This window comes from Populus trichocarpa, chromosome 10, assembly GCF_000002775.5.
Source record: "Populus trichocarpa isolate Nisqually-1 chromosome 10, P.trichocarpa_v4.1, whole genome shotgun sequence".
NCBI classification, from domain to species: domain Eukaryota; kingdom Viridiplantae; phylum Streptophyta; class Magnoliopsida; order Malpighiales; family Salicaceae; genus Populus; species Populus trichocarpa.
The window spans coordinates 15,470,576-15,538,856 of NC_037294.2; the positions used below are offsets into that span (position 1 = coordinate 15,470,576).

Here is a 68,281-nt window from a genome sequence, read left to right on the forward strand (position 1 = left end):
CGATACAAAACGTATAAATCATATTAAATTTTAATAAAAAAAAATTTAAATTTTTTAAAAACATGATTTGTAATATGTTTGCAAACATGTTAGTATAACAAAATCCTCACTCTTTTCACCTGAAATTACGCTGTCAAATATCAATTAATAGCAACACAGTCTATCTTGGTATCTGTCTTCATCCCGGTTAACTTGACATTACATCCAAAAATAAAAATACTATGGCCGTAAACTATAGCAACGACAACCTTAAATAAGGTCTGGACAGTCACGTGGTTGCTAATATTTCAGCTCCTTCATCTTGCTTTTAATCATAAGATGTTTAGGAGTGTAATTGTAATTGCTTTTTAAAATAATTTTTATTTAGAAATACATTAAAATAATATTTTTTTATTTTTTAAAAATTATTTTTAATATCAATGCATCAAACGATTTAAAAACATAAAAAAATATTAATTTTAAATAAAAAATAATTATTTTTAAAAATTAAAAGAACGCAATTTATACCCCATTACCCAACGCTTACACTTTATAGAGCTAGCTAGATAAATACCAGTTATTATAATCTAATTGAATAGAAAATATCAACTTATACTCCAATTGAAAGTAAAAGAATTTATCCATTATAAAGTACAGGATCAAAATCAATCAAATGTACAGTTAAGAGACCATTCCTGTAAACAATACAATAATAGACAAACAGTAAAGTAACTGTACCCAAATGGTAGGCCTCTACTGTTTTCTCCAATAACGTGTAGCTTCTGTTTTCAAAATTATTGTTTTTTAATTTTTTTGTATAAAAAATTATTAAATTAATATTATTAATTTTTTTTTTTATAATTTTAATATACTAATATAAAAAATTTAAAACATTATAATATATTTTCAATTAAAAATAATTTTGAAGAACTTGTATTACCAAACACACATTTCCTACACTGAACACTATAATTAATCTCTTTGAAAAAAAACACCCCCATTTTTGTCTTACTTTACAGCTCATAATAATAAAATAGAACTGACAAAACTAATCATTATCATGATAAAAAGAAAAAGATTAAAAAAAAAAACTACTAAAAAAGTCTTTCCATTTTTTCATACCCTGTAAATATATATCTATTTACTAGCTTTATTAACCAGCTCAGCTCCTCTGTCAGGTTAAATTGACTGGTTGGCTAGAAAATCCGCAAGAAGCTTTTCTTCTGCTCTTCATTCCTCTCCTTGCGGGCGTCTAGTCAGTTAATTATGTGCATCTATTTTTTAAATTATGATATTTTTGTGTTGTTGATCATCGTTTGATTGTTAATTCAGTTGATGTTTTTTTTTTGTTTATCAGGTTAATTTTATGCGTTTTCTGATATGGAAAGTGGATTTCCTGATCGACTTATTGGGTCTGAGATTCATGGATTTAATTTTCTTCGAGGTACCAAATTTTTATTTAATTTTGATTTAATTTTGCTTCTTTTTTTTGTATGTGTTTCTCTGTTTTATTTTTATCAAAATTAGGCATTAGCAGTTTAGGCATGGCATAGTAGACATTGAAGAAAGGCTTTTCTTTTTTCCTTTTTTTTTTTTTTTGTCTCGGAGGAGCAAAGACACGTGATTTTATTGTCTGGGAGTGCTATGGCTGGTAGAACAATGTGAATTGATTATTTGTTTGTAATTAGTTATGTAGTTTTGCGTTTCTTGTTTGGTTTGGTTTCTGCTCTTTAGCTAGCTGGAGTTAGCTACTTGTTTCGGGGTTGATGGGAACCTTGAAGGATTGGGAGAAAAATATGGGAGTGGAAAAAAAGGGCGGATTTTGAAATGGATGCATTTCTCAGACATGTAGATTGTATGGAAAGATGGTGATTTGCTATGAAATTTCAATGGCTGAAAAGGTGAATGGGTAAACATACGAGAGAAAAACCTTGATCATAGAGGTTGGAATAGCAAATATTAGGATTCACTCAGGAAGTGGTGTTGTTTGTTTATGTTATGATTTTATTGCTTCTGAGAAAAATTAAGATGGACTATAATTTCTTGATAGTCTTTCATAAATATTCATTTGGTGCTGCTCATCTAATGTTTTTTTTATATGAATATTTATGCTTATTGTAGTAATTATTACCTTGTTATATGATAGATTTGGATGTTCCGAACATAATGGAGGAATCCCGAACAAGATGGCTCCGTCCAAATGAAATTCATGCAATGCTCTGTAATTACAAGTTATTCACCATTAATGTCAAGCCGGTAAACTTTCCCAAGAGTAAGTTTCTGTTATTTTTAGTTCTTGCATGGACATAGTTGAATGTTTTACACTCCCAAACGAAAATTTTAATATAAATAACTTTTGTTATGATACAAGCAATATTCTAGCACGCTCACACACTTTGAGGTTCCCTGCTGGACATGAGAGTTATGGCATATGATATTTCAATCATTTTTTTCATTTTTTGCTACCATGTTTTTGCAAATGCTAATTACCATGTTCATTCATGCATGTCTAATTTCACTGTTCTTTTTCTGGTTTTATTTGTTTGTAATTTTACTTTAACCTGGTTAAATTTTGTCCTTCCCTTAGTAGAGTTTATTTTCATGCAAGTGCGACTGATAATCTGAATGCTTGCTTGCTGGATGCTGGCAAGCCTTTCTACCATTTATGTGCAAATGATCAGAACTGGGTCAATGGTCAACATGCCACATGCCCACACATGCTTGTAACTCATATGCAGTTAGTAAATACCAAATGGACACATTTCTTGTTGTTTTTTATAGCATTTTGACGAGTCAAGAAAAGTTCTCCTTTCATGAAGTAACATAGAAGGTCAAAAAACTCTTCATTTGCTGGTTTTTCTCCGGTTCTGATTTTCTGTAATGTAACAGGCGGCACAATTGTATTGTTTGATCGTAAGATGCTTAGGAACTTCCGAAAAGATGGTCATAACTGGAAGAAGAAAAAAGATGGGAAGACTGTTAAAGAAGCTCACGAACACTTAAAAGTAAGTTTTCTCATTTTCTAAGGTGTTATACGTGAACCAACTAGAGGCAGTTTAGTTAACTGTCATTTTTCTTCAAGTGTACATGAGTTTAATGTTGAGTATTGTCATTAATGATAAGTAAGATTCTTCATTTCTAAGATGTTAGATATGGCTTCAAACTAAATGTATGCAGCTTAGTTGACTGACATTGTTCCTCCAATATGTACTTGAGTTTATCGTTGAAACTCAGATTGTCATATTATTCTTTAAGATGATCTAGGATTTAGTTAATTGGTTCAACATTATCTGTGCTGATGAAAAGTCTCTGATTGGATGAATTTGTCATTTTGTTTCCTGGTGCAGGTTGGTAATGAAGAGAGGATTCATGTATACTACGCACATGGCCAAGATAACCAGACCTTTGTTCGCAGGTGTTATTGGCTGCTAGATAAGTATGTAACAATTAAAAGCTCACGTGTATCCATGGCATCAAAAAAAGAAAAAGAAAGAAAGAAAGTTCATGTTATGATAGATCTAGAAAGATGAATCTCTCTCTCTCTCATCATGTTGGCTAGGGTTTGATTGAGCATTCTGTTTTTATTTTTGTGCTTGTTTCAGGAGTTTGGAACACATAGTTCTTGTTCACTATCGAGAGACTCAGGAGGTTGGTTTATCATTACTTATTAGCTATTACTACAGTGCTTTGTTTCTGAAATTTGTTCTTGTCTGCAGAAATAAGTTATTTTTGGTTTGGTATTTTCACCAATGAATCATAGCATGCAGATGATGGTTGCATGTTGCATATGGTTTTTCCCTTGGTGAGGTTTGAGTGTAGTGCCATATTTAAACTGCATTTCTACGTAATGAATATTTGGACATAGTGCTTTCCTCCTTTCTTTATTTGTTCAGTCGTCTGCAGAAATATATTATTACTAGGGAATTCAATCATCCTGTGATAATCATTCCAATAAGGTCCTGATTTTGTCTAGAAATATTTTGATGGAAAAGCTAGCAACTGTCAAGGGCTCTAAGCATATCATAGAGCCTCTTCTTCTTGTATTTTTTTATCCCATGACAGAGGAGGGAACCTGGCCATACTTTCATTTTTAAATTAGGTGTCTCTGTCTCAGTGTGTGTATTTGTGTTCAAGTTTCTGTTGCTGTTGATTCCAGTAAACAGATGGTTGTTTAAACCTTATTTTTGGTTGTAGTTGACATATGATACAATTACAGGGTTCTCCAGCCACACCTGTGAATTCGCATTCTAGTTCAGTGTCTGACCAGTCTGCACCTCGGCTTTTATCAGAAGAATTTGATTCTGGAGCTGCTCGTGCATATGATTCAAGTGAGAAAGATCTAGGTAACGTTACAGAACTTGCACATTCTACACATGTTATAGCAAGGGGTTTCGGTTTGGCAAGGTTTAGATGGAACTGTTATTGATCTTTATTTCTGATGGTTTTAAACATCTAATCCTCAATTTTTTATTTGGCAGTCAATAATCTTTACTGTTTCTACAAAATTGCATGTAATTCAATCTTTACCATTTTCTTTGTGGAGAGTTAACAGGGTCCAGCGACAGCTTAACTGTCAGAAGTCATGCAATGAGGCTTCATGAGCTTAATACACTTGAATGGGATGAGCTGGTGACAAATGATCCTGGCAATTTAATCCCACCTGGAGGAGGTAACAGACTAGAGGCTTTATGTGGCAATCCTGCAGTTTCAATAGCTTGGAAATCCATTATAGCGTCTTTATCTTTATCCCATTTTTTTCTTTTCTTTTGCTTTGTTTTGCATGTTGACAGATAAAATTCCATGCTTTGACCGACAGAATCAAATTGCAGTTAATGGGTCTGTAAATGATGTAAGCAGAATAATTTATGGTTCTAAATTATATTCCTATATCCTTTTGCCTTGCATGTTAGCATTCAATTCTTATATTTTTATAGTTCCTAGTCATTCAAATTCACTTTTATTAATTTGATATTGCTTGGTGGTTCTTGCAGTTTACCAGTTACAATGTTTATAAAAATACAATTTATGTTCATTTACAATGTTTCTCTGTTACTATTAGTTAGGATGAAGAAGTTTATCAATTAATTTCCATGCATCTATTGTGATTATGATTATCTTCTGAATTTAATATTTTTAGACCAGCTGACATCTTCTGTAATGTTGCATCCATTGATGTTTCAGAGATTTCTCAAATTACTTTATTTTGCTTGCATGCATATAATTAGTGGTTAAATGTTGGTGTAAAGTAACTGATTAATGTTCTTTGCAGGGGGGCATTCTTTCAGGTTACCATTTATCAGCAGAAATGTCTACATTGGGCAATTTAACCAAGTCTATTGTTAGGAGCGGTAATACCCAGTTCAATAGTCCAGACAGTGTTTACAGCCAGTTAACAAGTGCTCAAGTAAATTCAGATGCTCAGAGAAAGGGTTCTATTGTTCCAGGAACTAGTGATTCATTGAACAATTTGTTTAATGATGGTTTGCAAAGTCAGGATAGTTTTGGAAGGTGGATGAGCTCCATCATAGACCACTCTCCCTGTTCAGTAGATGATGCTGTGCTTGAATCTTCAATTTCATCTGGGCATGATTCGTTTGCTTCTCCAGGAATCGATCAACATCAATCTTCTGTTCAAGAGCAAACATTTATCATAACTGATTTCTCACCTGCCTGGGCTTTTTCCAATGAAACAACCAAGGTTTATTTCCTTTTCATACAATCCTCCGTTGCTATTCTTGTGGTGTCTATTATGGCTTTAATTGTTTGTTGATGGGTTTGGATGTAAAGGAGCTGATTTGTTGGCTTTTACTTATTTCGTGGAGAAAAAAAAATTGTTACATGGGTTATAAGTTCTGAAAATTCTTGGTAAGCTGAACTTTATGGAAATGGGTTGGACTTTTCTTGGCATGATCAATCTGAAAATAGAATCAGCCATTAGAAATTTGTTTGAATAACTCAAAACATCTTGTTAATAAAAAAGGAACATGAACCTTTTTTCTTTCTTTCTATTTTTAACCTCTATCTAATCTTGGTTACAGATTCTTGTCACTGGATATTTCCACGAGCAGTATCAGCATCTGGCAAAGTCCAATCTGTTTTGTATCTGTGGAGATACATTTGCTCGTGCAGAAATTGTCCAGGTTGGGGTCTATAGCTTTATGTTGCCGCCACATTCCCCTGGACTAGTAAATCTATGTTTGAGCTTGGATGGCCTTGAACCCACCAGCCAAATTTTGAATTTTGAGTACCGTGCTCCTTCAGTACATGATCCTGTTGTTTCATCAGAAGACAAATCCAAGTGGGAAGAATTCCATCTTCAGATGAGACTTGCTTATTTACTGTTTTCTACGTCCAAGACCCTTGATGTTATATCTAATAAACTGTCACCGACTAACCTGAAGGAGGCTAAGAAGTTCGCACTCAAAACTTCTAATATTTCTAATAGTTGGGCATACTTAATTAAGGCAATTGAGGATGGCGGGATTTCAGTTGCACAAGCAAAAGATGGTTTTTTTGAACTTTCTTTAAAGAACACAATAAGGGAATGGTTATTGGAAAGAGTACTTGAAGGCTGTAAAACCACTGGATATGATGCTCAAGGCCTTGGAGTAATCCACTTGTGTGCTATTATTGGATATACTTGGGCTGTTTATTTATTTTCGTGGTCAGGATTATCATTGGATTTTCGTGATAAACATGGATGGACAGCGCTTCACTGGGCAGCATATTATGGAAGGTATGGACATGCCTTTTGTTGTTTTAATTTGCAGTTCTTCTGTGTAGCCAGCTTTGGTTTCTTCAAGTTTTGAATAAAATGAACTAGGACCCTTTTGATCCTTTTCCATTTTCCCTTGCTTTTGACAGCTTCACTCTATTTCTCTGCAAATCATGTGCATCTCTCTGAAATAGAAAAACCTTGAGCTACACAAGTGTGTTAGTTAGCATTATTAGAAGTCAAGAAATTCTAATGTGTGTATTCTAAAAGGACTAGGAGCATATATTAGACTTCTTTACTAACTCAAATGTATTTCAATCTAGAAGTAACTTGTCATTTTTTCTCCAATTTTGATAATCTCCATGTACAGGGAGAAAATGGTTGGAGCTCTCTTATCTGCAGGGGCAAAGCCAAACTTGGTTACAGATCCCACCAAAGAAAATCCTGGTGGGTGCACTGCTGCTGATCTTGCATCTGCGAAGGGTTATGATGGTTTAGCTGCTTATCTGTCTGAAAAGGCTTTAGTGGCACAATTTGAATCTATGATAATAGCTGGAAATGTCACTGGCTCACTGCCAACAACTGCAACAAACACTGTAAATTCTGAAAACCTAAGCGAGGAGGAGTTGTACCTAAAGGATACCTTGGCAGCTTACCGCACAGCTGCTGATGCAGCAGCGCGTATACAGGTTGCTTTCAGAGAACACTCGCTAATGGTACGCACTAAAGCAGTCCAGTCATCCAGTCCAGAGGATGAAGCTCGGAATATTATCGCAGCAATGAAGATCCAACATGCCTTTCGCAACTATGACAGTAAGAAAAAGATGGCAGCTGCTGCCCGCATTCAACATAGGTTCCGTACTTGGAAAATACGGAGGGATTTTCTTAATATGCGTCATAAGACTATCAAAATTCAAGTAAATGCTCGCTACCCTTTCATGCTGGTTTATTTTATGTGTAACTGCCACAAAGGAAGAGAGAGAGAGGGAGAGGGAAACCTAGATTACCTCATCACATCTCATGATGGCGGTGGATAATATGAGGCCAGGTTGCATGGTTCATTAATTTTTATTTTCTGTTTTTTTCCTAGTCAAAAGCAGTTATTATAATTGATGTGGAGTCCAAGACATTCTGAATCTGCCCGAGTAACATGGTTTGGACTGGACCATTTTGGTTTCAAATATCCAAAAAAGTTGACTTGTTTGTCTTTTTCATCTCTGCAGAATATAGGACCAGAAAAATAATGAATTAAATGCAATGAACGTTAAAACAGAATACTGTTTTCCTCCGTCCTTATGAGTTATGATTGATGCATACCTAAGAAACTATTGTTAGCATAGGAAATTCAGGAAATTAATAAGCGATTTTCCTTTTGCTATAATGCAGGCTGTTTTCCGAGGCTTCCAGGTGAGGAGGCAGTATCGCAAGATCATCTGGTCTGTTGGAGTGGTTGAGAAAGCAATTTTGAGATGGCGTTTAAAGAGAAGGGGCTTTCGTGGACTTCGTGTTGAACCTGTCGAAGCAGTTGTAGATCAGAGACATGACAGTGATACAGAGGAAGACTTTTACAAAATCAGCCAGAAACAGGCAGAAGAGCGGGTTGAGAGATCTGTAATACGGGTTCAAGCTATGTTCCGTTCAAAGAAAGCACAAGAGGAATACTGGAGGATGAAATTAACCCATAACCAGGCAAAGGTAGGTGATTTACCTGGAAGTTGCTAGTCTAACAATTCTGTCTTGTAGATTATTAATAAAGTCATGTGTTTCTTCAGGTGGAGTATGAAGGGCTTCTTGACCCGGATATGAATGTGGACAAATGAAAATGACTTAAAGATACAGGCATGGATACTCTGGCTAGTAAATTAGTATGTGCCTGCGTGTGAATGTACCAGAAGGAGGTTTGTGCGCTTTAGTAGCCTGTACATCTTGGTAAATTGCTAGATTAATTAGTTCTGCTCTTCTTACCCTTCCATGCTGTTTTTAAGCTTTTGAGAGGGTTATGATTCCGATGCTAGTATTAATCAATTTCTCTATAGTTTGACAGCTAGGGACTTCGATGATTTTTCTCTTTGAATTTAAAATGCAGCCAAAGAAACCATGATGAGTCTTTTGTTGTGGTTTAGATGGCGGCGTTCTGAACCGGGAAATATTAGGGTAGCGAAGACGTTCAATGAGAAGATTATATTTCCAATGTTACGCTCAGCTTGAAAATGCTATAAATTCGAGATTGATGCAACCAAATACCATAAATTTTGACTTTTTACATAGAATGAAGGCCAATATTGCTTCATTGACATTACAGGCAATGCACTCCCAACACTATATGTACTGAGTGAGCCATTTAAAACCATCAGCATATCCCATTTTTCGAGCAATGCCGCACATGAAAACTTGCATGGGGCGAATCTCTGCAGCATCCAGATCGACTTTCCTCTTACCAGTAGTGAAGTTAGTAAGGCCCAGGTGGTGATGCAATTCCTCTTCTGATGCAGCATAAACCCAAGTCAATCTTGATTCCTAGAATGAGAAATGGGACGTCTTCAAGTTCCTCATCCGAGAGGAGAGCATCCACCTCCTTGTACCCTGAAACCTTTCCCTGTCGAAAGCATCAACCAAGCGGCCACCTACGTGATGAATATATGACACCTAGTAAGAGTCGCTATGCAAATTCGACAGGTACCAGGGACAATCTTTGTTGCTTTAACATGCCAATTGTGTTTGTGAAATCTAGTGAAAAAGATTTGAATTTAATTGAAAATTTAGAATTTGGTACCAAATTAAAAGAAGCAGCAGCATCCCACTGGTGCATGAAAACCTGTTCAGTTGAGTTTAACAACATGATTATCAGTAAAATCTAATCACCATGGCTAGAGCTTTGCCTTGCACAAAACCTAACAAGAATGTCCAAAGAATTAATCACAGCGGAGAGATCTAACTCTTCCACCAAGGTCAGATGGTCACCTCCTCTAAAGGATGAATATACTAGTGGTCTTAGATTCTGAATCTAACAATGGATAGTCTCTTTCAAATACTCCCTCTCCCCTTCAAAACTATACTAATTAGTAAAGCATCAAATCAGAATTCGCTTAGCTGAAAATATTATTAATCTAAATATACAAGGCTGGTGTTTTGCACAAAACCTATTAATGGTGCTTTAGAATTGAAAGACCACAAGCACCATCAAGTTTTATCATCATTCTCGATGTTTGTCGCATAGGTTATATGCACCGAGAAGGTGTGCGTGCCTTCTTTAATGTTGTATCGACATCGGGCAGGATTTTTCAGGCATCGGCTCAACGGGTTCAAATGCTTGAAAGCACCCGTCTAATAAAAGTCCATTATACTATTTTCATTCCCATACTTGAAAAGTGTCACGGGGTAATTTTTCGCTCCGCGAATAAATCCGTGCGGCAGCCTAGTCCCTCGCTAAACTCAGCCTTCCCTCACCAATCCCACTCATGTTTGCCTAGTAACTAAATGTTTCCCTCACCCGAGAGGTTTCTCCACTTTTCCAAGTTAAAAGACAAGCGGAATACACAAGTAGAATTGCACAACACAAAGCACACCAAGAATACAAGAAGAACTCTTAACCTTTATTTATCTCGTCAACAAAGGATTACACAATGTGTGCTATGCACCGAATTCGCATGCTACACAATCAAGCTTACACACGTTATTCCTCTCTATGCATTCCCTATCTCGTGCTCTTTATTCCTTCTCATCTAAGAGTATCAACAACTATTTCTAGCCAAGTATGTGAACTGCAAGGCTCACCCATGTTCTCCTATTTTTCAAGACATAGTGGGGCACTTTCTCCCCCATGATCTCCATAATCTTAGCAGCTTGGAGAGCACTCCAGTTATGCTCCCACGTTCTGCCCCATGATCCCATGATCTAGGAAGATCATGACTGCCACTAACCCACGTTCTGCATGCTCACCTGACAACCCCATCTGCCAGCTCTTGCTTCGTCAGCTGTTGAGTCACTCGTATGCCTTGGATAGTCCTTCGTCCAAGTTTTAGATCGTGCCAAGTCGAGCCCCTGACTTGCACAAGCTGCTGCGCGCTGCCGAATTCGCATCTGCGTACAGGCTGCCAATTCATGCGCTGTCAAATTCGCATCTGCGTGCAGGCTGCCAATGTCTTCGCTGCCGAATTCCTCGACAGCCCCTGTTCTCGTCAGCCTATGCCCCTGACGAGTTTTCCTGCCTGGCTTGGACATTCCATTGTCAAGCCCATGTTCGTCAACAATCTACTTTGCCGATTTTCCTTTGACAAACCTACAGTCGTATAAATCTGCGCTGCCGATTTCTCCCACTGTTAGCATGGCTGTCAGCACCCTTAAGCCTTGTTTTGGACAGCCTGCCGAAGTGTGCACCTCGTACACGTTTAACACTGTTACAAAAAGGCTCTATAGGAGTAACCATGAAACAACAATCTAACTTTGTAAGGAAAAAAAACACAAATATAACATGTACTCGCCAATAATAACACACTCGTCATGATAATCTCTGCGGGCAATTCGATAACCACCCGAATCAAAAGCCTTAAACTTGATTTTTCCTCATATATAATTCCTCAGACGTTGGCCGATGCTGACCAAATGTCTACAAACAAAACAATCATATAAAACGTATAAATTTCATTTTTCTAGTTTTGATTTAACCATGAAAAAGAAAATAAAGTTAATCGAGCATGCGAAGTCGTGTTGTGTTCTTTCCCTGAAAACACTACTTTTTCCACGGGCCAAGTGTTGCTAAGACCCATCTATTAGAAACATGTTTGGATGCATGAAAAAAATGAAGGGAAACAAATATAATAAATTTTGTTTTACAGCTTTATTTATGTATGCAGAGATTGTTTGATATTACTGTAGTACTTGATTTTTAAAGTGTTTTTTTATTTAAAAATACATTGAAATAATATTTTTTATATTTTATTTTTAATATTACCATATAAAAATATCTAAAAACACCAAAAAATAATATTTTTTTAAAATAATATTTTTAAAATACAAAAACAAGCCACTTATAGTTATTAGACAACTATTTGATATAAGAAAAAGATAGTTGATTTTGAGTTATTAGGCTTTATTTTCAACTTCTTTTTTTTGTGTGAATTGTTGGATTTATTTTCTAACTCTTTTTGACCCAGCAGGGGGGATGACTGATTAGTTGGTTCAGTGGAATGGCACGTAATAACTCCACCATTGTGTACAGACAGTGAACTTGTATTTCTTAACCAAGTTACAAGGTCGTACTTGGTGGGTGGCCTCGTGGCCTGAGTTGTAAATTGAAGAAAAACATAGCGAATTCTCTCCCAGTTATAAGGTTTTTTTAAAAAAATAAATGGATTATTTGTGTATTTTAAAAAAATTTAAAAATTAAAATTTTTTATATTTTAAATTAAAATTTTTATATATTTTTAGATTATTTTGATAAGTTGATATTAGAATAATTTTTTAAATTATGATGACAAGTGCCAAATACGGGATCTCTCATTTCTGAGTTTGTGTGCTCCTGGTGTGTTGAGCTCTCGAATGATTCACAATGCATTGAATGAAGCACTAAGAAACTCGGCTAGGAGAGCTCTACATTGAAAGTACAATGTGTCGAAATGGGGACCAAAGTTTCTGCACAAAGCAATCCATGTTTTTACGAGAGAATGTGAGGGCATGAAGCACTAGATGGAACATGAAAAAACACTCCAAGACGGACAAAAAATTAGCCCAGACAGCATATCCTGAGACGGACAATAGTAAGAAACTAGTTTTTTTTTGCGTGCATTACGTCGTGGGTAATGTTTTTTTTATCCTAAAACAAAATGTTAGTTGTTAGGGAGTTAGAAATTCGATCCATAATAGCTGAAATATTTTTAAAATACTTAAATGATGATATATTGAAAGATAATTTTTTAATTATTTTTTGAGATGGTGGCACATTCAAATGATTTGGGTTAATTATAACTAATATAAGAAACCTGTGATATGAGATGTGATATCGTGGTAAAACCATAGGATCCATGTAGAAATAAGTTAAAAAAACCAATAAAAAATGAATCAAATATCAAAAGGTAGAAGCAGGAAAAAATAAATTTATATAAAAAAAAAAATCAATTAAGTATATTGGTGGTCAGCGCAACATTGAAGGCCACACCAAATTTTTTTGGACACGAGAAGAAAAAAGTTAAGACGACGCTAGGATTTTCAAAAAAGTAAAAGAAATTTGAGACTCGAGTCATTAATTCGATTGAGTTGAATAAATTTGGTTAATTTGACAACAAAAAAAGGCAACCCTGATTTAATAACATTAAAAACTAAGTAAACTCGGGTGAGTCTTCTAGATCCGGGTTAATTTTTCAAAGTCATAACCCGTGAAATCTTTGACTCAGTATCAATCAAGAAGCCCAGTTTCTGACAAAAAAAAATAATGTCAACTTTTGTTAACCTATTAAGCCCGTTACCCGAGTCATTTGACCAAAATCACCAAATTTGAAAAACCTCGAAGCTCAATTTTCAAATAATCAAATGTTGAAAAATAAAATTAAAAAAAATCATAAAAAGGATCAAGCCCAGTCGGGTCAACCCATAAAATCATGATTTTTCACAAATTAAATATTGAGGGATAAAATAATAAAAAAATCAACAACACAAAATGATATAAAAAAAAAAGTAATTAAAAGCAAAATAAAAAGGTGCGAGCCTATATAGGTTAACTTGCCAAACCCACGGGCCAGGTCCCAAGATTAGGATAACTTATTATGAAGAAAAACGATGAAAACCACAAAGTCTATTTTGTTAGAAAATCAATGTTGAGTAATGAGATCGAAAAAGAAAATAAATCTAAAAAAACAATGTCAGCACGTGTTAGCTTATAAAACTCATGACATGAACCATTTAATCAAAACATCAAATTTAGAAAAAATACGAAGGCTATTTTTCAATAAATCAAATGTTATATAATAAAATTGAAAAGAAAAAATTAGTTATGCAAAAGGATTTAGAAGAAAAAATAGCAATTAAAAAAATAAGGATCAAATTTGAAAAAAAAAAGAGGATAATTTTTTATTGAAAGGTTAAATTGAAAAGAAAAATCAATTTAACAAAATAATTAAAAGAAGAAACCACCAAAAAAATGATGAATAAATTAAAAAAAATAACAAATTAATTTTTTTATCAAATGATGAAATTGAAAGTTTATAAAATAGATAAGAAATAAAAAGAATCTTCAAAAATTTTAAAAAATTTAAAAATAATAAATTTAGGTTGAATGATGAAATTAAAAAAAATTTAAAACTTACAAAATATATATATATATATATATAAATTACAAAACAAAAAATATAAAAATCAACACTTAAATATGCGCAACTAAAAAGACTATTTTGAAATTTTAAATGGGTAGCATGAAATCATGAATCTTGAGATAAAAGAGAGAGAAGGAGAAAAAAAAAAAGTTGCTGGTGACTACCAGCAGAGAAACAACTAACAGGTGCCACGTGAAATCCAATAACATAGCAGAAAGAAGTTTTTTACAATTGATGTTAGGCATACATGTCAACAACTTCTTTTTTATTTATCTAGAACCAAATAATTACTACAGAAAAATCCTTCAGAAAATTACACAAAACCCCCTGAAACCATGCCTAAGTGGATCATTTCACAATGCTTAAGAAAAGTAAGAAGCCAAAAAAATACCCTTAGACTATAGAAAAGTGTTTTTTGTTTTTTTTGCTTGAAAAGTTGTATTCAAGTAATTGTGGGGAAAAAAGGAGAAAAAACCGAGCCGCCCTTGATAAACATGAAATGACAAATGAACCCCAATTTTATCTCCAAAGTCGGACAAAACCATAATTTTATTGTTCTAATCCTAGGGACCTCGTTGATCCACAAAAAATGATAATCTGTCACAAAGATACTGCACAGACTGTAGTTCGATAAACTCCATTTTCACAAAGGCTGAGTTATCAATCATATGTTACTACAGTTGTTAATCCTTCGTAAATAAAATCATCAAAGACAAACAAAAATTCCATATTCAACGTAACTGTAGCAAGACAGTGCAAAAAATGACGGAAAAACTCCAAAAGAGTACAAAGGCCAGGTGTTACTCCAGATTCTACTTGATATATTGAGACATCCACTTGAAGCCATCACCGTATCCCATCTTGCGGACAATACTACACATGAAAACCTCAAGAGGACGGACATTGGAGTCTACCAGATTCACCTTCCCCTTGCCAGTAGTGAAATTGTTGAGCCCAAGACTATAACGGAGCTCATCTTCTGAAGCAGCATAGGGAATGTCAATCTTGTTGCCTAGAATCAGAAATGGAACATTAGCCAAGGATTCATCTGATAGGAGGGCATCCAGTTCCTTCTTTGACTCGGCAAACCTCTCCTTGTCAAAGGCATCCACTAGGTAAACCACGGCGTCCACCTGTTCATTGAGAAAAAAAACTGTTTGGTTTATACTCCTAGCAATTCCAAAATTAGTCTGTGAAAGAAGAACAGATTCTTCACAAGAGTTGAGGGAGTTTACAGAATATCTGCTTGTATTAGAAATCTAGCCACAGGGAAAAACAAGCTAGTCATACCAGATGAACAATGAACACCGCATAACAGCTGGATCGGTACCAACCGGCACCTTACATGAGAACTACAGAATCATTGGGTGCAGCAAATATTTTGGGACTTGAATTCAATTAAGACATAGTTAATTCATACTACCTCCAACCAATGAACTCAGCACCATTTTCATTATTCAGTTTTAACTTCTAAGAGAAAGACTCCTAGGTCAACTTCATAAAGCACTTGCATAAAGACCCAAGATGCGTTATTTGGAAAGCTACTATTGGAACACCTCTGAAAAACAAAAAGGTGCTGTCAGCGAAACTTCCAATATTGATGTTGGCCTCTCATGAATCAGATAAAAACAGGCAAAGTTTAGCAGGGATTATGAAGGCACGGCGACATGAGTGAAGGAGGAAATCAGGTTATCTTTTCACATAAAGAAGTCAACCAGCTGAAAACAAAGCTGCAAAAACCAGTTTGCAAAGATAGAAAGATGGATTTGATCTGTAATTCTGCAAGGCAAAGCGCACACATGTGATCTCAGCAAGCAAGAAAATGAAGAGACAATTTAGCATTTCCAATGATTCAGCCATAACCAGATCTATAATACATCAGTGACGAGCAAGAAAGGAAAAGAAGACAGCTACATAATACAATTGCCTTTGCTCCAAGTCGAGATTCAAATAACATAACAACACACGGCATAAGTAGAAGCAGCAAAAAAGCAACTCTAATCACACCATTCTGGCAAGACTGATCGAAAAATTACAGTCAAAGAACCACAAATCACACCCTTTTAAAACCGAAGTCGTTTTATCATGCCACAGTTACAGGTCATCAATTAGCATGGAAAGGACAATATAAGTTGCAAAGATAACATATTCAAAGTACCCTCCAATCAACAGGGACAGATTTTTTTTTTCCACCTATTTGACCAACATAAAACTTATTATTACGTACTAGAAATAAAACTTACGAAAATCAAAGCCCAAAAATTCGATTCAACAAGAGAGTTGAAGAAAACATACAATCACAAAGAAATCAAGACAAAAACAATCGCATCGAATTAAGAGAAACAAAAAGCAACCTTAGCATAGTAATCTTTCCAAACACGACGAGCGATCTGGTGGCCGCCCAAATCAAAAGCCTTGAACTTGATTTTTCCAATGCTCAATTCCTCTGATGTTGGATGCTGGGTTGGCTGATGTTGTACTAATCTCTACAGAACAACAGATCCCAGATTCAACAAACCAAAACAAACATGTAATAATTAATAAAGACGCGAACTTTATATCAGGAATGAGGAAAGAAAGAAACCAAGACCTCGTCTTTCAACATGTGAAGAAGGGTTGTCTTGCCAGCATTATCAAGACCCAAGAAAAGAATCTTGGCTTCTTTTTGCCATAAACCGAGAGATGCAAGAACCCCATAGAACCAATCTAAAAGAAACATGTTTCTTTCTCGTTTGTTGATTCTTGATGGGTTCTTTAGTTTGTGAACCAAAGAGAGTAATAATAATAAAATCAAGTATTGGGGAGAGAGATCTAATCTAATAATACTAGCAATAAAAAAAGGGGGCTGCCTATGTATGCCTATGGCTAGGGACCAGAAAGAATGGGGGTTAAAAAACTTAATAACTGGGCGGAGCAGTAATGACAAGGACAATGAAAAGCTTGTGTGATTAGCACAGAAAAAACATAAAATAAAATGCAATAACATGGGATTTTTTTTTTCATGAAATAACACAGTTTAATGATACTGTGGTTCATAAATGTGATATTTTAATAATATTGTGCTTTAGAATCATAAAATATTATTTAAATTATAATTTTATGTTTTTCAATCTAAATTTAAATTTTATTTGATGTTGCATATCTGAAATACAACATTTTAAATTATCACAATTCACTTAAATATCCTACTTCAAAAGTATAAAAGTATAAAAATATATTATTTTACTAAAGAAAATTTAAACAGTGCTATTCGGTCAAGATTTTATATTTATCATGCTAATTTTTTTTAAAAATAAAGTTAAATATGTATTCAACAACCTGTCTCCTCTATATTTTATTGCTGTCAATTTCTTTTTCTTTCTTTGGCGTTCTCTATTAGCTTGCTCACTCAGTGTTACAACTCACCGTGGCTGGTTACCACTGGCTTGGCTCAAACCAGGGGTTAGGTGAGGTCAACAAATGACGAGTTGTGAGTCTGTGACCGTGTCGGTCAGTATTTATTCGCATTCATTTGTAGGAAAATACGGACCATCCCTCTAAAACTTTATCATAATCGTTAATTAAAAAAATATCTCATTGTTCCATTTCTTTTCTTTTTTTCATTTTCCTAAGTAATTTTGTTCCTATGCCAACAAGGGCATGGCTGAGAGTCTAGATCCCATTACTCGTTTGATAATCTTGTCCCTATGCTAGCAATGCAGGAGAGGGAAAAGGACAAGACAAGAAAAAAAATAGCTCTGGTAATAATATTTTTAGAAATATAAAAAAATTGGTGAGATAAATCATGGATATTTTAAGCCTAACTTCATCCCAACTCACCTTGTTTTGTCTGATCTTACTCGGCACAACTTTATATATTTTTTTCAGTTTATGGGATTCGCACATACAAACTTTCCATGCATGAATTTTTATACAAAAATATTTTCTATAAAAATATTTTCTTTATCGACAATTAGAATTTTTAATTCCTGGATTTTAGATTATAACTCGTTTTACCTTCTTTCTTTACTATATTTATTTCAACTCGTTTTTATTAAGTCATATTTTCATGTATAAATTATTCTATTTATAAAAAATAAATTTAAATCATAACTCGATGTCAAATGTTACTTCTTTTATAATTCATGTCAAGTGTCTTTTTAATATAATTATAAAAAAAAACAGCATAAATTAATGAAGTTGTAAGAGTTGAAGGAAGGACATTGATAATAACAAGGAAGGATACCATCATCAAACATCAAATGAGATGTTACCTTCTATACTAATGGATTTTATCTTTTTCTTTTTTTTAAAATTGAAATTTTTTTTCCTTTTAATTCTGATCTTTTTTTTTATTTTATCATCAAAATATTTTAATATTCGTTCAGATTACATTTAAATTAATTAAATTGACTAGATCACGTCAGCACAACTCTCACATGATTTAATTTTAAATACAGATTAGATAATAAATCAGGTCAAGATGTTTCTTTCTTATCGATTTTATTTTATTTTTTCAATTTTATTTTTGTATTTTTTTTACCAAATTGTCTAATTATCCTTAAAACAGTCAAGTCTTTTAAATTCAAGTTAAATAAAGAATATATTTTTTTTTTAATAACACTGTTTGTTAAATAATTCCTGATTTTTTTTTTATTTTCAAAAAAGTTTTGGATTTTTTGAGCGCGAGCTGATGAACTATTTTACATGGAAGAGAGAAAGAAGCTTCATGGGCCAAATGTTCAAAGCCCACTAAAGAAGCCCTGTATTTCAAAGTTTCTCAACCACAAAGGCGTACAAGCAGGGCCGTCTCAGGACAATTTTTTTTTTTTGTGACACTCCAATTTCTATAAAGGCAGCAGCGAATTAGGGTTTGGCCTAATCGCCTCTCTTTCTGCCCCAGAGCCGCACCAACTCTTCGTCTCAGGTCTGCACATCCATTTCACCATCAACACCCCCTTTTTTTCTTACATAAACAGATCATGTTGTCTTTGTAAGACTGATTATCAACTGTTTCTTTTTTGAGTTGCAGAGATGGCCAAGTCAAAGAATCACACAGCACACAACCAGTCACACAAAGCTCACCAAAATGGCATCAAGAAACCCAAGAGGCATCGCCACACCTCCACGAAAGGGGTACTTTTCCTTTCTTTCTTGTGAATCTGTTACGTTTGTTTTTTTGCTCCGTAGTACTGTTTTGTTAATTGGTCTTTTGTGTGTAGATGGACCCCAAGTTTTTGAGGAACCAGAGGTACGCAAGGAAGCATAACAAGAAGTGTGATGAGACAGCCACCGAGGAAGAGTAGAATCCTTGCCTTCTAAACGAGCACTATTTTGCCATTATAGTGTAGTGTCTCAATGTTACTTATTTTGGATTTTGTTTTCTGGTAGTTGGCTGTACTGTCAAACTAGAAATTTCGATTTTGGATTATTGGTACTGATGTTTGTTTAAGATTTTTAAAGCTTTGGATTATTATAATTATTCCATGATTGTCTTGTTTCTGTATCTTATTTATTTTTCTTACTGCTTATTTGTTGTATAATCCTAGGATTTCCAAAGTTTATTGAAGTTTAGGTGATAAATCATTAGTTTTACATTGCTATACGAGTTGTGTTGAATTTACTTTTGATATAATTCTCGTAAATCAGTCCCTATTGATATCAGCCGATGCTGGTAGATTGGTTTTCCCATTTGGTAGTCAATGCGTTTTCCTATTTAGTGGCAATGCAGTTCTGGTTTTAGAAGTCAGCTTATTTAGCTTGGAAATTCCTTGAGTTCAGGATTGTTCTTTATTTATATAACAAGCAATAAAAAGTTAAATGATGCGTTTTTGTTTGATCGTGGCTTTTGAATGTGGTGTCATAGTGATCTTCAATGTCTTTTAGCTCTAACTTAGGCGGTGCTGGTGTCTGTCATGATGGTGGCCAATTAGCCAATCACATATTAGCCCTGTGGCTGTTTTTTATGTGAATGGTCAGTAAGCTCACCGAAAGTAGCTCTGTTGGTGGCATTTGATAGTGAACTGGAATTGTGGTTTCACTTTAATGTCAGTGACTACATACCATTAACGATATGATGTTACTTAAGTTTTGTCCTTAATTGTGTAATTTTGTGAGAAACTACTTTTTTTACATGGTGTGGTCAGCATTAGACATTTATTCTTCTGTGTTTCAAGCTTGTTCGAGATTGTTGTTCAGAATTCCAGTTCTTTCATTCTTTTCTTATAAATGATGAGATGTTTTTTCATCTTTTCGTTCTTCACTAGTCGAAGAGAGAGAGATGGAAAGGAGTTGTCAATTAAGTTTCGTTCGGATTTTCTGTCTGTAGCTACTTGGTTATAATGCTGAAGATTATTAGATGAATATAAACTTGAAAACAAGCACATGGGGCTTAGTTTCATCTGCTGTTTATAATTTTATCCTGCTATGTTCATCGGAGTACTTGTGAAGCGATTGCCTTTAGCTTGCAACCCAGATGATTTCTTGAAGGATCAATTTAAAATTGCTGTCTTGTGGGGTTCGGCCAATGCATAGACTCGGATTTATGTAGAAGAATTGTGTTATACCAGCTCAGATCTTCAACAGATTATATTATATACATTTATTAATGATGATAAATGCTTTTGATTTTTAACCCAGAAAAAAAATCATCCTCGGTATTTAAAGGTCATCGAAATATTAGCTTCTTCATTCTTTTGGCGCTTTGGTAGGGAGGTTGGAGATGCGAACGCGAGTGGCATCCGATGTTGGATCCACCGTGAATAGAAATGATCAGCTGATTCTCGCATCAAATCAAAGAGGAATTGGTGGGCAAGTGTAATCAGGGTCGTGCTCTCCTCTCACTTCAGGATGGGTTCATGGATAATTTTAGTAGGTTAATGCTTTCTTACGGTCCATTATTTTTTGTTTTGTTTAAGAGATTTTTCTATCATCTTTGTATATTATGTTTTTGTTATTATCATTTCTTTTAATCTTATAATTTTTTTTGTTAATATACATTTTGGTCCTTAAATTATTTTAAAAAGTTTTCATTAGTCCCTATATTTTTTACAAAAAACTCTTTGTTTGAAAGCTTTTTGTTCAAGGTATCTTACATTAAATATAATAGTTAAACGAATTTAAGTTGGTATATTCATGTAAAAAAATAAAACTTTTATTTCATATAATACCAATATTTATTATGAGAATTTTCTTTTATTTTCTTTCTTTTTATTTATATTTTCCCCCCAAGTTTAACCTAAAAAATCTAGTCAGAAATAAAAAAAAATAACAAAAATCATAATAGAGTTATGATATTATAAGAACGAATTCTCTTTTAATTCAATAACCTAGCCCTTGAATTTCTTTACAATTGTTGCTTAATACGTACTTTTAACAAGAATTTTAACAAGAAAACAAAAGTTATAATATTATATTTATAAAAATACTTAAGCTTGTTCAAATAGAAATTTAAATAGTAATTCTAAATAAAATAGAATTAAATAAATTATTTTTTATTAATCAAATATTTGATAATATTAAAGATAAATAAATTTTTTATTAAAATTAAATATATTTATATGAATAAAAATCACATATATCAAATATAAACACTAATATATATATTTATTTAATTTTTAGGAGAGGATTTGCTTGATCAAAAGTAGGACTTTTGTAAGCAAACTAGGTTATACATGGGCAAATTATCGAACATGTAACGGGCAATCCAGCAGCTTTGGAGAAGAAAACGGTACCTTACTAAGGCATCCCAATCAGCCCAGGGAGCGAATTGAGATCTTTATCACAGTACAGATTTATATACACAGACCCTGTTTCGAAAAGCATAAGTTTTGAAGGAGGTGGGAAGTGAGAGCAGCGCTGCAGCAACTACACAGACCTAGCGCCGATAATGAACGAGGCCAAGTCATTGAGAAACAGATGCGTTTAGATGGGTTTGCTGGAGGAGAATCAAGCACTGCCATCTAAATCTTTTTATTTGTTATAATTTCAATGATAGTTCAGTCATCATAAGAGAAAAACCTGTGCTAAGAGGCACAAAGGGGTGCCAATGGCCCTACTCGTGATGGAAATGTTTCTTGGGGGTCTGACGGTCTGTCGTCTTAATACCTGATAACAAGCATCAACAACCACAGGGGGATCTTTGTGAGGTATTTTAATCTGGCTACCATGGGCAAGTAAAAAACAAAGATACCACAGGGACTCTCGCAAGCACACAAGAGTTTTAAAATGGTGATAATTAAGAACTCTGGCATTTTTTATTGGAGTAGATTATAAACTGTCCAATATATCATAATCAAAACAAGTTTCAAAATGGAAGTAATATATGAACTTGAGTATCTTTCCAAGGCAATGGTGGATACAATAAAACAATAGAGCAACTTATAAATGATTTCAGGCTGCAACAGTCGATCTCTTAATGATGTTTCTTCTGGCAGTGTAATAAATTCATGGATTTTTTTCTAGCATGTGCACTCCTTTATAGTTCCTAATGCAAGCAAATTTCTTCAAAATTTTGTCTACCTCCACAGTCGAGATGCTTAGACAGCAACTGGTTCACTTACTGGGCCTGAAACATGAGCTTTAACCTGCCCCATAAAATAAGAACTTCTGTCAATAGGTTGAAGTTGGAAGATGCTCTCCTCAGCTTAATAAATACATGCAACCACCAATTGTGGGTGAACATGTATCAAGCTGGGGTTATTAGACAGCAGTTTGCTGAAAACAGTTGATATGCTAACAGCAAGCAGTTTATTGCAAACAAATTGAGGTGGAAACTATTCCTCAAGGGAGGTTTATCCATCACCTATTTGTGTCAGTACACACACGTCTTCAATACATTTTAAGTTCAAAGATAAGCTTATATGAAATATGAGCATAAACCCAGGTATTATCTCAACTTTGAAATCATGAAGGTGCATGTGATTTGTTCTTCTAAATTCGCTTTACCATATAGCATGGAAACTCAAACAAATGGGATGATCATGGCCATGCTCAGTGTATGCGTGCATGGAGGTGTGTGCCATTATTTTCATGGCGTGATAAGATGATAGAAGTATGTGTTCATCCAGAAGCTCACCTTTGCTGATTTGAAAAGTTCGTCAATAACTTCTGATAGTGTTGGGTGTGCATGAACTGCAAATTTTATGTCCTGCATTGTGCCAAATATAATTATTAAAGACGAGGGGTTAGAATCAATGCATGTACATAAATGAGCTCTGAAGAAGCATTTTCAAGACACAAAGTTGATGGACAAAATAGAGTTGCGAGTTTATTAAGGAATAGAAGTTGCACCCTGATAATAATCATCCGACTTAATGAATAAGTTCATTCTAAAGGGCATTGTACACCATAAATAGAGATGCACAAGCATACCTGAATACGCGTGCCCAAAGCTATAGCATTGGATGCTTCATGGATGAGATCTGCGGCATGCAACCCAAAAATATGCACGCCAAGTATCTCTCCATTGTCGGGTCTATATATCAACTGCAAGAAAGTAAAAGAGTACCAGTCATGGAAGTTAGTGAGAATAGATTGATCAACAGGGTCATATAAAAGCTGAAAGACCTCACATGTAAGCATATGAAAATATAGCAATAACATTTCAATACAAATTTATTGGATTCAGAACAGCAGTTGCAGGCTCCGAACCCATGTTATAGCATCCAATCCAAAAATTAAGCTGTTGGTGGGGCAGCCGACACAATAATTGAGTACACATGAAAATTCATAATCCTGAGTGTGATCAATATCAGTTACTCAATAGGGGACTACTAGAAGCATATGTTTGTGCTTCAACTGATCGCAAGCATCATATTGCCAAGTAGATGCAACAACAAAACAACCAAAAGGCCAGAAAAGATTCTTGAGCAGTTCCTAAAATAAATTTTTCTTCATGGTGATACATAATAACAGCTAGAGAAGAAGAAGATCAAGCAACCGATTAGAGGAAATAAACAACCAAGGTCCACAGAAATTGCAGTTGTTAGTGAGTTATATTATTTAATGTTGCCACATTACAATGAGACACTACTGATGATCTTAACTATTTTGTACATTTGATAATAGATCTATGATTAATTAATCTCGGGGAGGCCAAATCTGCATTTTGTCTCCATCCACATGGCGCAACTCTTGATTTAGACCACTATTGATAAGTGTGAATTTAGCAGTCCTTAAACAACAAACAAATATGTTAACAGCAGCAAAGAATTACTACAATTACTGTTCCAGCAACAGCTAAGAAACTTCATGATGCTCATAACCTATGGAAGAGATCATATTAGATCCAACATGCAAAACAAACTAGTCAATAGTTCAGGTCTCGTAAGAGTAGTTTTGGAACGAATCCATAGATATCCAATGAGACAGGATAACATCAGGTAGTGAATCTTTTTTATAATTCAAATTATGTTTGCAAAGGAAAATTGAGGAAGAAGAGTTGGGGAATCTAACCTTAGCTAGCCCCTCTCCTTCATTTTCTGCCAAGGCCTTTGTGTTGGCCTTGAAACTTGTCTTGGCAACACTTACTTCAAAACCCTCCTTTTCAGCTTTCTCCCTTGCTTGAGGCTGTGAATTTAAGTGTTCAGTCAAAATCTCATGTGTAAAGCAAAATATGAATCTTGTTTGAGAGTCAGAAAGGATGTAAAGAATGATTGTTCGTATAGAAGTTGTTTTCAGCTAACTTGATCATAATTCCTGGAGTGAATAAAGCATGATATTACATTCATAGAACGCAATGCAACTACAAGATTTTAGCATTTACCTCTGTCAATCCAACCATACTGATTTCAGGGTGAGTGAAACAAGCTGCCGGAATGCTCAAATGATTTAGCACGTGATCCCTTCCAGTGATTTGTTCAATCACTGTGTCAAGAATTAATGCAAAAGATGAAACAACTGTAGAAGTAAGCATCGGATTTGAGGTCACAAAAAATGATCCACTTGCAACTAACCTGAAATTCCTTGTGCACTGGCCGCATGAGCAAGCATCATTTTACCATTAGCATCACCAATGCAATACAAGTGAGGAACCTAAGCATTGATATTATCAAATCAGATATTAATAATTATTTGCAACAGCCATATATTAACATGTGTTTATGAACAAATAATTGAACGAACCGGATCCCCCTTAAAATCTAGGACACGCATCCTCTCATCAACAGGAACAAAACCACGTTTCCTTTCTACATGGACCTGTGGGAGAGAGAGAGAGAGAGACAATCAAAACCAATTCCTTCTTCCTGGAGACGAATCTATTTAATTAAAGCAGCACTATCATCAAAGGATGCATACACTGTCCAAGCCAAGACCATCTGTGAAAGGAGCCCTTCCAGTTGCAATTAATGCTGCATCTACCTATAACAAAAGCAAAATCAGAGTTACCATGGATGCCATGAGATGAGATTTTAGATCATAAGACAAACAAAGACATCCTTTGAAAACTGGAAATTCACATGCAGTGAAATGATACTGAATACTAATGTTTAAATTAGGCGAGTGTATGCAAATGATCATGCCGGAATTGCAAATTTTACAACTTGTAATCGTTTGGGCTTAAACATAAAAGAGGTCCATCTGTAAATTAGCCACCTTATGTTCTGTGAATGGGACAGGGATGCTCATCGATTGCATCTCATTCAATAAAATCTCATTCAATAAGTTCATGATTTAGTTGGTTGTTTCGTGGAGGTACATGACTGGAGATTAAAAAAAAATGCTCAAAGAGATTTACAGGCAGGCGTTTTCTCCTTGAACAACATATAGAAATGAAGTTTTTTAGCAATCTACTTTGCTCTGCAAGGCACTAATAGTGATGGATACAAGCATCCAACATCCAGACTTAATTTAATTGAAACAATTCGCATACCTCTAGAGTATCTTTGGGTTCCTTGGTCTTGGCGTCAATGAGCTCAATGGTAACTGGTTTCCCATTCTTAGCTGGAGTGATCTGTGAATAACAAAAAATAAGATGACAGCAATTTATGGAACGAAAGAAGAAAGGAAGTTGAGATCATCACTAAAAGGAACAAACAGCTGCATGAATATGAAATTCTGATTACCTTGGTTGCAAATACTCCAGTATGATAGTCGATTTTGCGTGGATTAATTAGGACCCTTTGAGCCAACTTTCCAATCTCAGGATCAAATCCAGGCATGAGCTGATCAAGGGCTTCAATAAAGGTGACCTGCAAATAAACCCAATCAATGACATCAATTATCTGCAAAGAGAAGTTCAGACCATCTAAATTTCTATGTCAAGTAATCTTAGCAATGATGATGCCAAATAAAAAAATTGATCAATAAATACAAGCTACTACTTGGCACTGCTCACTTCTTAAAAAAAGAAAAGAAGGAAAAGAATCTAAGGCAGAGCCTTAATGGATATTCATGTCTTAATGAAAAAGGGAATTCCTGAATTCAAGTTCCATGCACTGAAGTGTTAGGCATGAGACTGATGCATCCAGCTACTGAATCTCATATATGTATCGTTTAACAAAATTTAAATGCGTGAGAATATAAACCGCAAACTAATAAAATGCCAGGAATCTGCGAAGGTGGAAACTGAGATAGCTTATCGCCTAGAAATATATACAATTAATTACATTAGAAAGCTCAAATCATGTTGAGCTTTTTAGATAGATGCACATAAGCACTGCAAAAGTTGGGAAGGATCTTCCCATGCAAAGCTGGGTTCCAACGGGTAGCAAAGTCATGTATAAAGAAACTTGAAGTGAGAAAGGGAAGAGGTAAGGAGGAATCATTAAACAGCATGAAAGGGAGAAAAAAGGAGTTGTTAGTTTATCAAGTTGATCTTTCCCAGCAGAATGCTTGGCAACAGTATTTTCTAAATGGACCTCAGGAAAAAGAAAAAAAAAAACATAGAAGAAAAAAAGGCAATACCTCACTTCCAAGGGCAGTATACACATCACTGAATTCTAGACCAATATAACCACTTCCTACAATTGCTATCCAATCGGGAACAGACTCCAGTTTGAGTGCATGGTCACTTGTGATTACAGTCTTCCCTGCAGTACGTTACACAGAAATTAGAAGATTCCATATCATAGTATTGCCACAGATGCCCCTTTATCCACAAAAGGCATGCTAAGCTCCTGTAATGCTGAGGAGGATGAGGCTGCAAACATGCTTTCCACAAGTTGCAGCATAGATGTGAAAAAAAAAAAAGGATTGAACAAGAGCAGCATGCATCTTTCAAGGGGTTTTGCATCTTATTATGTGAACTGCTTTGGATCAAACTTTTAATGAAAATGGTTGATCATTGTGTAATAATGAAAAAGGACAGAATATTTACCATCAACTTCGATGCCCTTGGGTACAAAAGGGACAGAACCAGTAGCAATGATTATATCTTTAGCAGTCACTATGTCGCCTGGAGAATCAAGTTTCCCATATCGCACCTTGTGTGGGCCCTGGATGAATCAATAATAAAAAGCATTGGGACGCATCAAAATCCCAAATCACATCACCATAGCACATCTCTAAAAAAAATCTATTTTGTAGACCAAGTAAGAGAATTTTGTTTATGGTTCTGGCGCTCCCGAGTGACAGAAAGTTAACTCACCATAATTGAGCCAACACCAGTCAATATATCCACACCCAAGGCCTTCATCGAGTTCGTTAAATTATTACGAATTTTTGTAGCAAGATTATTGGCATGATCTGCCACTCCTTGTCTATCATATCCAGCAGCTGCAACCTATTCACAAATTCCAAGAACGAAATAAAATAACATTATTTGCCCGCATTGAACCAAATAGGAAAAAAAAAAGAACAAGAAAAACAAAACAGAACAATGAAAATCCTCTATTACCTGCAAACCCAAAGCTTTCATGTGATGCTCGTTCTGTAGTTCACGCATCCGGCCACTTACAGCTAAAAGAGCCTTTGAAGGAACACAGCCTCTGTTCACACATGTCCCCCCTATCACATCTCCTTCAATAATAGCAGTTTTCAAACCCTGTAATTATAAATTTTTCAAGATTCACACCCATTCTACTCAGTTCAAATAGCAAATAATAGCAAATAAGTAACACTAAAGCTCAGCTATAAAGAATAAATAAAATTAAAAGAAAAACAATTATGTTATTGTATAAAGCACAGTTAATCTACGCTTGTACAGTTATCGTAGGCACAAGTAATCTAAGATTGTAAACTTAATCAACAAAAATTAAAGCTCAAAATCACTATGATTCAAATAAAAAGGTGAGGATCACAAACATTCAAACAAAATAAGTAAAAAAAACAGTCACACTAAAGCACAGATGGTCTGAGCTTCACTACATAACGAGACAGCAAAAATAAATCAACAGATGAAGATCAATGTGATTTAAATAATAAAAAAAAAGTTAAAAAGTAGAAATCAATTAAATACTTAATCTAAGCTTCTAATATTAACAATTAAAAAGCGAGAAGAAAACAGTTAAGAAGTTAACTACCTTCTCAACAGCGTGAAGAGCGGCACCATGGCCGCCAACACCAGCACCGATAATGACCAAATCATAATCAAATGACTTTGGCGCGCTTCCATTATCAGATAAAGAAGCTGAGATTGCACTGTTAATTTTATTAGAATGGATTTTACTTTGGGGGGGTTGAGAGCGAGAGAGAGAAGAGAAGCCTGAAAATGCTTCTCTTCTAAGACCGCAGAAACGGAGATTTATGGGCTTAGAAGGGGAGAAAGGGAGGGAGTGATTAACCGTGTAGTTTGATTTGGGAATGGTTGAGGCTGCTGCGGGCTGAGAGAGCGAGAGAGTTGCCGAGGAATGCATCTTGCAAGAAAGAAGTAGAGCAAATGCGAGAGAGTTGTGGAAGAGGGAGATTATATAAATGGAAGGTCTTTTTAAAAAAGTTCTGAGGTTTTCAGAGAGGGAGAGGGCTTTGAGAAGTCCGTTGAAAGGGGCGGAGATATCAAAGTGCGGCTGATGAGCTACTTTTGCTATCTTCCTTTATTTTTTCTTCTTTGTTGCTGTACGCATGTAGCATGGCGCGTACCGTTTTGCTTGTTGAAAAATGATTCCCCTCCCCCCTATTTTCAAAAATTACACATAGGTCCTTGATCTATTTTTTTATTTAGATCCTTATTCTTTTGATTTTCAGAGAGCTTTACATTTTCTCGGTGATAAAAGAAAAGAGGGACACATACAAATTGCCTAATAATATTCATTATAATTCCACTTCCGGCATCAGAGAATATAAATGAGGAGGGTTTTTCTTCTTCCAAGCTCTAAGATTGAAATATAGACTAAGGTATAGTAAAAACACGCCATAGACCAGATTCTCAGATATTAGAATCATGCCCTCTGCATCAGCATACAATTTGCTGGGGGTGGTTTCAATGATAATGTGGAAAGCGTCCCTCCTTGATTTGTGCACACATTGGCACCCATTGCAACAGAAATAAATAAAATTAGCTAATGTTTCAATATTTACTTGAGAAAAAGCCTGGTGTGTTGAATGTTTGTGCTCACAAAAAGCTGTGCTACACACTGTCGTCACTTCGTCTTCTTTCCTGCAATTAACAGCTTCCATGAAATCTGAACTGTGTGTGCAATAAAAACCGAAGTGCTAGGTGTCTTCGTTATTTTTTTTAAACGAAGACACTGTCAAACACCAAAAAAAAAATAACAGTGTCAGAAGACAAGCCAGGAATTATAAAAGCCAAATATCAGAACGCATCAGTGGTGGAAACTTGAGACACACAAACTCGGACATCGTGCAAGGAAAAAAAGTAGATTTCATGTAACATTCCTGATCAACCTGAATCCAGGAAGTGGAAGACACAACTCAAAACTCTAATAAAATAATTCTCATGATCAGATCAGGATAACTAAGTTGTCCAATAATATACGAGGTTAGCTCGGACAGTGAATCTTACCGGTATGAGTTTAGGACAGATCTCACATGACAAGAAAGATTGATCACGAAGACAAACTTCTGCAGAATCATGCACTCGTTTATCAGCAAACAGTAACCAGTTAGGAATGCTGCTATGTCTGATGACAAGCCTACATTGACGCTATCGATATCTAATTGCACATATGGCACTGGCAGCAATATCTAATTGATGGGATTAAGTCCTTAACCGAGGTTAGAGGTGAATATTGCTGCTTTGGAAGTCCCTGAATCAGAACAGGTGAAAGAGGAGACTTGAATCACATACAATCCATGATCTGAAGTATGACTTCACAAACCTAGAAAATAAGGTGATCATCTCTACAAATATCGAATTCAAACACCATTAAGTTAGTAGAGAGTATTTGGAAGTGTAGTAATAAATGTTTTTAAAAATATTTGTTATTTTAAAATATATTAAAATAATATATTTTTTATTTTTAAAAATTATTTTTAATAACAATATGAAAATATAAAAAATTTAATTTTAAATAAAAAAAATAAAATTTATCAAACATCATTCGGAATGTAATGTCAAATAGGAGCTAAATGTGCCACTTGTTGCTGCAAAATCTACGACGTCAGCAGACTCAAAGTACTTATCAGCGGATTTATCTTGCCCGGTGCAAATGTATCTTTGGAAAAATGTTGCGAGTATCCTCCGGTCATCTCATTTACACTCCCATGCAGTGCTGGTATAAGGAATCTGTCATCCTCCGACCTGAAGTTCATCTCTTCTGAGAATGCTGGCTATCGAGTGATGGACTATCAAAACTACTAGTATAGTTTCACGATGAAAATCTGAATTTTGTTGGAAGGACAGAAGAGCGGCCCTGTGTCAGCACAGATTCTCTGTCGGATTGACATTGACAGAGGGACTGGCAGAAAAGTAACAAAACAAATGAGATGGGAATAAAATTCAACAATAAGAAGCTACAGTTGTAAAACTAGATTCTTGTGATACGCGATGTGTTTGATTTTTTTTTTCAAACCTTAAAAAAATTGACGTTTAGAAAATAAATATTTTTTAATTTAAAATATTGAAATGATTATATATTAAATAAATATTTATTTTTAAAAAATATTGTAATAGTGTTAATCAACCAAATATTGAAGAGCAAAACTAGAAACAAAATCAATTAAAAAAATCCAAACAGAATAACTCAAGTAAACCTAGAATTAGTGGCCTATGCTACGTCGCAGGGCAGGCCAAATTGTTTCTAACATAAAAATTGATGCTCAGATGATGATGGTATTTTTAAATAAAAAATCCAAGACTTGAGTTATTGGCTTGATTGGATCTAGTAAGCCCAATTAATTTAATAATGTGATAAAAAAGCAATAATAATAGATAAATCAAACAAAAAAAATTGTCAATTATCAACTATAAAAAATAAATTACAAATATCATTCTCCAAAAGAAAAAGAAAACCCATCAAAGATTAATTGTTGTTGCATCATAGACATCAATCCACTACTAAAAAGAGTTCACCAAAATAATCACAACACGATTGCAAAAGATTACATAACCACAACGAAAGAGGTCGCATGCACCACTTGAACAATAACCCCAAAAACAAACCAAACAAAAGGCTACATGACCTTTTTTTATTATGAAAATATTTCCAAACCAGCTTTTTTATACTACAATTCTACTTTTCTTTTCCTAACCTTTACATACTTTGTTTTTTTTCTCAAAAAAACAAATATATAAGAGTTTGTTGTAAATTATGATTTTTTAAAAAAGAAAAGGATTTGTTTTTATAATTAAAATCCATTTGATTGCTACAATGCAATGATATTTTTGTCATTTGTAGTGCAAGCCAAGACAATGTAAATTGAAGAGCAAAAATTTTTCACGAGATTTATTTGGTATTGCCAAATTGATCATAAGTAAATTTATCTTTTATTTGGTCATTTAGCTTTTAATTTACACTTTTTTTAAAAAAAAACATGCAATTAGGTACTAACTTAGACTCAAAATGTCTTGATTATGATAATAAAAAAGTTTGATGATTAAATTGAAATTTTTTTAAAAAATAATTGCTTCAATCCACAATGTTTTTTCTCATAAGACTTAGTTTCGTTATATATATAAGATTTTTTTACCTAATATATAATATAAATTTTAGATTTTTATTTGAATGGAATAAAATTAATATTATATAATTAGATTATCATATATTTAAGATATTGAGATAACTATTATAAATTATAGTTTTATTTTTTTATGAAAAATTGTTGTAATCTTGATATATATTTTTTATTTTTTATAGAAAGAAATATTTTTATTTTCAACAATTAAACATATTTTTTATTGAGAAAAGAAAAGGAAACTAAAAATAAAAAGAAATTTTTTTATATACTTTAAGACGTCATGAGGTAGCATTTAGTTATTGTCCCAAGACAGAAAAGACGAAAATAATAAAGACAAAACATAAATAGAATTGTGTTTGGTGACAAATATAAGACAAAGTGACTGTTTCTACGTTTTGTTTCATTACAATGGACAACATAAGATAAAACAATATATAAAAGTATATTTTTTACTCTTTGCATGTATTGTTATCAAATTTATATATTAAAAAAATAATTAGATAATTTTTACTTTAGTTTAGTTTACATTGAGTGTTGAAATTAATAATACTATAATAACTCATATCAAACTATGACTAACTTGACGAGCTGACCTAGACCTGGACGGTTCAAGTTTAGGAAAGAATAGAGGAATGACTGACTCAACTCAATCCAATGAAAAACTCAGGTTAACCCGGGACAAAATATGGGTCAAAAACCTGTTAACTTTTTTGAAAAAAAAACTTGATCAAAACAAGATTGCTTTGATTTTTTTTTAACGGGTTAGCCGAGTTGACTCTCCTGGATAGTGACCTAAACCTTACCTTGTGTTGACTCTGGGTCAACTTGTATTTATCCACCTAACATGTGACTCATGCCTTACCCCGGATCGACTACTGAGCTAGGTTTAAAAATTATGATAATAACTATTTATATCCTCATGTTGATCCAGATTAACAATCAACCCCACTTATGACCCGAGTCTTGTTATGGATAACCCCGAATCAGGTTTTAAAATTATAATAATAACCACTTTTATTTTTATGCTAAATCCGGTGAACCTGACCTGTGATCAGAGACTCGACTAGTGGCCTGAGTTTTACCCTAGATCGATAATCGAGTCGGGTTTTAAAATTGTGATAATAATCATTTTTATATTTATATCTTAGTTGGATTCTTCTAAAATTGAAAGTTTTTTTATAATAATATTTTAGTAATAAAAAATAACAAGTATTGTTCTTAAGACATGTTTTCTTTGTACCTCATGTTTCTCTTGTTTTTAAAGTACAAAAATTTATTTATTTTTATTTTTATACTTTTGTGTTTTAAAACAAATATATTTTTTTCACCGTTTTTTTTTTTTCTCAAGAAGCGAACCATTCTTTCTTGAACCGCCACCGCACAACACAATAGCCAATCATTTCATCCAACGTGGCACTTCTCCAACGCTTTGATCACCTCCGAACTAATATTACAGGTCCCAATAAGTATTTGTTTCCTGCTACCTAAATTCAATTGTTTACCTGTTCTCCAATTATTGGACCAAACTCTAACCGCTATGTCATCTTAAAACCTTGAGCAAAGACCAGACATTCACCTAAGCAGTAAATTACACGTGCTGCAATTCGCCAATGTGAGGAATCTTGTGTGTGCCTATTCATCACAGCGAGACATGGGACCCACTCCTCAAACGTGGATCGCGAGAGAAAAAAAGAAGGAAAGGGATTGAACGTGAATTCCGTCCTTGTACTTCTACTATCATCTCAATGTCAGTCCTATACTAATTTCTTTCCTAATGTTATCCCTATGTTCATGATCTGCAGGTGAAATTATCATCTGTGGGATGTCCATCAGCAGTAATAGCGCCGACGAGTCTGTTTTATCCTTCACCCCACAGCCGGGGCGTCGAATAGTCAGATTTCTAATAAAAAACACAAGTTAAAAAAAAACATACCCTTTTAAAAAATAAATTTTTATTTTTTTAATTATAAATTAAAAAAAAAACCACAACCATAATAACCATCATGATACATCGCAGTATAACTGTCATCACATCTAAACTAGAGATGAACACTATTAAGTGTTCTCAAACATAGTTTTAGCTGATTAATTTTTTATTTTTTTAAAATTATTTATCATTATAAACTAGTTAAAACAACAATAAAATATTGAATTTAATTACGTGAAAACTATAACTTCATGGCTTACATAAAACTACACGTTTAAAGTCACTACGTAAAAGTAGCAAAAGATAAAAAAAAAAAACCATTGACAAAGTTAGAGGAAATATTATTTATAAGGAAATTAAAATAGCAAGAATCAAGATAGCTAAGCAAATCTTTTAGCTAGAAATTATCTGAATTGAAAAAAAATGAAGTAGAATCTTGTATAAATTTACTAGAATCAATAAAATACTTACAGAGACCTAGAAAATTAGATAAAAGCTAAAAATTAAAAAATCATGGATAGGAAAAACAACTTTACTTTTTATCGAGATTTATTTATATATCTAGACATATACATATACCAGCAACAAAATCAATTCGATAAAAATATCAGTAATCAAATTGATTCGACCGAATGCTGAAACCCGAGGGATCACTTAATGATTTCTATCAGAAAACAATGCGCGCAGACAAATAAAAGGCCTGTGGCTTTTCCGTAAAATTCAACAAAAACAAGGGCAGTAATAACCCTGCAAAAATTTCAATGTATGTAAACGCTTGCACAGAAACGAATAGAGAGAGAGAGAGAGAGAGAGATAGAGAGAGAGAGAAATCGAGAGGTTCAATTTTGCTTTTTCATGGCAGTTAGGGTTTGCTATTGATCCCTGGAGCTCATAACTTTTTCGATACTGCATACTATCTCTCCCTACAATAAACCCTAATTTAACGTGTTTATAGTTAACTGCGACTAGTCTGATTGAATTTATCGGGAAATCTTTGAATTTGAATCGTAAAGTAAGGAGTTTGCTGCCGCTGCTATGGGCGCGCAAGAGAAATCGCAAGCGAACTCCAATCCGTTGCAGGTCAGTCCGTTTTCGTGCAACTCCAGTAGGGCTTCGCAATTAGTTTTTTTTTGCCCTAAAATTGGAGATTGTGCAAACCATTACTAATTCTTGAAAAGCCTGATTCTGCTCCTCGGTTATGGTTTTTATAATTTGATTTGGTAGCGTTAATTGAATCTACTGTTTAATCTTGGTAGTGTAAGCGTGACTGTTGTAATTGAATTGGATTAGGTTTTCTTGTCTTGTTAGTTAGCTGGTATTGGTATTCGTGGTTGGCTGGCTTTTTCATTAATTGCACGGTGAAGTCAGTATTGGATTGGGGTTTTAGCAGGTATTGACTTGTTTTGTTGAGATGAGTATGTTTAACCGAAGGGGCTAACAATTTCATGGTCTAAGTGCAGAGATTTTTTGAAGTTGGTTTTGCAAATTTATGCCGTTGAAGTGTTTGATACTACTGGTAGAGGATGTAGGCTACATATCCTCTTGTTTGCATAGAAAGATGCTTAAAAGACTGAAGCCCAGTGTAGATTTTGTGCTACAGTGTTATCTGATTAAAGAGTAACATTGAATTAGAAAGAAAATTGCCGCTTTAAATTTTTTAAAACTTTTTAGAGTTTGAAATCGGGAGTCACTTCTATTCATTGGCTTGCTGGAGTTCAACCTGAACTCATTTTGAATTTTGATTCAGTCATGACATGGGCCAGAGGGAGCTCCGTTGGTTTTGCTTTAGCTAGACGTGTATTGGTCTATGTTATTATTATGGTCAGGATTCTGGAGCATCAGCTGTGACTTTTTCAGTGACCAAGTTGAGGATTCTTTTTAAACAAGTTCCTCTGATAAATCATAAATTTCAATCAGTGAAGCAGGAGTGGCTATGCACCATTATCACTTCCTTTAGTTGTTCACTATTCCACTATTCACCATTCACCATTCACCTTTTTTTCTTTTTTTGACTGGCACTTTTTTTCCTCTGTTATTTGTTGGTTTCTGCAATCAAAGAACTTACCTATTGTCGTATGAGACTGCATCTAGGCTAAATATGCATGCTACAAAGCAGCATAATCACGGACTTTGGGATGGCTTGATTATTGATTTAAAATTCCTCACTGGACTGGTGACCTATGTAGTTAACATGGGAAGCTATTTCTCCTAAATCTTCAGGCTTACAGTTTTGGATTTACCAGTGGTATAACATGTAAAAATGACCTGTTACGCCTTCCCTGTGCCTCATTCCTTGATCAAGTGGAGATTTATTAACAACAAACCAATTTTGTTTGCTAATTAACTTTGAGTTAAGGTGCTGTATACTGTAATTTTTTGGTTTTTGCAGTAGTTTTAGTGATAATGGCATGCCCTTTATAGATGACCCATTAAGCTATCATTTTGGAATTGCAGCGGGTGAAGGTCTACCGTCTGAATGATGATGGGAAATGGGATGACCAAGGGACCGGGCATGTTACCGTTGACTACTTGGAGGTCTGTTCAAGTCTTTGACTCGAATGTTAATTTGTATAAATGAAAATTGATTTTGTTATAAAAATCATTAATTAACCATATCATGGACTTTACCCAATGCAATTGCTATGATGCAGAGATCAGAAGAGCTAGGCTTGTATGTTATTGATGAAGAGGACAATGAGACGTTGCTTTTGCACCGTATAACCCCGGATGACATTTACAGAAAACAAGAAGGTATTTGAGTGTTCCCAGAAATTACAACTAGTGTGTTTCTGCTGATTATTCACTAATACTAGAACTGCATTGTCTGGTATGTGAACCTCCATTGAATTGTTCAGTTTTGATCAAATGATTTCTGCACTTATTCTTTCAGATACAATAATTTCATGGAGAGATCCAGAATTTTCTACAGAATTAGCACTAAGCTTCCAAGAGACTTCAGGGTGTTCTTACATATGGTAACAACTTATGTTTGTATCTGATTTTGTTTTACTTATTTTTCTCCTTGCTCTTCAGTAATGTGATTGTATTGAAACATGTTTACTTCATTTAGGGATCATATCTGTAATGTGCAAAGAAGTCTACACTTTAGTACACTAAACAGTAAGTATTCTGTTCAATTTAAATAATGTATCTCCTATGGAAAAAGACAGCTGTCTTGTAATTGTGTCTTTAATAATTGAATCTCTAACAAGCAGCATATATGGTTCTAGTTTTCATAATCAGTTCTAAAAAGCCCCCCCCCCCTCCCCTAAAGGACCAAATTCTGGATTTTCCCTAACTATGAAAGGACATATTGGATTATCTGGTGCAACCCAATTCATTGGTTGTTTTGTGCTTTTCTAAGTGTCCGGATATGATTTTTTGCTTTTATGTGTTTGCCTGTGAACCTTGTGTTTAGACCAGCAACCCAAGCCGTTTGCTATTTTATACTTCTCTAAATGGTCCAGATTTGCAGTTCTTACTTGCTCGAGTTGACTGTGTGCCTTTTGTTTAATATAATAAATTTTAGTCATGGTTCGTCTATCTGGATGCCTTAGTGTAACCAGCAGAAGTGGACCAGCTACAAGGTGATTTTTTATTCCGGGGATGAAAATCATGTTTCCTTGATACTCAGGAATGAGAAACTTTAATGTCATTGTCTGTCATATAACAAAGCAATAACATATAACTTGACATCGTGGCACCACTATATGTTTGATGTATTCTTGTATCACAGCAATATTTTTGCCCACAATTGTTGTCTAAACAAAGGAGAATTTTGAATGAGCTTGAGAACATACAGCAAAAATTTCAATTGGTATTGAAGGATGTCAATAATATTGTTTAAGTATACCAATTGTTGAGGAGCACCACCTCCAGTCTTCCCACAAACAGAGACTTCTGACTACTTGTAGATATTCTCTTGATTTTCCCTGGTTTAGCATTATGTTATTCTTTATTTTTTTGCTTGGAGCATTTGTGGTCTTATCTCTTTTCTAAAATTTGCAGGTGAGGCATTTCAGAGCATGAACAGTGAGTTGAGAGAGTTGCCTGCTGTTGAACATTCTACACTTCCTCTAATACTTAAGGTTCTACTTCTTTTTTATTCTTATTTCGTTTGATTAATTTTTATGTTATAGTTACTTCTCAAAAGGAAAAGTAATTACAGCCTCCTAATTTTTTCTGGTTATTCCATTGAACTGTATCAACAGTAGTCCCTTTTCTCTCATTCTATATTATAGTTAAACTGGTTTGCAATTTCCATCCGGTGTTTATGCTATTCTTTAGATTTTTGTATTTTTAGTTCCTTGCTCCCAAATACAGGATTTGGGTAGATTCTAGGTTGGTATGTTACTGATGTGGAAATAAAAAGATTAACATGTTGACCAGGATCACTATGAGCTCTTTATTTCCTACATGGTCTTGGGTGATCTTGTAATTAAGCTGAATGGATTTGCTTTGCAGACCATGTCTGAGAGTGGTATCGCAGATCAGATGAGACTGACAGAGCTAATATTGAACGATGTAAGCCTTGCATTTTTTTTTTGTCATGTTGACTTGGTTACTGTGTGCCTTGACAATAAACTGTTGATCAAATTTAAATTTGGTTCAACACTCCTGGCCATTAATTACATATATTTTCTCAGCTCCTATTTCCTGCCTACCATGGTACTTCCACTTATCTTATAGTATCCTTTCTATGAATTTTTTTTACTAGCTGATGCGATCAATATTCATTTACAAGATCTTCAAACCTCAGCACCAAAGCCTAAACGAAATAGAAATGGGCCATCTACAACTTTCAAGTAATCGCTGAAAGTTAGGCTTATGGCTCTATATAATCCATGCAATATTAATTTTTGCTGGGATTTGTTTCCTTCTCAAGTCTAAAGGCAATTTGTGTATCAAATCAGAACAGAAGAAAACTGTGGTTTAGTGTTGTTGTAGGTAGTTTCTGAAGCTGCTTTGTGTATATTTTGGACATATGACTTGAAACATGCTTGCCGAGAGTGGTTGCATTTGCATCTTGTTTACAATAATACAACATATCATTTTGCTGTCAAAATCTGTCTAGCTATATGCTGACAGGGAGTAAAAATTACTGATATTGGATCTTTGTAAATGACGGTGCATCTGAATGTTTATTGGAGAAGTTAACATGATGAATTGTTCATTCTCTGTTAATTTTGTTTTCCTCACAGCAAGATTTTTTCCGGAAGCTGATGGATGTTTTCAGAATCTGTGAAGACCTAGAAAACATTGATGGTCTTCACATGATATTCAAAATAGTCAGAGGGATCAGTGAGTAATCCTTCCTGGTGTTGTATTTATTTGTTTGTTGTGTGTTTGCTTGCCCCTTGTTGACTGACATTGAATGGTGTGTTGTAACCCGTAGTTATGCTCAACAGTCCTCAAATCTTTGAGAAGATATTTGGGGATGAATTGATCATGGATGTTATCGGTTCACTCGAGTGTAAGTTCAGTTTCTTTGTTGGTTCTTAACATTCTGTTCTAATCCTTTGCACATGAATCTAATTTTGAAAAATTGAATTATTATCTGCATATTATAGAATACACTCTGCATACTTTTGCTTGTATGGTTGGTTACAGGATAGTGGTGAGCGCTTTTGGTCATTGCTACAACAACTGTCTTACAGATTTTGGGTCCTGTTTCATTATTTTTAGCTTTAATTCATTTGGCATTCAAGCATTATTGTTTCATCTCTTTCTTTTTTTATGTTAGGATTTTTATGGTTGTGTTTTTTCCATTTCTTAATATAGACAGAACTTCCATTTTTCCTTCTAACATCAACAAGCATAGGATCTGCCAAGCAAATTTTTGCACAAGTTGCATAATTTTAATGGTGCTAGCAGTTTGAACTATGTTTTGGTTGATGTTTAAGTTAGACCTATAGGCAGATAATATAAGTTTTAATTACTTTCTTGGTCAAAGTAAAACATACCATTTGTTTGCATTTGTGATTGGTTTTGTTTCTAAGCTGCCTGGTCGGTTTAAAATCATTATTGTTTTTTTGCATATAGTCAAGGGTCAATAATTTTTTAATATTTCCATTTATGTTTCTTTCCCACAAAAAATGCACTTTGTGTGTTAAACCACACTCACATTGGACATAGCAAGCCTCGGGATATAAATTTTCATTTTAGAGATTTCTGGTAATGTACTACTCGAAGATATGTGCACAAGAAGAGTTATAATTGGTTGATACTTTGCAAAATAGTTCTTCATCATTAACTTATCTTGAATTTTGTTTTTAGATGATCCTGAGATTTCTCATATCCAACATCATCGAATTTTTTTGAAAGAGCACGTCGTTTTCAAGGAGGTAACATATTACTGATATCGTAGGGGATTGGGGGGGTGGGGGGGTGAAGATGTCTAGTGAAAAAGTCATTGTGCATTGCTGACACTTACTCTATTGTTTAAGGCCATACCAATCAGAGATCCTCATGTCCTGTCAAAGATACATCAGACGTACAGAGTTGGTTATCTGAAGGTTTGTTTCTTAAATGTTGAAGTTTGGGACGAGTCAGTTTGCTGTTTGGCATAGGAGTTCTTACATCCTATCATCTCTTTTAGGATGTTGTTCTGGCCAGAGTATTGGATGAGGGCACAGTTGCAAATCTGAATTCCATAATTCATGGAAATAATGCTGTTGTAAGATTAAAAAACTCATTTTTCTATACATTATAAGTTCCATACAAGTTCAACTCTAACTGTGGTGTTCTCTTATAGGTTGTTTCTTTGTTAAAGGATGACAATACCTTTATTCAGGAATTGTTTGCAAGGTTGAGATCGCCTGCCACGTCTGCAGAATCAAAGAAAAATCTGGTAATCGTCAACATCTAAATACTTTCCATGTTTGATCTGTCAGTTGATAGATAAAGTGCAACCTTGAAGATGGTATAAACATTGATAAGTAATTATTTATTTAATCTTGTGAAATTTTTCTTCTGTGATGTGCACCCTCACTTTCTAAAAAATCACTTCTTTTCTTAAGACTTTTTTCAAATGACTTAAAATTTGCTGAAGATCACTTATTTTTGAGTGGGTTAGATGGTGCTCTAGGTATATAGACAGTGACTTCCCTATTTTACCAAAGTGTGTATGAACTATTCAAGCACATTGAATTTAATACTAAGATGAGCTCAAAAGTCCTTGTTGATATTATTATTTCAGATGTTCTTGTGCATTATGGCTTTTGGTATTGGAGACTTTCCTAATAATATGGTTTAGTGTGTAAGGGCTGGGTTTTAGATGCTATCTCCTTCTCTTGATGAAAAATATCTGTGTGAGAAGATGACACTTTGTCTCTTTGTTGGGATTCTGTTTCTTATGAAATAATTTTGTCTTGGATTAGAGTCATAGATTTGTTTTTTTGGAACATTCTAAGTTCTTTTATATCTTTTATGGTTCGGCATCCATGTTCATTTCCATGGTAATTAGTTTAAGGGCAACACTACATTAATATATCAGCATAGAAAAAGAGTTCTTACTTTGAAATACTTGGCTAAATCATCCTTTAATGCCAGTTATTGTCATAACTGAACAGCAATGCTGATGTCCAATTTGTTAAACTATTGGAATGTCTGGATAGGTTAGTGTGTTGCTGTTTTCTGTTACCTGTGATGTATGAATACAGCTTTGTGTGATCTCATGATATCCTACAGATTGATATGTTTCCTCTTTCCATGCATATAGGTATATTTCTTGCACGAGTTTTGTAGTTTAAGCAAGAGCCTGCAGATGGTCCAGCAGCTCCGGCTATTTAGGTATGAGATGACTGAAGCTGTATGCATCAAGAGTAGGATTTTGTCTTTTGTGGCTATATCAGTGCCAAGTAATTTCTTGTTTGTTTTGCTTTCTTTTAGATTTATATGTTAAAACAATCAAATCCTTATTTCTTATAGGGAACTCATGAATGAAGGTATCTTTGACATCATTGCTGATACTTTGCAGAATCAAGATAAGAAAATTGTCTTAACTGGGTAATGGTTGCTGTTCATTTTTGTTTTTAAATTTTTTTGGCTGTTTTTTTGTTTCTTATATTTGTTTTGAATTTTAACGGTGTCCTAGCTACCCCTAACAGCAAATCATTCTTATGGATGCAGGACAGATATCCTCATTCTTTTCTTGAATCAGGATCCAAACCTTCTGCGTTCTTATGTTGTTCGGCAGGAAGGAATTCAGCTACTAGGGTTGTTGGTATGTATTCTATGACCTGTTTACAATTCCTCAATCCTATGATATTCTTGGACATGCAAACTAATACATAAAATGATGTCTTGCACAAACCATTAGATAAGATGTATCACTGTCCTGAGAAGTGACAAAACTCTTATTTGTATGGCCTTTATGAACAAAAATCAGTTATCTTTTAATTGCATTGCTTAAAGAACCAAATTCAATAAACATTTTTATACATTTTTTATAACTTTTGAATGCGTTCTTATAATGTGATGTTAAAAACTAAATTTACAAAGCTGATTTGCAGCATGAAAGAAAATCAACACAAACCTTGTTTGCATGCCTTTTAAGTTAAGAGAATCTATTATCCTCTCTACCTCCAAAATTGTTGATTTCATATTCAGGTGATATTGTTCAGCAATTTATGGACACTTGAATGGCCAATCAGTTGTATACCATGCCTCAATAATCTATATATGAAATAATTTTTGTCAAGGTCAATTCCATTGTTATGGTTTTTGAAGAGTTCACATCAACTCCAACTAGGAAATGCTCTACCGCACCCTTGGAATCAAATTTTCCTAACGTCTCTATGAACTACAAATGTAGTGATTTGGTGATGTTGAGATTTGTTTGTTTTCTATAACTCTGTCTTTGCCACTTATGCTGGCATCTGATTTTATTTATAGTATATTGCATTTTCCTATGACTGTTAGCTCTTAAGTTCTATGTTGTATTGCATCACGTGCTTTGAATTTTCTTATACCTTTTCATGTGTAAGTGCACGTGTTCTATCTGTTAAAGGAACTAAATTTATTTTACTTACAGGTTAAAGGAATGATAACAGACTTTGGAGATGACATGCATTGCCAGTTTCTTGAAATTCTTCGCAGTTTATTGGATTCCTATACTCTGTCAGGAGCACAGGTACTACTAGTCTTGATAATTCATTCTCTCATGCAGCTATTATGTTCGGTCATTAAGTTTTCTGAGTGGTAAATGGAGTTCATATACCAGTAGTGAAAATTTGTTTGGTTGCTATTCTGCTTGTTTTCTGTTTTTAGCCTGCAACTCAACTGTAAATTTACACACTGAAAGATGGCTTGGCTTTCTTTTCCCCCCTGCCTTGCTTTGAGCCTGAGTTTTATTTGTAAGCTTTCAGTCAGCCTATCCCGAATCTTAATATCGTTAAAGTAAATAGCCTGTTTGATTTCTCTAGTCCATTTTTTACTTATATTCCTTTTTCATTCAAAAGGAAAGCTTTAATAAGTTAACGGATCAAAGTGATTTTAGTATAACTTGTGGAAGGGGTGGAATTTTTTTGAAGACACCTCCATCCAAACAGATGTTGGGGGATAGATTGGTCTTCTTGGCAGTGATATGATGTTTTTCCCTGGGTCCTTTCCAGGGTTTCTTTTTCCAATGTCAAAATGGCTGGAGGGCTCTTTTATTATATTAATTGTTGTTTGATTTCTGTATTTACTCCAATGTTTGGTATCATCATTGAGAATGATTCATTTTTATCATGAAAAAAAATCCTTGGCTCCTATGCGTTGAATATTTATTACCTAATTCAATATTTGGTTATGTCATCTCCTGGGTATATTTATTATTGGTTCTAGATTGCACATTGTTTGCTGGTGCTTGTGCAGTTATTTTGCTATTTTATAACACGCAGTTGGTGTGTGTGCATCGTGTCTGTGTTTATACATGCAGGTGCAATGTTTTGTAATATAATTAGTTACAAAAAAATTGGCGACTTGTTGGATAACGTTGTAGTAACTTGGATACATACTGAATATCTTCCTTAAATGCACACTTTGAATATTGTTTTAATGTGAATTTATGTTGATAATGACTGAATTAAAATGATTTTGTATCTCTTTGCTGCAGAGAGATAATATAATTGAAATCTTCTATGAGAAGCACTTGGGCCAATTAATTGATGTTATAACAGCATCTTGTCCTAATGAAGTTGTTCCTCCATCGAGTGGTAAATCTTCAGGGTTTAGTGAGAGAGTTGACACTCGGAATGGAACGAAGCCAGAAATACTCTCAAACATATGTGAATTGCTATGCTTCTGCGTTCTGCACCATCCATATAGAATAAAGTAAATTTTTTATACTAACTTTCAAGTAAAAGGACTCAATTTCATACTCTCAATTTTGTAATAAATGACTGTTTTTCTTCTGTTTTCAGGTGCAACTTTCTCCTTGATAATGTAATCGAAAAAGTCTTGACATTGACACGAAGGAAGGAAAAATACCTTGTAGTTGCTGCTGTTCGTTTTGTTCGCACTATCCTTTCCCGCCATGTAAGTCACCTTGATGAAATTAACTCTCTCACAGATCTATCAGGCAACTGACTGTTCTTCTATGGCAATAATGCCTCCAAATACTGTAAAATATTTCTCCATGCATTACTCCATTTACAAAATTTGTTTCTTTTATTCCCTGGAGTGTAGATTGTGCTTTTCTTGGTGATGTAATCTTGTGAAGATGAGGGATAGGCAGTATCATGATTACAGAAAACATCTCTGTAGCGCAAAATATGTACAATAACTGTTATTTTATCTGAGGATACGTATATTGTACAGTACCTTCCATTTTCCATGGATGAATGTGATAGATTAAATATTTTTGTAATTATTGAGTATAGAATAAATATAGAAGAAACTAGTACTTTTTTTTTATGAAATCATGCATGGTTGGATATAAAAGAACATAACCGGTATGTGTGGCATATTAATCCACAAAAATATTTGAATAATGGATATAGTAGCTGATATAGTGGATGCTGGCATTATCTCCCTTTTGTAGCATTCTTATTGACAACTATGTTTGTATAGGTGTCTTGATATTCCTAATTTATATTTCACTTACAGGATGAGCATTTGATAAATCATTTTGTCAAGAACAACCTCCTTAAACCAATTGTAGATGCCTTTGTGAGCAACGGAGACCGTTATAATCTGCTGAACTCTGCCATTTTAGAGCTTTTTGAGTATATCCGCAAGGTGCCTACTCTATTATCACCTCTTTTTTCCTTCCATCTTAGATGTGTTCAGAAGTATGCATTGCAGTATAATATGTTCCATGCAGGAAAACCTGAAGTCGTTGCTCAAGTATATAGTTGATTCATTCTGGAATGAGTTGGTCAAATTCGAGCATTTGACCTCCATTCAGTCTCTAAAAGTTAAATATGAGCAGGTATTTTCACTTTTGCCCATTTTTCTCTTGTTTATTATTGTCTTTGTGGTTTCTTGTTTCTAACAAGTATAATTGCAGTGTCTAGAGCAGTGTGGAGCAAAAAGTACTGGTAACATATTGGACCCGAGAAAACGAAATGATGAACGTGCTCTAGAAAAAGAAGAGGAAGACTATTTCAACGAGGACAGGTATGTTTTGCTATTTGTGAACCTGTATGCCCAGACTTTTTGATAAGAACTTCCCTCCCATAACTACTGAGTTTGAATATCTAAGCAGCGATGAAGAAGACACAGCTTCTGCATCCCATACCCAAAAACCACAAGCTCAACCAGTTTCATCCAATGGAGTTGCTGCAGGGTACCCATCATTAAGGTATTGTAATCGCCTCATGCTAAAACATCTGGGAAACCATTTATAAATATTTGATATGTTCCTGATGTCTTCCTTTTGATTTTGTAGTCCACGTTCCAGTGGGCTTGTTGATTATGATGATGATGAGGATGATGAAGACTATAGACCGCCTCCTAAGAAACAGCTAGAAACGCCAGAGGAAGATGAAGGAACTATTGAATCCCTTGGGATGAAGCGGAAATTGCCTTCCAAGGATAAGGAACCTGAACTAGTAAAGAAACAGCAATTAGGTAAACACTCGAAGTCAAGAGAGAGTGTATTTGCTGCTTTATGTTCTACACTTAGCCATGCTGTCTTGCCCAGCACAAAAACTGCAACTGCCGTGCATGCAACTCCTGTGGATGGAAACAAAGGCTCAACTGAAGAAAGTCACCAAGAGAATGATCCTGTCATTTTGAGAACCTGTTCTGATAACGAAAGTACTTCAGGTGAGGAAAATCACAAAGAGAAGGATCCTGCTGGTCCTAAAAGCTGTTCTGATTGCTTACACAGCACATCAGAAAATGGACAGATGATTGGAGATGATGGTCCATTAATACCACCACCTAAATCCTCATCAGAAATGACCGTAAACGGGTCTTAAGTTATCAACCGGGATTGTGGTTAGCAGGTTGACATGTTTGGTTCCCTGTTTTATTTAACTCATGGATGTCGCAAATCAGGCTAGGATTGCTGAAGGAATGGCATTCTTTGGAGGAGCTGAGCCGAAAGGCGGGTGATTGACGTTCATGGCTTTCAATTATGGTAGGAGAGGATACTGTATAGTGCCACCCAGGGTCATGAGGAAATATACTCATGGGAGAGGGGCCCAAATGCCCCTTACCAGCCTCTCTGATTTTGAACGGAGAAATCATGGCTTTTGTAAAAACAACCATCCAATGGACTATTTCCCCCCCTTTCAGTTATCTGTCTTTAATTTTATTTTTTCTTTCTCAACTTAAAAAATCTTTTTTTTCTTTAAACTGCTCTTATTTAGCTAGTGTAAACAATACGATAGAAAGGGCATCAATACTTGCCCTGCATAATAGGTCCCCTTGTTACAGTTTTGTGGTGGTGGTTGTGGATGTAATAGAGGAAGCTTTTAGCGAGCTGGTCAATGGCCAGATTTTCTCAGTTGTAGCTGAAATCTTTTTTATTGACCATCGGGAACCAAAATGTTCTCCCATCTTTGTTTATGCATTAATCAAAATAGGCCAATTTGCCTGTATATCAAATGGTTACAGTAAGTGTTTTGACTTCATGTTTCTACAATCCTCGTGACAAGTTGATGCAGCAAGATGCGGATACAATGATGTTCGCAAGTGTCTGGTGTTGATAGAAAAAATCCTAAACGCCAAAAGTCCGGGTGTTAAGATGAGGATGGTGAAAATTGGAAGGCCTGTCATGGTTACACAATTTAACCTGTCTTTTTGTGGCCATACTGTATTTTTAAAAAATAATATTGTGTTATTTTTATTTGATTGTTTTGAGATGCTGATATTAAAATGATTTTTTTTTAAAAAAATATTATTTTAATATATTTTTAAATAAAAAATAATCACAGTATTCAATAGTCATTGGAAAGCCCTCACTGCAGTCGTTAGAGTGACTATATTTAAGTTTTTGTTGGTTAATGCGGTTCATATTTTTTAATTAAAAATATATTAAAATAATATTTTTAAAAATATTTTATTATTTCTAACATCAGTACATTAAAATAATTAAAAAATATATTAAAAACATCAATTTAATACTTTTTAAAAAAAAACAATTTGAAAAACATATTAAACCACAAAATAATACCACGATGCAACAAGGACCTCATAAAGTTGAAGGCATATCTCCGTGTGTTTGTGACTTGCATTTCAGAAACTAATGGTGCACATAAAATGGGCTCCAAACCCCAAAAAAAAAAAATTAATTTGTTGTTGTTTGGGCCACATGACTCAAACGACAACACCCACACCGCTTGTCTCAGTATACTTTTTCAAGTTTTGAAAAGTCAAAATGCGATGCCGCTTATGCATACAAAACTTTTTATGATTAATTGACACATTCTTTATAAGTACAAACTTTTATGCAAATGAAACGCCGTATTTTTTTGCTAATGAACAAATGCAACCACTTTCTATGTAACTACAACACCTCTTTCTCGACCAATTACAATTTCTCACCATCCCATCACTAACATTCGCCAATTTCTCAACAAATGACGATGCCATACATTATAATCAGTGGGCACCAACACTTTCACCAACCAAACATAACATCACTCTCTATGTTTGAGGTGATCTGTCATGAACAAAGTCTATAAATATCCTACGTCACTAAATAAACCGGGGGTTCTCGGACTTGATATTTTTCTACAATTATTTACTTTATATATGTTTTCTCTTATATATATTTACTGACTTAAGCATCAGAGAGTTCTTCGTCTCATGAGAGACTAGTTTTTTAGGCGAACCTCCACCATTGTTCAAGCCCGACAACTAGACCCACCTACATTTCAAGTCCAGGCCTAGTTTTGCAAACCGTGGAAGCTTGATTTTTGTGTGAAGTTTTTCTCGACTTCATCAATGACAATGTTTATGGGAAACTAAATAAAAAGCTAGTTCATTCTCGTTTCACATCTTTTTACCAAATTTGTTTTTGGTTGAGAAAACTCCATGACAAGGAAGAATAATTGATCTCCCCGCTACATGGACTCTAACTGTCCTAAGTCTCCATAACTCTCATATCAGGTGCAGATGCTCAATGATGTTGTCGCGGCAATGCAATTATATCTTCATACTCTTTCTCTTGCACAACAATAAGTACCAGTAATATATGTAATGATTCTAGCTCCCTGGAGATACAAGACATAATAATATGCAAATTACTACACATATTGTTCTCACAAGTGATGCTCTAAACGATCCAATCACTATTGATCCCCATATAAGTCTCATTCACACACCATTAAAAGATTTAGGAGTGAGATAAGTTCCATGGCCCTACGAGTTTTCAAGCAAGAACATAACCCCCACCAAATGAGAGAATCCCCACTTCATCATAGAATATTGCACACTCAACTATTCAAAGACTATGTCACTTTAAAGGCAATTTTTGATAACTACAAAGGACTTACAAAGCCCTGAGAGTATATATAAAATGTGAGAAACATCCAAAAGCTTGTCATACAAGGAAGTGAATGTATGTGCAAAGTTATTCTAATAATGCTTTGTGGATTTACATGCCTTACTTTATTTTCTAATATCGAGATCTCAGCTCCAAACTCATATCTCGCTTTAGCATAAGTATTCCAACAACAAAAAAGACCTTAAATATCTGTCATCACACAAAAAGAAGATAAGAGCACCAGAGCCTATCTTCAAAGGTTCAACAAGGAAACTCTCAATGTGGAATGACTCCTTGAGCCCATTGTCATAAAAGCATTGATCAATGGAGTTTACAACTATTCTTTATGAAAAATGTTGTATACCCTACTAGACCAAAATCTTATTATCGTCAAATACATAATGGAAAATCACATCAGGATAAAAGAAGCTAGAGTGATTAAATAAGGCCACCCTCGTTTCCACTTATGAGAAGAATCCTCATAACACCATCAGTCTTCCTTAAAAGCATCTAAAAATAGCACCAAATAGCACATCCATAATCAACTGACATTCCTAAAGCTAATGACTACACCATTGGCCACCATATGAACCGAGGTGCTAACCATTATCAAAGAAACATAATATGTACAATTCCCACCTATTATGAAAAGTGTTATAAACACGGGGAACCCTAATATATCATGCGTCCTCTTTTGATTTTCAATAAAAAACAATAGTTTTTCTTCATATTTTCATGTCCTTAAACTTATCTCCATAAGAAATTTTCATGTCTCTATCAAATCTCTATAAATGTCTCTAACATCTCCAAAAGGATAAGGGATCCTTCTCTAAGTCCCCATGACCGATTGTTGACCACTTATCTCCAGGTTCTTGTGATTGTTTGTCTTCTAATCCCCTTGACCAATTGTTTCAAAACAATCAGAGATCCTTCTCCAAAAACTTTGACAAAATCACGATGAGACTAGGTTCATAACACAAAAGATGGCAAACATCCAAAGCCATAAAAGGTGATATTTATATGAACACGTACCTGTAAAACGATAAATGTTTGTATCATAAGTATTTTTCTCCCACTTTTATTGATTAAAGTCTTCCAAACATATCCATTAAAAAGACTTGGGGGGAAAATGATGGTGCAAAAAAAAAAGGTTCCAAACCCATAAAAAAATTAAATTAATTTGTTATCGTTTAGGCCATGAAGCCGAAATGACAACAACCTTTTATCTTTCTTTAGGTCGTGCCCTAATGGTAACACCTGCACCGCTTGGGCCTCGACCTAAATGGCTATACTAGTACATGAAAAATCCCTGACCTGGCCTAAATGCACCCAAGATTTTTCTCCTCATTTTTCTTCGACACACCTTAGTGTACCTTTTCAAATTAGAATATGGTGTTGCCCACACACACACAATATTTTTCATGATTAATTAACATATTCTTTGCAAGTACAAGCTTTTATACAGGTGGAGTGCGACATTGTTTCACGAATGACCAAACAAAAACCACTTTTACTAATTTAAGTATCAGAAGGTTCCTCGTCCACGAGAAGCTTGTTTTTCAGGCGAACCTCCACCTTAATTCAAGCCTAACAACTAGGCACACCTACATGTCAAGTCTAGACTAGGTTTCACAGATCATGAAAACTCAATTTTTATGTGAAGTTTTTCCTGACTTTATTAGAAACTAATTTGAGCAAATTAAAAAGATAGAGAAATTGAAATGGATTAAAACGCAAGTTTAATGGGATAGGGTCATTAGTCAAAAGAGATTTTTTTTTGTTTTTTATTTTTTTTGCATGAGAGCATGCGAAGATATGAGTGACAACTAGATATATCAGGTGGCAAAAAGCAAGCTCAGAAGAGGTCTCCGTGTGGCTATGTAGCTGCAATATGCGAGCAACACATGGAAGGTTTCTGCGTGTGCTCATCAAAACATTTTATAATGTTATTCGTTCACTAAAAGCATCAGCCAAGAGAAGAATAAACATTATTGGCCTAGGGTGCAAAATTAAGCTGGGAAATAAAATAGACAGGAGGCAAAATACTTAGCTAGGTATTGTAAAGATTCAGTCCGAGTGTTAATACAACCACCATCCGAACAAAAAATCCACATCAGATTACACTACAATCACAAATAAACATGAACACCTTCTTTTTTCCTAGGCCTGTCAATGGCAATCCTGGAAATAACAATGCCCGTCACTCTTTGTTTTACTGTATTGATTAATCTTGTAGACAATATGCAATCAAGATTAGGGAGAAAGAACCCCAAATCCAAAAGAAGTTGCCATCCATAGTTCCTAGACATAAACAATCAGCTGTCATGAAGGCTTGCTTCGCGATTTTTGTAGGCCTAGAAACACGTTGCCTGTGAATTGTTCTGGACGATGAAAAGTTGCAAATTGGCAGCTAAATCGCTGGGGGGAAAAGGGTGTCAAGCAAGGGCACAACGCAAATAGCATTGATTTTAAATTTGAGCACAAAGGAGTCGATCGAAGACTTACCTGGCTTTCCCTTGTCTTTGAAGCCGAATGGCTCTTTTGGATACCAAAGGCAAGTCATAGGATGCATCTGGAACGTACGTAAATCACTATCGGATACCAAATAGAGCACGGATCAAGGCACTAACTAAACCTTCATTTTTATCCCTTTATTGCACTTTTGATCAGAATTGCTTTGGAAATTGAAAAATCTTCCATTACAGATTTCATCACAACAAATAAAAACAATGAGAGCTTGCCAGTTTAGAGACCCAAGAAACAATGGCTGGTAGAGGAAAGACCCGAGACAACAACACCTGCACAGCACAATCACAACAGGAAAGCAAAAGGGAGGAGATATGTAACAAGAAAGAAAATAACCTCTTCCATCTTTTGTCACCAAAAAAAAAAATTGAAAAAAAATCCAGCAACAAATAACCGAAGCACTATTGAGGGGAATCCTAAACTCAAGAGATCTGAGTGAAGAGACAGGGATCCCAAGACCCAACATCTTATTGATAATTCTCTATCACTTCTTCATTTTGAGTTTGAGACACTTCTTTCCTTTCATCCCCCACCTCTGTTTTTCCTCTCTCGTTTTTTCTTCTGTGGTTTCACCCGCCATGACTTCTAAATTCAGATATGATGCTTTAATTTTTAGCTACTTCCTTTTCAATTAATGCTTGGTTGATATATGTAAGAAACTTAAACATTTATTTGGCTATTCTAGAAATAAATATAAATCATGACCTTAAACTGAAGCATGAACTGATTACATGATGCTCATTTCTATTTAAAAATATATAATATATTGAGAAAACACTTGACATACCAAATTGTAAGTGAAGTTAAAGAAACACAGACAACATACCAAGGAAGTGAGACCAAATTGATTTGCTTATGTCTTGGAAATCTAAATTAACATGTGAAATGATGCCATAAGGAATTTTCATGCTATAAAACACCATAAGAGATGGGCAGATTATTTTGGTCAATATAAGAGAAAGGCCCAAGTCAACCTTAAAAGAAGTGAAGAAACCGTTTGGAAATGCGGTGCAAACCGCATTCTTAAAAAATTAAAAAAAAATTGTTTTTGTTAAAATTTAATATGTTTTAAATCGTTTTGATGTGTTTATGTTAAAAATAATTTTTAAAAATAAAAAAATATCATTAACATGTGTTTCGACACGAAAAATTATTTAAAAAACAATCACAACCACATTGTCAAACATACTTTATATACCCATCAATCTTTTACGGTGAAAATCCATTTTCCTTCGAAGCGATTTAGGTTTTTGGCAGGATACAAAACACATCCATGTACCCATCAATCGCTTCCAGCAAACGGCATCGCAGACACCTAGTTTTCTTTGTTAATTGTTAATAATCAATCATCTGAGTTCTGATCACAATAGATACAAAACTGAAAACTCAAGGACGCGGTGGCGATCGCCCCGGGAACAAGGCTTTGATCTAGGGAAGAACGGGGGCTAGATGGTGCTAGCTAGCTAGCTGTATGGCGTGGAAACCAAAATGTGAGCTTGAGAAGCACCCTTGGACGATAATTAATTCAAGTCGTTCTCATGACCGCGTTTTTTCTTCTGATTAATCTTATAATTATATTTTTTACATTTAAATAATCAATCGTAACGTAAGGCAAATGGATCAATATTATTTATTAGTGGATGTGTGTTCATATGATTTTAACATCACAAATAATTAATTAATGCTTCGCTTTGTACTAGGTATTGGTATGTTTTTTTGTTTAGTTTAACATGGGTGTCGGACCAGCTTGCGTGCACTATAATTTCTTTATTGGTAGTTAAAACTAAGTACAACAATAGAACATGCTGTAAATAAGAATGTTGGAATTTGAAAAGTTTCGTGGTTGATTTTTTAAAAAACTTTTGTTAAAAAATATATTAAAATATTTTATTTTTTATTTTTTAAAATTATTTTTTATATCAATTAATCAAAATATATGAAAATATTAAAAAAATATTAATTTTTAAAAAATACTTTTAAAAATACTTTTTAAAAAAAATACTTAATAGTTGATTTTTTAAATATTTTTTGTTAAAAAATATATTAAAATAAATTTTTTATTTTTTAAAATTATTTTTGATATTAATTAATTAAAATATCTGATGATATTAAAAAAATATTAATTTAAAAAAATATTTTTAAAAATATTATTTTTAAAAAAAAAAAACTTAATGGAATTACCGACACATGGAGCGCAAAATAATAGTAAGATCCCAGGAATAGCCGCCAGGGAAGGATTCTCGTCACTAGAAGCAGACACGTAAACCTGCTCTCCAAAACACGTGTCCTCTTTAGCCCATACTTGCAGTCGGTAGCTTGCTTGCACCTCTTCAGTATTTGTGTGTTTGTTTTTGTTTTCCTTATCATCATCGCTTACTGTGGAATCTTGGTGTCTGCGTAGACAAGTGAAAGGAAAGATGAGCCACAACTTGGAAACGAGGTCATTTGTTGATGAAATCCGTCACTTTGATAAAAGTAGCTTCTTCGACTTTGGTCACCCTCTCCTTAACCGTATTGCCGAGAGTTTTGTCAAGGCCGCTGGGGTAAACTTAATTACTTGATTAATTTTTAGCTAGTTTCTCTTCTTCTTGTTGTTTTTTTCAAGAATGAGGGTGCGGAACACGAGTGCTATCTAATGAAATCATGTTCATGGTGATGAATTGGTAGTAGTTAGTGTTTGTAGATGCATGTAGTGGTTTTCGTGTTGCATGCCGAACTTTAGCTAAAATTAACAATACCATGTTGGTCATTCAGATTGGAGCAATTCAAGCGGTGTCTCGGGAGGCTTATTTCACAGCCATTGAAGGTGGCGATGAGAACATTTAATTTTGATTATAGCTTTATTTATTTATTTATTTATTTTTGGGTTGGAATAACGTCCTGTTGTTTGATTCATGCCATGTATGTGGATGCGCGTGTTAATAATTATGATTAGGTGCTGGATTGGAGTCGAGTGGTGGTTTGCCAGCGGAGATTTCTGTTGATGGCAAGAAGCCCCATCGTTTCCCTGACCTCAGAGGTAGACGTCCTGTTCTCTCAGATCTTGAAGTGTTAAATGTAGCCACTAAGTTTACTTTGCTAGATACTGGCATTGGTAGTTATGATTTTGATGCAGGAACAAATTTTGACATGTTTTGAACATATTATGGCTGGCACTGCCTTACGGTGTTAATTTAGTTTTCTTTGTGTTTCACAGGTGAAACCAACAGAAAATCCCTTGAAGCCTTGGTGAGTTTCAAATCCTACTTGTCGTACTTGTATTGCAGACCTTGTTTCAGATTAGGGACACGCTCCTGTCGTAGTACCACCCAAATGTTTGCCTTAAATAATAGATATGCTTTAGACAAACTCTTTCTTTCTGTTGCATCTACAGCTTTTCCATGCTATGTTTTTTGAGTACTGCTATGTCTCTGAGTAACATTGCCTTGTTATTTTTGTTTCATAGGTGATGAACACTGGAAAGGAATCCTTACAATGGGGTGAGAATACATTTAATAAATGAATCATTTCGTTTTGTTTTGTTCATACAATGGGGTGGAAAATATCTTGTTATATGATTCTGTAGAGCTAACTAGGTCTTTAGTATAATCATATATATTTTGCAATGTGGTTCATGGGGGCATTTGCGCATTGTAGCGAGTGAGGATTTCTACTCCACGCGGGTGTTAAAAGGAAAAATTGTACATTAAAATGCCTTCACAAGATCTGTTTTCTTAATGCTGCAGGACTCGCAGCAGGAGTGTATTCCGGCCTCACTTATGGACTGAGGGAGTCTCGTGGAGTTCATGATTGGGTAAGGTGTTTAGGGGGCACAAGTAAATTTATCTACTGTCTTTTGACGTATGACAAACAATTTTCTGGGCACATGCTGCTGCACCAACTATTTAGTATTTACACCAAAGATTGTAAAGCATCATGGGCAGTGTGTTCTGTTTTCGTTGCTTCAATTTTTTTTTGTTCCCTTTTCTGATGGGAAATAGCATCATGGTTCTCGATTAGAAGTGCTTGTGCAAGGCTAATTTTAATTTGGCCCCCGATACTGATCGAGATAAGTATCAGTACCGTGATGGCCCGTCTTCACCACCGAGGCTTTTCTCTTGAGCAGTATAATGAAAAGCTGCTGTTTAGCTGCCGGTGCTTGCCACCCCACATGCTATCGTGTCAGGTCTTTTGCATCAGGCAGATTTCTGCCCTTTTCAATTATTAATCAATACTAAGCACTTCCCTTGAAATTTGGTGCAGAAAAACAGTGCAGTGGCTGGAGCAATAACAGGTGTGGCACTGGCACTGACAGCAGACGACAAATCCCATGAGCAGATTGTGCAATGTGCTATCACTGGAGCTGCGATCTCCACTGCTGCAAATCTTCTTACAGGGATATTCTAAGAAGGAAATTGTGAGAGACTGGTGGCGTCTCATATCAAACCCTGGCTGCCATTTTCCAATTTAGCACACTACTTAACTTGTTGCTGGTGTCTTAAGAATGTTCTTATTAGTATTTCTTTTTGAACTGGATGTTTTATCATAACTTGTGATCCTTGAATGGAGGTTTTGGCCTGCCCTTTTATGGATTCCTTCGTTTTGGGATGGGCAGTAATGAACTGGTGTTTTTTCTTTTTTCCCCTTTTTTTAGATTTTCTAATTTAGTAACAGTGTTTAGTGTCCGAGTAAAAATAAATTTAAGATAAGATAACGTTGGTAAAAATAATTTAAAACATTTTTTTCGATATAGCCAGTTTAAAAAACTTTTTGACTCAATTGTAAATTGAAAGTTATTTTTTAATTAATTTGTTTAAAATCTATTTTAGCCAGAAATTTTTTAAAAAAAATCTATGCATGTAACTTTAATTATCGAGTTCATCTCGTGTTTTAATCGGGGTCAAATGCCTGACACTGAAATAGGCAAGGAGTATATGCTTTAACATTAAAAAAAAAAAAAAACTAAATGAGGTGGGCATTTTACTTTGGATCTAAACACAAAAAACAAATTAATGTTATTTGAAAAATGTAAATATTAAAGTTTGGTTTAATTAGTGTTTATTTGTTTTTTTTATGCTTTTTAAAGTTTGGATTTTTTTTAATTTTATCTCTAAATATTTTATTCAATTTGATTTATTTTATCTGATTTGATCATTGTACTTTTAATTACTTTATTTATTGCATTTGTTTTTTAATTTATTTTTTATTCTTGTTTTTTTATTTTTTTATTTTTTTCTTGATTTATCTTTTTAAAATTTTGTTCCTCGACAATTAATTTCATTTGGTTTTTACCTAATTTTGATCATTATTCTTTCAATAATTTTTTTTATTCTTTTTTAGTTTTTTTGTTTTCCAATTTAGTCCTTAATTATTTTCTTTTATTTTTTTATACCATGTTTGGTCTTGGATTTTAAATTGTTTTATGGTTGTACATTTTACTTTATTACTTTTTTATGGTTACCTTTCAACAAGGCATCCTTTATTGAAATTTGATTTTTTTTTTCAAATTATTATTTGATATTTGGTTACTAACCTCTGAGCTTTGTTGTTTTTTGCGTTTTTTTTTTATTGAGTTATCATGATCTTATATCTTGGATAATAGATTAGTCAAGTTAACTATAGTTGCCTTAGATTTTTTTCCCTCGGTTGTTTTTATAAATTAATTTTTTTTTTAACAATTTCATACTTTGACGTTAAATTATTAACCCTTAAGTTATATGATTTTTTTCATTTTTTTTTTGTTGAATTATTCTGAGTGCAGGCTAATCAAGTTAACCTAGGTTAACTTGCATTTTCTTATTCAATGCCTTTTCATTTAACTTTGATCTTTTTAGCTAGGTATTTTTTCTGGAAGTCTAATTTTTTATTTTTATTTTGATCTTATATCATAAGTGGTGGGTCAGTCAAGTTAACTCAGGTTGACTCGGTTCTTTCTCCTCAATTTTTTATTACTTTAATTTTTTTTTAATTTCATTATTTTCCATTAAATTATTTGCTCTTGAGCTTTGTTATTTTTTCACTTTTATTTATGTTTTGTTATTTTGAGAGTGGATTGGTCAAGCTAACCCATGTCATCTTGCATTTTCATTCACAATGTTTTTTAATTTAACTTGAGCCTTTTTTGTTAGATCTTTCTTTGGAGATCTATTTTTTTATCTCAAACTCATGTCGTGTATAGCGGGTTAGTCAAGTTAACCAGGGTTGAATCAATTTTTTTTCCCTTGATTTTTTTATGAACATTTTTTTTTTATTTCATCATTTTACATTTAATTATTTGCATTTGAGCTTTGTCATTTTTTCACTTTTCTTACTGTTTGATTATTCCAAAAGCGAGTCAGTAAAGTTAACTCGGATTGACTCAAGGTTTTATTTGACTTTTTTTATTAAACTTTGGTTTTTTTTACTAGGTCATCCTTTTAAATTATTTTTTTCTTATTCCGATTTCATATTGAGGATTATTGGTTTATCAAATTACCCAGAGCTAACTCGGGTTTTTCCTTGACATTGTATTTTTTGAAGATTTGTTTTATTTTCATTTGATATTAGATTACTAGGCCTTAAACTTTACAAATTTCCTTTTGTTTTTTTAAGAGTTCTTTTAATCTCCTATCTTTGGCTGCTTTTTAGTTAATTTAATTTGAATTATCATTGTTTTAATTTAATTTTAATAAATATGTTCTTATACCTGTTTCCCCAAAACCAAATCTAGCTCTAAAAACTCTCTTTGTATGATTTTATATAATAACCTTGCGCACAATCAGGTTTTCAGAGAAATGACTCACCTTGGACTTTTTGAAGAGGCTAAAGAGTCTCTTGTTCAAAATCATTTCACACAATTTTTTCTTCAATAAAACATAAAAATAGATGGATTTGTGCCAACAATATGGATCTGTTTGTCGTGCCTGTGTGCTAACAGGAACAAAGAAGGGAAGAAGAGAAATAAAAGGAGGGACTCGAATCAAGAAAGAAACAAAAACATTTAAAGTATGCTGTCGGGTATGCTACTGTCGAAGCCTTTACCCGCCATCTCCTTTCATCACCCCTACTTCTAACCCATATATTAAAAAAAAATTAATTGATTAAATTTTAAATTTATTTTAAAAAAATTATCAGTTTTATAAATTTTAGAGTCACTAAAAACTTATATAATTATTAATTTTAATATCTTTTCATGACTGCAATTCTTACATAACTACGGTTATAAATATTTTTGAATATAAATTTTTTTAAGGATAGTACTGGAAGGTGTTTTTATCATGACAAAATGTTTTTTTTATTTTTTTCCATCGAAAGGTTTCTTGGACAGTGGGCAACATAATAAAGATAAACTCTCCCTATTATATGATAAATGAATTAATTAAAATCATTAAAAAATAAATCACCGTACTTATTATATAATAAATAAATAAATTAAAATCACAACAACTTGAATCTATATCAAAAGAAACTACCACGCATATCATTATGTATGAGGCATTGCTTAAACTATAAAGCGTAGTTAAGGTATGAGTTTGTGTGAGGTGTAGAAATGATGCCTTTTCTTATGTGAGGAGAGAATAACATGAATTTTGCAGCCATATACATTTTTATAATAACCTTTTATTATGCAGCCCGAGTGGACTGACCGAACAATTTTTCTATTTTTTTCCACTCCCCAACCACGTATTTGTCCCTTGTCTCAAAATACAAAAGGTAGCCCAAGAATAGGATGGGCTAACTGCCGATATCAGGCCTGCTACTTGGGCTGATGATGGGCCCGTTCAGATCTTGACCGCCTTAGATTTCTCTCTCTATATTTATATCATCGACGCTCATTCTCACTCGGTTAAATCTCAACCAGGCTCCGACAACTAATAACGCGATCTTCATGGTATGCAACTCTCTCTCTCTCTCTCTCTCTCTCTCTCAAAATTAGGGTTTTTGGCATTAAATTCACTCGAGATTAGGGTTTGGTTGTGATCTCTCAATCTCGTTTTCTGTCATCAATTGCAGGGTAATTAACGCATAAATTAGGGTTTTCGAGATTAGTTTCACAGAAAAAAAATTATCCTAGCTTTGTTATATTTATCATCGCAGGTGCTTTAAGGATTCGGTATTACTGTAGTAGGGATCTATAAGTCATGTCGAGTAAGAAAGAAGAGAAATCTCAAGTTGCGGCGGAGAGGATCAAGGCCGCAGCCTTGAGTGCGGCAAAAGGGTTAAGTAGAGCCCAAGCTGAACGGGCGGCAACTGCTGCTGCTCGTAATGTAAATGCTTATGGGCAAAAAGAAGAAGGGCCGAGCCGATGGCAAGAGAAACGAGAAGCGAAAAGGCAAATGTATTTAATGAGTACGGAAAAGGCAGTGAGATTGGGTGAGCGAAAAGATCTTAATTCTATGTCAAAAGGTTTTGGTGGCAATGCGCAGTGTCAGAAGTGTTTTCAAAGTGGACATTGGACTTACGAGTGTAAGAATGAGAGGGTTTATATGTCTAGACCATCAAGGACTCAACAGCTTAAGAATCCTAAGTTGAGGATGAAGGTTTCTATTTCGTACGATTTGGAGAATCCGGAGGGGGAGGATAACCAGGGGCAAAAGAGGGAGAAGAAGAGTAAGAGGAAGCACAGGTCAGATTCGGATTCTGCGACTAACAGTGAGGCTTCGGTTTTTGAGACAGATAGTGGGTCGTCGTCCGTGACAGGGTCCGAGTCTTCCGAGGAGGAAAGTAGTTCGGGGTACAGTTCATCTTCTTCGGAGGAGGAGAGGAGGAGGAGAAGGAAGAAGAGGAAGCAGAAGAAGGAGAGGCGTAGGAGGTATAGCTCGTCCTCTGACGAGTCTTCTGATTCCGACTCAGGTTCGGAATCTGATTCTGATGACAAGAGCAGCAGGAGGAAGAGGAGGCATAGCAGGAGGAGATGAAGCGACTCAATCAAGCAGAAAGGAGCAGTGTGTCTTGTCTGGTGTGTTTGGCTCGAGGAACATGAGGTTCACTCAGATTGTACTCAGCGGTAGCTTTGGAGCTCACATTATGACCCGGGGCCAATGTGACAGATTAAGTGAGATAAGTTAGTAGGTGTGTTTTCTTTCATGTCCTTGTTTTTTTTTTTTTTTTTGTGATGTAATAATTCTAAGTTGTTGTTGCTTAAATATTTAAAACTTGTAACAGTTTCGGTTGTTCTTAGACTTGGTTTTGTAAGGTAGTCAGGAATATGATCTGTGAATTATGGCATGCCATCCGCTCTCCTTTGAAATGGCTGTTTGTGGAATGCACTTTTGCTGGTTGTTTTTGCTTACCAGTGTTTTTTGTTGTTAAACTATTGTCAGTGGTGAACTAAATTGTGTATGCTCTTACTCCCCTTTTCAAATTATCTCATCTGGTTGTCCATTCTTGTGGTTTAGCAGTACTCAAATTTGACCTGCTACTCAGACCTGAAGCCATCTATAAGTTCTTGCCATAACTACTCGGTGGTTCTACCATTTCTAATGTGTGGGAAGATTTTTTTTCTTTTTTGCATGAATCTGTTGTGTTGCTAGGTTTTAAACTGTCTATTTTATTGCACTGCTGAACTATGTTTATGTTCATTTAACTGCATGGCTTACATTGCCTTTCTCAAGCAGTGGTGCGCCATGTTTGTGTCCTGCAAAACCTTGGCAGGGAATAGTCCGGCAATTCTGCTGAGAGATTTAAGAACAAAATGGAATAGCCATTCAAGGCTCTTATGCTCGATTGTTTCTTGTAATTGGAGATGTAGTTCTCTCAAAGAAACGGATTAACCTCGGTTGACATCCAATTAAATCATACGCTTTCAGGAAATGTTGTTGAACAGTTTTAAGTTAATCTAGAGAACAAGCTGGCATTTTGCTTTGCTAGTAAAGAGACGAGCATCCAAGTTCTAGTCTAGCTGGGCTGAAGTGCTGAACATATATAGGACCCAATTTGGTTCAAGGATTGAAAGGCCTTGTAAATACCCCGCATCCTTATATCCGCATAGTTCCTAAAGCAGCACCAGCATGTCCTCTTTAGAACATGGAAGAAGCGTCGACCGTGTCTCTAGATATTGTCTGAATTTAGACTTTCCAGTTGTTTCTTATCGTAATATAAACAGTATTAAAAGAAGTTGGGCTAGTCCGTCACTTTTCCATAGCCTTCTCTGGATATTTCTCCCCTCTTCTGGCAGTATTATTAGTAGATAAAACAGAAGGAACGGAATGAAAAAGTAGAAATAAGGTCAGTTATATGGTGTTGTGAAACAGCTTTTAAGTTTGCAGGAAGAGGTTGCAAAAGAAGCATCTTTTAGAATGGATGTATACAAGTTCTGCCCTCAATGGTTAGCCTCTCCTTTCTTGCTATTCATTCAGAGCAAACCTAGTCCTAACCTATCCAGGAGTAGATAAATTGTGATTAACAACGAATATCAGGACTTCATTTAACTTCAATTTCTCCACTTCTTCACCATGTTAGCTATTCAATAGTGCGCAACTTTCCAAACTTTCCATTAGGTCTGTCAGCATTTACTCATGCTGGTTGTAAGTGGGGGAGCCCTCATTCTTAAAAGTCGATTCAGCGTAAATTTCTTAATTCGACGGGATCTAATATGATTCTAGTATATCTCATCTAGGATTAAATATCTGCCAACGCCTGATTTTAAATCTTAATTAAGTTTACTGCAAAAGACCCCCAAAGAGAGTATCTCTCTGAAAGCTCCACAAGGGTAAATATTGCAACTTTGCTGTTGATGGCTAGTATTGATCACCATCGTATCTGTGCATAAGCATATTCTCGTTCAGGACTCTGTTTTTGTTAAATAAGGTTGTTTATGGATTTTGTAAATTTCAGCAATAACATTCTCTATCCCAAGGAAGATAAGATGCAGAAGATTCTCCTCTATGCATGCCGCAGCTGTGATCACCAGGTCCCTCCCCCTCTTCTTCACTGATACAATCGATAGAAATGATTGCTATTCGTAAGAAAACCAGCCACGTTACTTTTTTTTTCTTGAAAGCATCGAATTGATTCCTTGTTCAATCATTTTTGTAAGGATGAAGATGTGTTGATGGGATGAATCAAAAAAACATAGAAGCAGGGAGATATTAGGAACTCTGGAGGAATGAAACATACATGAAAAACATGGGAAGACAAAATTGTAAGCTTAGGAAAGTAGCATCCAAATCTAGATAAGTGAGACTTGATCTCCATCTAGATTCCCCGATGGATATGCGGAGAAGACAGTACAATTTAGAGAAGGCGCCATCAATACTGCTCATCGAATGGGTGATGGAACAAGCTGGAAGATTTTCCTAACCTTTATTTAAGTGCGTTATTTGAAACTCTTTATCTTTCTTGTCTCGTGTGACCATGTTCTCTGATCATCTAGCTGGGTGGCATCTGATGATTGATCCACTTTGCCAGTGTTAAGTGATATAGCAATGATAGATGGGAAATATGGTAATATATTGATTTTCCTCCTTCAACTTCTAAGAAATATTTCTAAATATGAATAATTGTTGCGGCGTGAATTAAAAGTTGAAAATTTTAAGACAGTTTCAATCCTTGAGTCACATGTTAATGGTTATAATACATGTTTGACTGACTCCGGCATGCTTCTAGCTTTTAACCAAACCAAAATTAAGTTGTAGGTTATGCCTATCTAATAACTTTTCTAAAACGTTGCAGGAGGTTGCTGGTAATAATCGTGTCTACAGAAATGAGATATATCACCATGCTGCAGAATACACACAAGTGTTGCAGGATGTGGCTTCAGACCCCGCTCTGCCTCGGACTAAATCTGTTTGTTGTGCTGTATGCGGCTATGGGGAAGCTGTATTCTTACAGGTCAGCTCCCTATCTTAATTATTGTTCTTTGGTATGGGAGTACTCTAAGTGACACCAAGACTTTGCCTTTAGTTTTCAGAAACGCCAAGGGTTCTTGCAATAGTTGATTAGGGTATTCCACATAGTTTATATTAGTCCAGATTTTCTCTTCCCTTGGCCTGTTGGCACGGCAGTGCAGGAAGGTGAGGAATAGGGATTATAGGACAGTGAGGAAATCTATTTTAAGGACTGAAGAGAAAAGTGGTAGAATATCAATTCCTTTGGAGTGTGATTTTTTTAATGTTAATGATTTTTTTTTACTAAGACAACGCAGTATTTCTTGTAATATTGTGTAAGTTTGTGTTAATGTACAGGCAACCGCGGGAGATGAGGGCATGACAATGTTTTATGTCTGCTGCAACCCAAACTGCGGGCATCGGTGGAGAGATTGAAACTTGTTTACCCAGAATTTAAAGCTCTCAATGCTGATGCATATGGACTTGTGTTATTTCACCCCCTGAATCCAAATATGACTGATGCAGATACAGACTTGTGTTGTTTTAGCTTCAGAATCCCATTATAACACTAGTTCAGAATCCTGCCATAGGCGCTGTAGGCTATCAGAAATGCTGATAGTACTCTTAAGCCAGCTACGAGAAGTTTTGGAATTTTTGTTTTAAATTAGCATGTTTTTTTTGCAATATTGGTAAAATAACATGGTTTAAAAAAAAATTTGTGAAATAATATAATTTTCACATGTCACGATTAAAAAATATGATATTTATAACTTGTAACTGTTCAAAATAAAAACATTTAAAAAAAAAATTATTTCATGGTATCTAATTTTATTTTAGATGTTGCTATTTTAAATAGTGATAAGCTATCATAATATATACATATGATGTTATTTCACAAATTCTTTTAAAATTGTATTATTTTATCAGTTGTGTGTGTGTGTGTGTGTGTGATTGCTAATAAACAAAATAGCCGAAGTTTTGCATATCATACCTTATCCATAAACTGAAGAAAATCAGGAACCATGCAGTAGTAATCAGTAGGGGTGATCATTTTTACAAATTAAGGGTTTAATCGGTTTTTTGATTTTTTTGCTCACCCCTAGTAATCAGACAAGTAATTAAGTATGTGATCTGTGAAGATGTTAGCCGTCAAACAGAAAATAAAAGGCACCAAAAAAAAAAAGTCGTTCAATGGCAAAGTCATTGACAACCAGTAGGGCCCGAGGATGACGGTCCAGCAAGCCTCGGACAGGCCCAATAACTTCTACTAAAACCTAATTCTATGATATCATACTAGTTACTATTATTTTTAGGGTTAGTCGACTAGGGATGTGATTGATTAAATTAGAAACCGTTCGATGCCTATAAAGCCTCTCTTCATTGTGTTCTCTAGACTTTTGATTTTCCTCCACTGTTAAAAACATTATAACATGCATTATCATTCATGCATTTGATTGTACCAAACTTTTTTTGTCATTAAGTGTTTTTTTCTTAGCAACAATTTGCAAGTTTCTAAAGTGGTTTGCAACGTTTTATAATGCCTACTTGAAATAAATGACGGGATTTTTTAAAAAAAATATCACAATGAGTTAAAAATTTTGATAAAATAACATAATTTAAATAATAAATATTTAACTCTGAGCAGCAGGTATTACAGATCAACACTCCTATTAAAATGAATGTTGTAAAAGAACTCAGAAAAGCAATCAAATTGAATAATAGAACATGCATATATTATAAATGGCATACATTTTAACATTCATGTTCATATATTCTTGCATGTTGAGTAAAGAATCACTTAGACTTTTACATAATTTATTGATGATCATTACACGATTTAGAGCTATATATTAGCATATGACATATCATTCCATCTATTACTAGACAAATTAGAATGGAGTGATTATACTAGATCTCAAGTTGAAGCAGAATCATCTAGATGAATATTCAGGCATGGTCGATGAATGTCTACTCATGTTGAGCATCCACATTACAACGATGATATTCCCTAATAAAATAACGATGACACCCATAGAGAGCATGACTATGATCATGGAGAGCATGAGTCACAATACATGACTACCAAACTTATTAACACTTTTGTCCTGTAGTTATAGGATAGACATTGATTATAGGATTTTTTTACCAACATTGTTATAATATTTAATTTGAATATATTTTTAATTTACTTAACATTAAATGTATTATATATTTATATACTTATATCTTAAATTATTATACAGGATGAAACCATAATTTCTTGTCGTATATATAGGCATATGAGACTACATGAGCATGTTCAACCATATGTATTCCATATAAACTAAATAATAAATCTCACAATAAACTTTTTTTATTATTAGATTTAGTTGTTGAAAGGCTACGAGAATTTAATTGAAATTCTAATTCTAAATCATGATATCGGTTAAATTTTTGTTATGGTTTAAAAACATTACGTGTAATTAAATATTATATTTTTGAATTGTAAAATCAATTAAATATAGCTGTCTTAAGCCAAATCTAAAAGTGTATTATTTAACTAAAAAAATTTGTTGCTCTGTTAATTCGTAATTTCTTTTTATTTTATATACTAATTGCGAATTTATCGTAAATGATGATACAATTTTTAACGTTATGGAAGTTTTTTTGCTGAGAAAACTCGTTCTGTGTTTCACGAGGGAGGTGTACCTGGCGTTAGTTTTTTTTTTTAAAAGCAAAAAAAGAGTACCCGAAAACACGTGTGCTTGCTTGCAATCCCAATCTTATCTCATTAGCATCGTGAATGAAAACAAGTACCTTCTGACTCTGAGTTTACCGACGTGCTGATGACATGTACGCTGCGGATGCAATGACCTGAGCATTAGCCCATCATAAGGGTACATATGAAATAACAAGGGAGCTTTTGCATGCATGTAAATAAATAAATAAAGTATTATATTAAAACTTCGAGAGTGAAACTAGAAAAATTAAAAAAATTAAAAATTAGTCAAATTTTCTTGCAATGTTTTTTTTTATTTATTTTTCTTATTTAAATCAAATAACATATCGTATTATAAGTTTAATTTAAAATAATATAAGATATTCTTTTATTTACATTGAAAAAAAAAACATCCTTAATACGAGATTAATCCTTATAAATGTTCTTGAAACTATTTAAGAATCTATAATGGTATTAATATTCGTAGATTTATGTATCGTTTGTATATTTATTATTTTTTAATTATGTTATTTTTATATAAAATTATTAAATTATATTACAAAATTTAATTTTCAAAATCTGAGGCTAATAAATCATCTGAATTAAATATGTACTGAAAATGTAAAATATATTAATACATGATTATTATTATTATTATATTTATTATTAGTCATTTTTAAAGATATATTTTTTAAGGAAAAAACTTATCCTAATTGACAGATTTAATATGTTTGACTTAGATAGATGTAAAACAAAAACTTAATACAATAATAATAAAAATTTTTACTATAGATATAGAATTTATATCTTGAATGTATGAAGATTTGATATTATTATTATTATTAAGAGGTAAAACTGGAATAATCAAATTTAAAGCTGGTTTACTTAATTCGATGATATTAATATTTAGACCATCCGGCAATGTAAGGCGTTTGAACGGTGCCCTTCAACTCCTTATCCAAAATACCGAGCCCCACATGTGTCTGCCACTTCCAAAAAAAAACCAAAAATAGTACGCAAGGAAAACGTTGAAACTTTAATGCACTGTTTGGAATCGTGGTTAAAGCTATTTTTTAAAAATATTTTTTATTTAAAAATATATTAAAATAATATTTTTTTTATTTTTTAAAAATCATTTTTTACATTAATCTATTAAAATAATTTAAAAACATAAAAAAAACAAAATATTAATTTAAAAATAAAAAAATTAAATTTTTTTTAAAATATTTTTAAAATACAAAACAAATAGAAAGCCGACGACGACAAATTTTTTTCTCGATATTTCTGGCAACTTGAGAGGGTCCACCTTTACCAGTACAGTACACTGTGTGGCTAGAATAAATACACCTCGTTTGATTCAGCTCTTCCATCTCCTTCCTAAGCAAAGCAAAGCAAAGCATTACTGTATCTCCCAAGTAAGCAGTGAAGATGTCTCATCCAGAAATCACTAACAGATGGTCTCTCCAGGGAACCACTGCTCTTGTCACTGGTGGAACCAAAGGGATCGGGTAATTCCCTGTCCCATTGCTTCATTTTTACTTTCCTTTTTGTTTGTTTTGATCAGATTAACAAATTTTATTTTCTTGCTTGGTTTTTGTTTCTGTTCTTATTAATTACTAGATCACACCAGAAACAACAGTAATTGAATATGTATTTTCATCATCAAAGCAATGTCATAGAGAGAGGTAATTTAGAAAAAGTTTAATGGATTAGGCACCCCAAAACGGCATCAATCCTTAAGAAGAAGAAAAGATCCCTCCAGCGCGGGATGTTTTTTTTTTTTAAATCATGCATTATGTATTACACATTTGAATGCTATCATGTGTTCATGTTATTCTTTACACCTTCGAGCTCAAAATTCGGAAAAATCAACCAATCCCTCGCTCTCATGTCCATGGATACCTGGGTTGCCAATTAATGTATTAATACATGCAGGTTGCTTTCAATTAATCAGCAGTCCAGGCATAACTAACCCCTTTCTTTTTTCTGTTTATTATGAATTAAAATTTAACCAGATATGCTGTTGTGGAAGAATTGGCAGCCCTAGGAGCATGTGTTCATACATGTGCGAGGACCCAAGGCCAGATTGATGCATGCTTACGTCAATGGAAGGAGAGGGGTCTTAAAGTTAGCGGATCAGTCTGTGATGTATCCTCTCAAGCTGACCGAGAGAAGCTGATAAAGGAGGTTTCCTCCCTGTTTGGTGGGAAACTCAACATTCTTGTAAGCATATATTTGAAGAACTTGTCTTCAATATCAGTGTGGGCTATTATGACCAACTTTGTATTGATGAATATATAGATCAACAATGCTGGAACCAATGTATACAAACCAACTTTAGAATACACGGCTGAGGATTTCTCATTTTTGATGAATACAAATCTCCAATCTGCTTTCCATCTGTCCCAACTTGCACATCCACTTTTGAA

At 34.3% G+C, this 68,281-nt stretch overlaps 9 protein-coding genes, 1 long non-coding RNA gene and 1 other non-coding gene across 23 annotated transcripts in view; 7 read left to right on the forward strand and 4 right to left on the reverse strand.

The window, feature by feature from the left end:
• The first annotated feature begins 1,072 nt into the window (after positions 1–1,072).
• On the forward strand, positions 1,073–8,890 carry LOC7482265 (calmodulin-binding transcription activator 5). Of its 3 annotated transcripts, none has more exons than XM_024610464.2 (14): positions 1,073–1,238; positions 1,337–1,423; positions 2,126–2,251; positions 2,869–2,984; positions 3,327–3,415; positions 3,582–3,627; positions 4,196–4,322; positions 4,532–4,648; positions 4,770–4,828; positions 5,249–5,677; positions 6,018–6,715; positions 7,065–7,611; positions 8,081–8,389; positions 8,467–8,890. In XM_024610464.2, exons 2-14 carry the CDS (start codon positions 1,360–1,362, stop codon positions 8,512–8,514), a joined length of 2,775 nt encoding a protein of 924 aa, XP_024466232.1. In that variant the 5' UTR covers positions 1,073–1,238; positions 1,337–1,359; the 3' UTR covers positions 8,515–8,890. The 3 variants fall into 3 exon arrangements, with proteins under 3 accessions (XP_024466232.1, XP_024466234.1, XP_024466233.1); XM_024610465.2 differs by having other exon boundaries at positions 1,096–1,234; XM_024610466.2 differs by lacking the exon at positions 8,467–8,890 and having other exon boundaries at positions 7,065–7,742; positions 8,081–8,320.
• Positions 8,891–14,624: 5,734 nt separating this feature from the next.
• Positions 14,625–16,891, reverse strand: LOC7482266 (GTP-binding protein SAR1A). Its single transcript, XM_002315987.4, has 3 exons — positions 16,589–16,891; positions 16,353–16,484; positions 14,625–15,131 (listed from the first exon to the last, which is right to left on the reverse strand). Exons 1-3 carry the CDS (start codon positions 16,715–16,717, stop codon positions 14,811–14,813), a joined length of 582 nt encoding a protein of 193 aa, XP_002316023.1. The 5' UTR covers positions 16,718–16,891; the 3' UTR covers positions 14,625–14,810.
• LOC112329045 (small nucleolar RNA snoR83) lies at positions 15,526–15,648 on the reverse strand. Its single transcript, XR_002984541.1, has one exon. It is a non-coding gene; the product is annotated as a small nucleolar RNA snoR83 (small nucleolar RNA).
• A 1,904-nt stretch (positions 16,892–18,795) lies between the features above and the next one.
• Positions 18,796–19,483, forward strand: LOC7482267 (60S ribosomal protein L29-1). The gene is made up of 3 exons (XM_024609929.2): positions 18,796–18,904; positions 19,010–19,113; positions 19,200–19,483. The coding sequence occupies exons 2-3, from the start codon at positions 19,012–19,014 to the stop codon at positions 19,281–19,283; spliced, it is 186 nt and encodes a 61-aa protein (XP_024465697.1). The 5' UTR covers positions 18,796–18,904; positions 19,010–19,011; the 3' UTR covers positions 19,284–19,483.
• Positions 19,484–21,554: 2,071 nt separating this feature from the next.
• On the reverse strand, positions 21,555–28,961 carry LOC7489415 (dihydrolipoyl dehydrogenase 2, chloroplastic). Of its 3 annotated transcripts, XR_002984497.2 has the most exons (17): positions 28,440–28,961; positions 27,815–27,961; positions 27,566–27,700; positions 27,296–27,413; positions 26,884–27,008; positions 26,043–26,168; positions 25,850–25,930; positions 25,276–25,338; positions 25,102–25,176; positions 24,933–25,011; positions 24,743–24,843; positions 24,433–24,546; positions 23,350–23,463; positions 23,054–23,125; positions 22,498–22,562; positions 21,997–22,083; positions 21,555–21,853 (listed from the first exon to the last, which is right to left on the reverse strand). XR_002984497.2 is itself a non-coding variant. In XM_024611329.2 (16 exons), exons 1-15 carry the CDS (start codon positions 28,770–28,772, stop codon positions 22,515–22,517), a joined length of 1,731 nt encoding a protein of 576 aa, XP_024467097.1. In that variant the 5' UTR covers positions 28,773–28,961; the 3' UTR covers positions 21,555–22,083; positions 22,498–22,514. The 3 variants fall into 3 exon arrangements, 2 of the variants coding, with proteins under 2 accessions (XP_024467097.1, XP_002316024.2); XM_024611329.2 differs by having other exon boundaries at positions 21,555–22,083; XM_002315988.4 differs by lacking the exons at positions 21,555–21,853; positions 21,997–22,083 and having other exon boundaries at positions 22,205–22,562; positions 28,440–28,960.
• Positions 28,962–34,688: 5,727 nt separating this feature from the next.
• Positions 34,689–46,859, forward strand: LOC7482268 (uncharacterized). Of its 6 annotated transcripts, XM_024610395.2 has the most exons (25): positions 34,697–34,999; positions 36,374–36,454; positions 36,571–36,670; positions 36,810–36,894; positions 36,990–37,039; positions 37,928–38,007; positions 38,384–38,443; positions 39,121–39,220; positions 39,315–39,392; positions 40,196–40,263; positions 40,366–40,434; positions 40,518–40,595; positions 40,674–40,769; positions 41,640–41,710; positions 41,849–41,926; positions 42,050–42,143; positions 42,954–43,052; positions 44,019–44,236; positions 44,326–44,440; positions 45,011–45,142; positions 45,228–45,335; positions 45,414–45,523; positions 45,612–45,707; positions 45,795–45,976; positions 46,050–46,274. In XM_024610395.2, the coding sequence occupies exons 1-25, from the start codon at positions 34,955–34,957 to the stop codon at positions 46,142–46,144; spliced, it is 2,388 nt and encodes a 795-aa protein (XP_024466163.1). In that variant the 5' UTR covers positions 34,697–34,954; the 3' UTR covers positions 46,145–46,274. The 6 variants fall into 6 exon arrangements, 5 of the variants coding, with proteins under 5 accessions (XP_024466163.1, XP_024466161.2, XP_024466162.2 ...); XM_024610393.2 differs by having other exon boundaries at positions 34,699–34,999; positions 45,795–46,859; XM_024610394.2 differs by lacking the exon at positions 36,374–36,454 and having other exon boundaries at positions 34,699–34,999; positions 45,795–46,859.
• A 4,106-nt stretch (positions 46,860–50,965) lies between these two features.
• LOC112328767 (uncharacterized) lies at positions 50,966–52,349 on the reverse strand. The gene is made up of 2 exons (XR_002983914.2): positions 51,348–52,349; positions 50,966–51,260 (listed from the first exon to the last, which is right to left on the reverse strand). It is a non-coding gene; the product is annotated as an uncharacterized LOC112328767 (long non-coding RNA).
• Positions 52,350–53,560: 1,211 nt separating this feature from the next.
• LOC7482269 (outer envelope pore protein 16-2, chloroplastic) lies at positions 53,561–55,987 on the forward strand. Of its 3 annotated transcripts, XM_024610120.2 has the most exons (8): positions 53,561–53,679; positions 53,770–53,911; positions 54,123–54,174; positions 54,304–54,387; positions 54,565–54,596; positions 54,814–54,847; positions 55,094–55,161; positions 55,611–55,987. In XM_024610120.2, exons 2-8 carry the CDS (start codon positions 53,786–53,788, stop codon positions 55,752–55,754), a joined length of 540 nt encoding a protein of 179 aa, XP_024465888.2. In that variant the 5' UTR covers positions 53,561–53,679; positions 53,770–53,785; the 3' UTR covers positions 55,755–55,987. The 3 variants fall into 3 exon arrangements, with proteins under 3 accessions (XP_024465888.2, XP_002314929.2, XP_024465889.2); XM_002314893.4 differs by having other exon boundaries at positions 53,613–53,911; XM_024610121.2 differs by lacking the exons at positions 53,561–53,679; positions 54,304–54,387 and having other exon boundaries at positions 53,686–53,911.
• Positions 55,988–59,083: 3,096 nt separating this feature from the next.
• On the forward strand, positions 59,084–60,639 carry LOC7475517 (uncharacterized). Of its 2 annotated transcripts, none has more exons than XM_024609376.2 (2): positions 59,084–59,217; positions 59,424–60,639. In XM_024609376.2, the coding sequence occupies exon 2, from the start codon at positions 59,468–59,470 to the stop codon at positions 60,242–60,244; it is 777 nt and encodes a 258-aa protein (XP_024465144.1). In that variant the 5' UTR covers positions 59,084–59,217; positions 59,424–59,467; the 3' UTR covers positions 60,245–60,639. The 2 variants fall into 2 exon arrangements, with proteins under 2 accessions (XP_024465144.1, XP_002314930.1); XM_002314894.4 differs by having other exon boundaries at positions 59,141–59,217; positions 59,340–60,639.
• Positions 60,640–60,789: 150 nt separating this feature from the next.
• LOC7475518 (DNA-directed RNA polymerases II, IV and V subunit 9B) lies at positions 60,790–63,700 on the forward strand. Its single transcript, XM_024609377.2, has 3 exons — positions 60,790–62,771; positions 63,000–63,158; positions 63,512–63,700. The coding sequence occupies exons 1-3, from the start codon at positions 62,760–62,762 to the stop codon at positions 63,587–63,589; spliced, it is 249 nt and encodes an 82-aa protein (XP_024465145.1). The 5' UTR covers positions 60,790–62,759; the 3' UTR covers positions 63,590–63,700.
• A 3,442-nt stretch (positions 63,701–67,142) lies between these two features.
• LOC7480348 (tropinone reductase homolog At2g29290) overlaps positions 67,143–68,281 on the forward strand; it is a 2,536-nt gene continuing 1,397 nt past the window's right edge. Inside the window, exons 1-3 of the mRNA XM_002314896.4 lie at positions 67,143–67,360; positions 67,868–68,075; positions 68,154–68,281. The exon at positions 68,154–68,281 is cut by the window's right edge and continues 92 nt beyond it. Coding sequence (XP_002314932.2) covers positions 67,281–67,360; positions 67,868–68,075; positions 68,154–68,281 — 416 coding nt within the window. The 5' untranslated portion in view covers positions 67,143–67,280. The remainder of the gene's footprint in view (positions 67,361–67,867; positions 68,076–68,153) is intronic.

Bases quoted from the DNA above. Each gene is read 5' to 3' on its own strand.
- LOC7482268 (XM_024610393.2), top strand. From the start codon at position 34,955: ATGGGCGCGCAAGAGAAATCGCAAGCGAACTCCAATCCGTTGCAG. The intron at 40,435-40,517 runs GTTTGTTTCTTA...CATCTCTTTTAG, and splicing joins ACAGAGTTGGTTATCTGAAG to GATGTTGTTCTGGCCAGAGT. The intron at 40,770-41,639 runs GTAATCGTCAAC...CCATGCATATAG, and splicing joins CAGAATCAAAGAAAAATCTG to GTATATTTCTTGCACGAGTT.
- LOC7482266 (XM_002315987.4), bottom strand. From the start codon at position 16,717: ATGTTTCTTTTAGATTGGTTCTATGGGGTTCTTGCATCTCTCGGTTTA. The intron at 16,485-16,588 runs GTCTTGGTTTCT...GTTGTTCTGTAG, and splicing joins TTCACATGTTGAAAGACGAG to AGATTAGTACAACATCAGCC. The intron at 15,132-16,352 runs GTTGCTTTTTGT...CTCAATGAACAG, and splicing joins GGAAAGATTACTATGCTAAG to GTGGACGCCGTGGTTTACCT.
- LOC7475517 (XM_024609376.2), top strand. From the start codon at position 59,468: ATGTCGAGTAAGAAAGAAGAGAAATCTCAAGTTGCGGCGGAGAGGATC.
- LOC7482265 (XM_024610464.2), top strand. From the start codon at position 1,360: ATGGAAAGTGGATTTCCTGATCGACTTATTGGGTCTGAGATTCATGGA. The intron at 2,252-2,868 runs GTAAGTTTCTGT...GTAATGTAACAG, and splicing joins GCCGGTAAACTTTCCCAAGA to GCGGCACAATTGTATTGTTT. The intron at 3,628-4,195 runs GTTGGTTTATCA...ATACAATTACAG, and splicing joins ACTATCGAGAGACTCAGGAG to GGTTCTCCAGCCACACCTGT.
- LOC7489415 (XM_024611329.2), bottom strand. From the start codon at position 28,772: ATGCATTCCTCGGCAACTCTCTCGCTCTCTCAGCCCGCAGCAGCCTCA. The intron at 27,009-27,295 runs GTAAATATTCTG...AACGTACTGCAG, and splicing joins CAAGGGCATCGAAGTTGATG to GGAAGACTGTAATCACAAGT. The intron at 25,177-25,275 runs GTATGCATCCTT...TCTCTCCCACAG, and splicing joins ATGGTCTTGGCTTGGACAGT to GTCCATGTAGAAAGGAAACG.
- LOC7475518 (XM_024609377.2), top strand. The intron at 63,159-63,511 runs GTCAGCTCCCTA...GTTAATGTACAG, and splicing joins GGGAAGCTGTATTCTTACAG to GCAACCGCGGGAGATGAGGG.
- LOC7482267 (XM_024609929.2), top strand. From the start codon at position 19,012: ATGGCCAAGTCAAAGAATCACACAGCACACAACCAGTCACACAAAGCT. The intron at 19,114-19,199 runs GTACTTTTCCTT...TTTTGTGTGTAG, and splicing joins GCCACACCTCCACGAAAGGG to ATGGACCCCAAGTTTTTGAG.
- LOC7482269 (XM_024610120.2), top strand. From the start codon at position 53,786: ATGAGCCACAACTTGGAAACGAGGTCATTTGTTGATGAAATCCGTCAC. The intron at 54,388-54,564 runs GTAGACGTCCTG...TGTGTTTCACAG, and splicing joins TCGTTTCCCTGACCTCAGAG to GTGAAACCAACAGAAAATCC. The intron at 54,848-55,093 runs GTGAGAATACAT...TTAATGCTGCAG, and splicing joins AAAGGAATCCTTACAATGGG to GACTCGCAGCAGGAGTGTAT.